The 72089-nt window shown below is 40.5% G+C and overlaps 3 protein-coding genes across 4 annotated transcripts in view; 1 reads left to right on the top strand and 2 right to left on the bottom strand.

Annotated features, from left to right (window-relative positions):
• LOC123938982 (T-cell-specific guanine nucleotide triphosphate-binding protein 2-like) overlaps window positions 1-1086 on the bottom strand; it is a 23188-nt gene extending 22102 nt beyond the window's left edge. For both annotated transcript variants that reach the window (XM_046000809.1, XM_046000810.1), the window contains exon 1: window positions 826-1086. The gene's annotated coding sequence lies outside the window, so the exon portion shown is untranslated. The remainder of the gene's footprint in view (window positions 1-825) is intronic.
• A 27356-nt stretch (window positions 1087-28442) lies between these two features.
• Window positions 28443-55289, top strand: LOC123938696 (T-cell-specific guanine nucleotide triphosphate-binding protein 2-like). The gene is made up of 2 exons (XM_046000303.1): window positions 28443-28669; window positions 52109-55289. The coding sequence occupies exon 2, from the start codon at window positions 52129-52131 to the stop codon at window positions 53452-53454; it is 1326 nt and encodes a 441-aa protein (XP_045856259.1). The 5' UTR covers window positions 28443-28669; window positions 52109-52128; the 3' UTR covers window positions 53455-55289.
• Window positions 55290-64925: 9636 nt separating this feature from the next.
• LOC123938697 (immunity-related GTPase family M protein 1-like) lies at window positions 64926-67805 on the bottom strand. Its single transcript, XM_046000304.1, has one exon. It carries the CDS (start codon window positions 66345-66347, stop codon window positions 65154-65156), a length of 1194 nt encoding a protein of 397 aa, XP_045856260.1. The 5' UTR covers window positions 66348-67805; the 3' UTR covers window positions 64926-65153.
• Window positions 67806-72089: the final 4284 nt, after the last annotated feature.

Here is a 72089-nt window from a genome sequence, read left to right as displayed (position 1 = left end):
ATCAACAACAGCTGTGAGAACAAATGAACAGTAGCTCAAGTTGGCACCAATCTCTAAGTTAAGCTGAGCATCTGATCAAAGTAGGGAAATTGTGAAAAAGAAGTTCCACAGGGGCCACATAGTCACAGGGCCATAGAAGCCACTTAAGTTAAGGCCTGGACTCATTAAACCAAGACCAAATACCTAACCTAACTACAGTTTCACTCCCCTGGGCATGTATAATTTAACCAGTCAGTGTACAAATTTCCTGATCAACGATGGGAAATTTGCTGATAGACCCTTCCCCTTCCCCTTAGGAGGGCAATCTCGACTAAAACAAGTGATTCTTAGTTAATAATTTCTTTCTTTTTCCTTCTTCTTTTCCTTTAAAAACATTTCCATTCCTACAGCTCAGTGAACCTCCTTCTTATTTGCTAGATTCATGAATCATTTAATAAATCCAATAGCTCTTTAAAATTTGTTCACTTGAACTTTGTTTTAACAGATAATGCATGCATTGTCTCCCCAGGGAAAGTATTTAGGTATGAGATGGGGGGTGTCTGATCTAGAAGTTCTTGGGGGAAAAGCCCTTTCCATTGACACCCCAGACATTCACATGATCCTTCTGCAGTTCACAGTAATAAGGTTTGTTCTCCAACCACCCTCTGAAAATGTCCCAAATAGTTAAAAACTCTGACTTACAGGCATCTACCAAACATCCTGCCCCTCAGAATTCCATGTCCACAGCACCCCAAATCAATTTTGCAGACTATCCTAACCTCAGACCTATAGATCTGTAATTCTATTTTTTGATCTGTACTCAATCCACAGTGGTTTCTTGCTTACCAGCTCCTGAAGGAGACTTCCAGTGTCAGAGTTGAGCTCTGAGTGTGTCCCCTGACAACACACGAAGTGCTGAGCCTGGTTGAAGTGCTCCCTGTAGCCCACAACAGAAACACTCTGTTGCACAGACTGGCCTTGCACTGGAACAGGCCCTGTGTGCTGCTGTGGTCACTGCAGAGATTAAATATGTACAATGCCTGTGAGGAACAGGCAGGATTTAAATAATCTCTGTCCACTGCTCCACCCTCAAAGGAATCTGGCCAGTAGTTGAGAAGCAGCCATCAGTGTAGAGCTCTGCATTTCCAAGAACAGAAAATGAAACTTAAGTTCTGAGGGCTCCTTTTCTGAGAAACAGAGCCATATCTGAGAATGGAAAGTGAAAGCCACCATGCTTATTGTTATTGTGTATTTTTGGCATTGTGAGTGAGAAGAGAGCACAGGATCCCCGGCTTATACACAGAGGGAGGAATATAAGAATAATGTCACACCTGTCCACAGAGACCTGGCAAGCCAGAAACAGCGGAAAGACACATTCAGGATACTAAATGAGAAGAACATGCAGCCAAGGATACTTTATCTAGCAAGGCTGTCATTCAAAATGGCTAGAGAGATAAGGAATTTCCAAGACTGGCAGAAACTAAAAGAATATGTGACCACCAAGCCAGCCCTGCAAAAAATATTAAGGGGGTTCTATAAAAAAAGAAAAACACCAAGAGTAATATAGACCAGAAATTACAGCGACAATCTATAGAAAGAAGGACTTCACAGGCAACATGATGGCAATAAAATCATATCTTCCAATAATCACTCTCAATGAGAACAGCCTAAATGCTCCAATGAAATGGCACAGGGTTGCAGATGGGATAAAAAGACAGGATCTACCCATAAGCTGTTTACAAGAGAATCATTTTGACTCTAAAGTTACATCCAGGAGTGGGACAAGATGGTGGAGAAGTAGGGGACCCTGTTTCAACTGGGCCCCTGAAGTGAGCTGATTATCTACCAGATCACTCTGAACATACATGAAATCAGCCTGAGATGTAGGATTATACACTTCTGTATCAAAAGTTCAGGTTAAAATGTTATTATGGAATTTGATGTACTGGACATCTCACTGTGATGGTAAATAGGTTAAAAAATGATCTATAAAAAAAATGAACCAGAATAGTGGGAACGAATTAAAAATAAAAGTTGTATCTATGAAGTAGTGGTGGTTGTTCTCTTGTTGTCGTTTTGTTTTGTTTTGTTTTCTGGTTGGCTTTCTGGGAGAGGGGCCTACTGCATGGGTTTTCAGTCAGTGTTCCCTGAGTTAAGTCCTCCTGCCCTGCTCAAGGGGGTGGGCTCTGAGGAAACCGGTTTTTCAGACTTTTGTTCTCTGGAGGTTTTTAAGTTTGTTTGTTCATTTGTTTTCTCTTGCCTTGACAGCTTTTGATGGTTTTTGGAGGTTTAGAGGAAAGCAAACTGCACTCAGACCTCCCTCTAAGAGAGAATCCTCAGTCTGTTTCCCTCTGGGTGCTGCGGAGCACATAAGATCCCCTTGGCCGCTGCAAAGCCCATACCAAGACGCAGTCCCTGGGGACACAGGAACTCCTGCTTGTACCCCAAACCACGGCAGTGGCGGCTGTCTGGGCAGCTCCAGACTGCCAGAGAGGTTCCAAGCAGCGATCTCACACTGAGATTTTCCCACTGGCCTAGGCTGGGAGTGCCTAGACTTTCAGGTCAGAGAGCACCGGTCTGGCACCTGTGCGCACCTCTCTCAGGGGAGAGTGTGGGGTGCTACTCAGGCTCTGATAGCGCAGTATGGACTGCAAAAAGGTTGTGCTTCTGCCGGCTGGTGAGGCTCCCAGCCCCTCACGGGAGCCAAACTCCATGCACTCTCAGACGCGCTCCTGGCTCAGGGACCAAGACCTGGTTTCTCCAATGACGCACTCTCTGGCTCAGTGCCAGGGGTGGCTGTCCTGGGTCTGGGGACTTAAGCCCCTGACCCTAACAGCCCCAATTCCCACAATTTTCCCCTACGATTCTTTGCTCTTTTTGAGTGCTTTCAACCAGACTCCAAGCTCATGCTGGTCCTCAGATGCAGGGCACTCTTGTATTGGGGTATTACTTTCCAGTCAGTCGCTCTGGTGGCTCCCTCCCCCATTTGTTTATCTTCGGATATCAGTCCGACGTTCCCACTCTGCTTTACCTGCCCAGTGGCGTCTTCTGCCCCCGTAAAGATCCAGAAGTGTATAATTCTAATCTCAGGCTGATTTCATGGGTGATCAGAGTTCTTTGATAGGTAATCAGCTCACTTTAGGGTACAGGTTGAAACGGCACCTCCTCCTACTTTCCCGCCATCTTGTCTCCCCCTAGGATTATACACTTCTGGATCTCTACAGGGGCAGAGGACACCAGTGGACAGATAAAGTGGAGTGGGAATGTTGGACTGATATTGGAAGGTAAACAAAAGGGGGAGGAAGACACCAGAAGCAACCCACTGGAAAGTAATACCTCAAGACAAGAGTGCCCTGTGATTGGGAACCAGCATTAACTTGGAGTCTGGTTAAAAGCACTCAAAAAGAACAAAAGATCTTAAGCAGAAATTGGTGGAATCAGGCAGTTACGGGCACGGGCTTAAGCCCATAGACCCTGGATGACCTCCGCCAGCGCCCTGCCAGGGAGAGTGCAGTGAAGCATCAAGGTCTTGGTCCCTGAGCCACCCGCGCATGTGAGTCTGGATGGCAGTGCATGTGAGAGAGTCCTGGTGTGGTTGCCAGCCAGCGCTTTCTAGAACCACGCCTTTTCCACTCTGCACGCACACTGCACAACACAGGTCTGAGTCATGCTCCACACCCTCTCCTGAGAGAGGTCCGTGCAGGCACTAGCTGGTGCTCTCTAGGACCAGGGAGAGTCTGAGCACCCCCAGCCCCTGATGACAGGAAATCTCAGTGCCCTATCTCTGGTTGGGATCTCTCCAGAGGTCTGGACCTGCCCAGACAGCCTCAGGAGAGGCAGCCGCTGGAAGCCAGCTCTCTGGACTAATACTTCTTGTGGTTTTGGCAACATGGGGGTATCAGGGGGAGCTCTTGTGACCCCTGAGACTGTGACTGGGGATGTGCTCTGCTGGAGGCAGAGGGGGAGTTTATGTGATCTGGAGCTTCCAGAGGGGAACAGACTGAGGCTTCTCTCTGAGACAGAGGTCTGGATGCAGTTTGATTTCCTCTAAACCTTGGAAAAACCACCAAAAACCAGCAAAGGGAGAAAAAAAAAACCCTCCAGTAAACAAAAGCCTGAATAACTGGTTTCCTCAGAGCCTAGCCCCTTGATAGGGGGCAGGAGGATTCAACTCTAGCAAGACTGCCTGAAAAACCATGCAGCAGGCCCCTCCCCTAGAAATCCAGACCAAAAAACAAAAACAAAAACAAAAAAACAACAACAAAAAAGAGGACAACCACCACAGGATCCCCATAAAACTGTAAAACCCCAAAATCAGGGGAAAAGAAGATATTAAGCTCCTGGTATTGCCCTAAAACCTATATACTTCATAGATACAACTTTTATTTTTAATTAATCCCTAGTATTCTTGTTCTTTTTATTTTTTTATAATATTTTAGGCTATTTACCATCACAATGAGAGGTTCAACAACAAATTCCATAAAAATCTTTTAATTTGAACTTTTTGGATACATATACATGTTTTTTTTTTCTTTTCTATTTTTTAAATATTCATATAGAGATAAGTTTCAAGGTAATCCTCTTTCCCCAGTCAATATTACCCCCACTATAAACCAGTTTTAATCCCCCTTTATCTTAGGAAAGTTGAGTCCTTTAACAAAGATATCAAGATACACCCAGGAAAATCAAAATAACCTTCCTTGCCTACACTGAGAATTTATAACCACCCTCCCATCTTTTTCTTCTGTCAGTGTTTCTGTGTATTTATTTTTGTTCTGGTAGTATATAAATCTTTTTTTAAAAGATTTTATTTATTTATTTGACAGACAGATATCACAAGTAGGCAGAGAGGCAGGGGGGGGGGGAGGAAGCAGGCTCCCTGCGGAGCAGAGAGCCCAATGTGGGGCTTGATCCCAGGACCCTGGGATCATGACCTGAGCCAAAGGCAGAGGTTTTAACCCACTGAGTCACCCAGATGCCCCTGTTCTGGTAGTATATAAATCTTATACTTATACTTGGGGTTCACTTTGGCTGGTTCTTTTTTTATTGTCATTTATTTTTGTCAGTCTTTTTTTTTGTCTGTTTTTCTTTGTATACTTTATAAATCTTACATTTGGGACACATTCGTGCTGGATCCTCTCTCTCTCTCTCTCTCTCTCTCTCTCTCTTTCTTTTTTTTCTCTTTTTGGTGGGGACCCTCGATTTCTCAGAAGCATTCCAGGGTTCAACTTGCCTGGACCATGGTTGATACATTCAGCTACAGATCCCCTCAGCCATCTCTCACCAAAATGACCAGGAGGAGGAATGCCCAACAAAGGAAAAATTCAAAGACTGTGCCCTCTCCATCAGAGCTATTGGATATGGACATAAGCAGTATGTTGGAAAGGGAATTCAAGCTAACAATTATCCAGGCAATGGCTAGGTTGGAGAAAACCACAAATGACAAAATGGTATTGATTAGGGCAGAAGTGAAAGCCACCAGGGAAGATGTTAACAATGTGCTATCTAATCTAAATTCTCTAGCAGCTAGGGAAGCTAAGGCAGAAGATAGAATGAGTGATCTAGAGGACAAACTGATAGAGAAAAAGGATCAGGAGGAGGCATGGAGCAATCAGCTTAGAAAACATGAAAACAGAATTAGGGAAATATATGACACCATGAAACATTCCAATGTCAGAATTATTGGGATACCTGAGGGGAAGGAGAAAGAAAGAAAACTAGAAGGTATAGTTGAACATATTTGTGATGAGAAAATTCCCAATCTGGGGAATGGAACCAGCATTCATGTCCTAGAGGTAGAAAGACCACCCCCCAAAAATCAATGAATCTAGAAAGACCTTGAGACACTTGATTGTGAGAATGATGAATCATAATTTTAGAAAAGAGCTCCTGAGGGTGGCTAGGGGGAAGAGATTCATTATGTACAGAGTAAGGTCCATCAGAATAAGGCCAGACCTGTCCACAGAAACCTTTCTGCAAGACAGAAAGGGCTGGCGAGACATATTCAGGGCACTAAATGAGAAAAACATGCATCCAAGATATTTTATCCAGGAAGGTTGGCATTCAGAATGGATGGTGACATAAAGACCTACCAAGACTGGCAAGGTTTAAAAGAGTATATAACCACCAAGCCGGCACTCCAAGAAATATTAAGGGGGGTTCTATAAAAGAAGAAAGAACCCAAGAGTGACATAGAATAGAAATTTACAGACAATCTGTAGAAACAAGTACTTCACAGGCAACATGATATCAATAAAAACGTATCTTTCAATAATCACTCTCAATGTGAATGGTCTAAACACTCCCATAAAATGACACAGGGTTGCAGAGTGGGTGTAACGACCCATCCATATGCTATCTACAAGAGACCCATGAGGAACCTAAAGATTCATCCATACTGAAAGTGAAGAGATAGAGAACCATCTTTCATGCAAGTGGGCCTCAAAAGAAAGCTGGGATAGTGATTCTCATATCAGATAAATTCAATTTTAAGCTAAAGACTGTAATCAGAGATAAAGAAGGACACTACATAAAGGGTCTATCCACCAAGATGATCTAACAATTGTAAATATCTACACCTCCAATAGGGGAGCAGCTAATTACATAAGAAAACTATTAATCAAGATTAAGAGTCATATTGATGTGAATACATTAATAGTAGGAGATCTTAAAACGCCTTTCTCAGTAATAGACAGACCATCCAAACAGAAAATCAATAAAGAAGCAAGAGCATTGAATGACACATTGGACCAGATGGACCTCATAGATATATACAGAACATTCCACCCTAAAACAACAGAATACTCATTCTTCTTGAGTGCACATGGAGCCTTCTCCAGAATAGACCACATCTTTGGTCACAAATAAGGACTCAGCTGATACCAAAAGACTGAGATTATTCTCTGCATATTCTCAGATCACAATGCTTTGAAACTGGAACTCAACAACAAGAAAAAGTTCAGAAGGAATTCAAACTCCTGGAAGCCAAAGACCACCATGCTTAAGAATGCTTGGCTCAACCAGGAGATCAAAGAACTTAAACAATTCAGGGAAACCAATGAGAATGAAGACACTTCGGTCCAAATCCTATGGGATACAGCAAAGGCAGTCCTAAGGGGGAAATACATAGCCATCCAAGCCTCCGTCAAAAAAATTGAAAAATCCAGAATATACCAGCTATCTCTACACCTTAGAGAACTGAGAATCAACAACCCCACACACAGGAAGGGAAATAATCAAGACTAGAGCAGAGATCAATGAGATAGAAACTAGAGATTCAGTAAAACTCATCAATGAAACAAGAAGCTGGTATTTTGAAAGAATCAATAAGATCAATAAAGCATTAGCCAAACTAACCCAAAAGAAAAGAGAAGACCAAAATTAACAAAATTATGAATGATAGTTGAATGATAGTTGACAACTATCAACAGGAACAATCATCAGAAATTATTACCAACAGTTATATGCCAATAAGCTAAGCAACCTAGATGAAATGGATGCATTCCTGGAAAACTATAAACTTCTAAAACTGAATCAGGAAGAAATTGACAACCTGAGTAGACTGGTATCTAATAACGAGATTGAAGCAGTGATCAAAACCCTCCCAAAAAACAAGAGCCTGGGACCTGATGGATTCCCTGGGGAATTCTACCAAACATTCAAAGAGGAAATAATACCTATTATCCTGATGCTGTTTCAAAAAATTGAAGCAGAAGGAAAGCTTCCAGACTCTTTTTATGAAGCCTGCATTACCCTGATCCCCAAACCAGGCAAAGACCCTACCAAAAAGGAGAATTTCATCCCTGATGAATATGGATGCTAAGATTCTCAACAAGATCCTAGTTAATAGGATCTAACAGTACATTAAAAAGATTATCCACTATGACCAGGTGGGATTTATCACTGGGTTGCAAGGATGGTTCAACATTTGCAAATCAATCAATGTGATAGAACAAATCAATAAGAGAAGAGAGAAGAACCACATGGTCTCTTAACTGATGCAAAGAAAAGTATTTGACAAGATACAGCATCTGTTCCTGATTAAAACGATTCAAAGTATAGGGATAGAGGGAACATTCCTCAACTTCATAAAATCTAACAATGAAAAATCCCCAGCGAATGTCATCCTCAATGGGGAAAAGCTGGCAGCCTCCCCTTTCAAATCAGGAACACTACAAGATTCCCCACTCTCACCACTCTTGTTCAACATAGTGTTAGAAGTACGAGGAACAGCAATCAGACAACAAAGAGACATAAAAGGTATTCAAATTGGCAATGAAAAATTCAAACTCTCTCTCTTCGCAGATGACATGATACTTTATATGGAAAACCCCAAAGACTCCACCCCCAAACTACTAGAACTCATACAGCAATTCAGTAACGTGGCAGGATACAAAAATCAATGTACAGAAATCAGTTGCTTTCTTATACACTAACAAAGAAAGGGAAGTTACAGAATCAATTCCATTTGCTATAGCACCAGGAACCATAAGATACTCGGGAATAGACTTAACCAAAAGGTAAAGGATCTGTACTGAAGGAACTACAGAACACTCATGAAAGAAACTGAAGAAAAAACATGAAGATGGAAGACCATTCCACGCTCACAGATTGGAAGAATAAACACTGTTAAAATGTCTATACTGCATAGAGCAAGCTATACTTTCAATACCATTCTGATAAAAATTCCACTGGCATTTTTCAAAGAGCTGGAGCAAACAATCCTAAAATTTGTATGGAATCAGGGAGACCCCGAATTTCTAAGGAAATATTGAAAAACAAAAACAAAACTGGGGGCACCACATTGCCTGATTTCAAGCTTTACTACAAAGCTGTGATCACCAAGACAGCATGGCACTGGCACAAAAACAGACACATAGACCAGTGGAACAGAGTAGAGAGCCCAGATATGGACTCTCACCTCTATGGTCAAATAACCTTTGACAAAGCAAGAAAAAATATACAGTGGAAAAGACAGTCTCTTCAATAAATGGTGCTGGGAAAATTGGACAGCTATGTGTAGAAGATCTAACAGTACATTAGATGTAGATGTAGTACCTATCTATCGATCTACAGATGTAGATATAGATCCTATCTATCGAGAAGAAACTCGACCATTCTCTTACACCATACACAAAGAAAAACTCAAAATGGATGAAAGACCTCAATGTGAGGCAGGAATCCATCAGAATCATAGAGCAGAACATAGGCAGTAATCTCTCCAACATCAGCCACAACAACTTCTTTCAGGATATGTCTCCAAAGGCAAAGGAAACAAAAGCCAAAATGAACTTTTGGGACTTCATCAAGATCAAATCTTCTGCACATCAAAGGAAATAGTCAACAAAACAAAGAGGCAGTCCATGGAATGGGAGAAGATATTTGAAAATGACACTAGAGACAAAGGGCTGATATCCAAGATCCATGAAGAACTCTTCAAACTCAACACACACAAAACAGATAATCATGTCAAAAAATGGGCAGAAGACATGAACAGACACTTCTCCAATGAAGACATACAAATAACTAACAGAAAAATGTTCATTACTAGCCATCAGGGAGATTCAAATCAAAACCACATTGAGATATCACCTTACACCAGTTAGAATGGCCTAAATTAACAATATAGTAAACAACATGTTTTGGAGAGGATGTGGAGAAAGGGAACCCTCTTACACTGTTGGTGGGAATGCATGTTGGTGTAACCACTAGGAAAATAGTGTGGAGATTCCTTAAGAAATTCAAAATAGAGCTGCCCTATGACCCTACAATTGCACTACTGGGAATTTACCCCAAAGATACAGATGTAGTGAACAGAAGGGCCATCTGAACCCCAATGTTCATAGCAACAATGGCCACAGTCGCCAAACTGTGGAAATAACCAAGATGCCCTTCAATGGATGAATGGATAAGGAAGATGTGTCCATATATACTATGGAGTATTATGCCTCCATCAGAAAGGATGAATACCCAGCTTTTATATCAACATGTACAGCACTGGAAGAGATTATGCTGAGTGAGGTAAGTCAAGCAAAGAGAGTCAATTATTGTACAGTTTTGCTTATTTATGGAGCATAAGGAATAACAGGGAGAATATGGGGAGATGGAGAGGAGAAGGGAGTTGGGAGAAATTGGAGGGGGAGATGAACCATGAGAAAATGTGGACTCTGAGGAACTAACTGAGGGTTTGGGATGGGAAGTAGGTGGGATGTTGGGTGAGCCTGGTGGTGGGTATTGTGGAAGGCATGTATTGCATTGAGCACTGGGTGTGGTGCATACACAATGAATTCTGGAACACTGAAAAGAGATTAAAAAAATAAAATTAAAGTTAAAAAAAAAAACTTACATCCAGACTGAAAATGAGGGGATGAAGAACGATTTTTCATGCCAATGATCTCCAGTGAAACGTGGGGTAGCAATTCTCATATCAGACAAATTAGATTTTAAGCTAAAGACTGTATTAAGAGATACAGAAGGTACTATATCTTTCTAAAAGGGTCTGCAACAAGAGGATGTAAAAATTTTAAACATCTATGCCACCAACATGGTAGCAGCCTACTACATAGGCCAACTGTTAACCAAGATAAAGAAATGTATTGATAATAATGCTTTAATAGTAGGAGACCTCCACAAACTCCACTCTCAGAAATACATAGATCATCTAAGCAGAAGATAAACAAAGAAACAAGAGCTTTGAATGACACACTAGATTAGATGGACTTCATAGATATATACAAAACATTCCACCCTAAAACAACAGAACAATCATCCTTCTCAAACATACATGGAAATTTCTCCTGAATAGACCATATTCTGGGTCACAAATCAGATCTCAACATACCAAAATATTGATATTTTTCCCGCATATTCTCAGACCACAATGCTTTAAAACTGGAACTCAATTACAGTAATTTGGAAAAAATTTGGAAGAAATTCAAACACTTGGAAGCTAAAGACCATCCTGTTTAAGAATGTTTAGGTCAACCAGGAAATCAAAGAACTTAAACAATTCCTGGAAACCAATGAGAATGAAAACACATCAGTCCAAAACCTATGGGATACTGCAAAGGTGGTCCTATGGGGGAAATACATAACCAGTCAAGACACACTAAAAAAAATAGAAAAATCCTAAATACACAAGCTAACTTTATACCTTCAAGAACTGGAGAAAGAACAACTAATATAGGTTAAGCCAAGCAGTTGAAGAAAAATAATAAAGATTAGAATAGAGATCAATGAATTAGAAACAAGAAACACAATAGAGCTCCTCAGTGAAACTGGAAGCTGTTTCTTTGAAAGAATTAATAAGACAGGTAAACCACTGGCTGATCTTATCCAAAGAAAAGAAAAAGGATCCAAATTAATAAAATTATGAATGAAGGGGAGAGATCATGACTAACACCACAGAAATAGAGACAATTATTAGAAATTATTATCAACAACTATATGCCAATAAATTAAACAACCTGGAAGAAGTGGATGCCTTCCTGGAAACCTATAATCTACCAAGACTGAAACAGGAAGAAATTGGAAACCTGAATAGACCAATAACCAGTAATGAAATAGAAGCAGTGATCAAAAACCTCCCAAGAAATGAGAGTCCAGGGACTGACGGATTCCCTTGGGATTTCTACCAAACATTCAGAGAAGAAATAATACTTATTCTCCTGAAGCTGTTTCAAAAAATAGAAAGAGAAGGAGAACTTCATAACTCATTCTATGAGGTCAGTATTACCTTGACCCCCAAACCAGGGAAAAACCCATCAAAAAGGAGAATTACAGACCAATATCCATGATGAATATGGTTGCAAAAATTCTCCACAAGGTCCTAGCCAATAGGTTCCATCAGTACCTTAAAAGGATATCCATCATAACCATGCGGGATTTATTCCTGGGATCCAAAGGTGTTTCAACATTCACAAATCAATTAATGTGATAGAACACATTAATAAGAGAAGAGACAAGAATAATACGATCCTTTCAATTGATACAGAAAAAGCATTTGAGGGGGAGTCAAGATGGCGGGGAAGTAGGAGGAGGCACCATTTCAACCTGTACCCTAAAGTGAGCTGACTACCTACCAAAGAACTCCGACTACCCATGAAATCAGCCTGAGATCAGAATTATACACGTCTGGATCTCTACAGGAGCAGAAGACGCCAGTGGCAGGTAAAGCAGACTGGGAGCATCAGACTGATATCTGAAGATAAACAAAAGGGGGAGGGAGCCACCAGAGGTGACCGATTGGAAAGTAATACCCCAACACGAGAGTGCTCTGCGTCTGGGGACCAGCATTAACTTGGAGTCTGGTTGAAAGCACTCAAAAAACAAAGAGCAAAGGATCGTGGGGGGTAATAGTGGGAACCTGGGCGGTTAGGGTCAGGGACCTAGGTTCCCGGACCCAGGACAGCCTCCCCTGGCGCTGAGCCAGAGAGAGTGCAGCAGAGAAATCAGGTCTCCGTCCCTGAGCCACCAGTGCGCCTGAACGCCAGCGCGCCCGAGAACGGGCGTCTGGCCCAGAGTGGGGTCTGGCTCCCGTGAGGGGCTGGGAACCTGGCCACACAGTAATCCTGAAACGCACACATCCCACACCCTCCCTTGGGATAGGTGCTCATAGGCGTTAGCCTGGAGCTCTGGCATCCGGAAAAACCAGACATTCCCAGCCCGGGACAGGGGGAAAACCTCAGTGTGCGATCTCTGCTCCGAACCTCTCTGGCAGTCTGGAGCTGCCTAGACAGCCACCGCTGCCCTGGTTTTGGGTACAACGAGGAGCTCCTGCATCCCCAGGGACAGTGACTCAGAACCGACTCAGCCAGCAGCTTTTGCAAAACATTCTGAGGCTTCTCTCTGAGAGGGAGGTCGGGGTACAGTTTGCTCTCCTCTAAACCTCCAAAAACCATCAAAAGCTGTCAAGGCGAGAGAAAGCAGATGAAAGAACATAAAAACCCCCAGAGAACAAAAGGCTGAAAAAAACAGTTTCCTCAGAGCTCACCCCCTTGAGGGGAGCGGGAGGACCTAACTCAGGGAACATCATTGTCTGAAAACCCACGTGGCAGGCCCCTCCCCCAGAAAACCAACCAGGAAGGAAGAAAATAAAAAAAAAAGACTACAAGAGAACAACCACCACTACTTCATAAATACAACTTTTATTTTTAACTCTTTACCAATATTCTGGTTCTTTTTTTTTATACATACAGATAATTTTTTAACCTATTTACCACCACACTGAGATGTCCAGTACATCAAATTCTTTAATAACCTTCTAACCTGAACTTTTTGATACATACACCTGTGTGTTTCTTTTGCTTTTCTATTTTTTTAATTCTTTTTTAATTTTAACTTAGTTTAGTCTAGTTTATTCTTTTTTAATTTTTATTTTCTACTATACATATAGAGTTAAACTTCAAGGTAATCCCCTTTCCCCAATCAATGCTACCCTTATAGGCAAACCAGTTTCTAATCCCCCTGTAACTTAGGAAAGTTGAGTCCCTTAACAAAAACATCAAGATACCTTCAGGAAGAATCAAAATAACCTTCCTCACCCACACTGAGAATTTATAACCACTCTCCCAATTTTTCCTTCTGTCAGTGTTTCTGTGAATTTGTGTTTGTCCTGATAATATATAAATCTTATACTTGGGGTTCTTTCTGATGAGCTTCTTCCCTTGTTTTTTGCTTATATATATATATATATATTTTATTCTCTTGTCATATACTTTTATCAGTCTTTTTGTTTGTCTGTTTTTGTTTGTATACTTCATAAATCTTACCTTGTGGCCCATTTGGGCTGAGCCTTCTCTTTTATCTTCCCTTTTTTTCCTATCTCTCTCTCTCTCTCTCTTTTTTTTTCTTTCTTTTTTTCTTTCCCCCTTTTTTTCTTTCTTCCTCTCTATTTCTTTTTCTTTTTTTTATCTCTCATTTGGGTGGGGAACCCTGATTGCACTGATGCGTTCCAGGGTGCACACTGACTGCACCACAATTGATAAGTCCAGCTGCATCTGTTTAGTCATCTCTTTCCAAAATGACTAGGAGGAGGAATACCCAACAGAAGAAAAGTACAGAGGATGGGCCTTCTGCAACAGAGCTAATGGCTATCGACATAGACAATATGTCAGAAAAGGAATTCAGACTAACAATTATCCAGGCAATAGCTAGGTTTGGAGAAAGCCATGGATGACCAAACAGAATTGAGTAGGGCAGAACTGAAAGCCACCAGGGATGATGTTCACAATGTTAGGGCAGAACTGAAAGCCACCAGGGATGATGTTCAAAATGCTCTCAATGAGTTCCAATCTAATCTAAATGCTCTAAAAGCTAGGGTAACTGAGACAGAAGATAGAATTAGTGATCTGGAGGACAAACAGATAGAGAGAAAGGATCAGGAGGAAGCCTGGAACAAACAGCTCAGAAGCCATGAAAACAGAATCAGGGAAATAAACGATGCCATGAAACGTTCCAACGTCAGAATTATTGGAATCCCTGAAGGGGAGGAAAAAGAAAGAAGTCTAGAAGATATAGTGGAAGAAGTTGTCTATGAAAATTTTCCCAATCTCACGAATGGAAACAACATTCATGTACTAGAGACAGAGAGATTTCCTCCCAAGATTTTAGATTCTCAAAAGTCCTCATGACACCTTATAGTTAAAATGAGGAATTATGTTTCAAGAGAGACCCTTTTAAAAGCAGCTAGGAGAAAGAAGCTTCTTACATAGAGAGGAAAGCCCATTAGAATAACGTCAGACCTTTCCACAGAGACCTGGCAAGCCAGGAAGGGCTGGCAAAATATATTCAGAGTACTACATGAGAAGAACATGCAACCAAGAATACTCTATCCAGCAAGACTGACATGTAAAATGGATGGAGAGATAAAGAGTTTCCAAGACCGGCAAGGCGTAAAAGACTATGCAACCACCAAGCCGACACTGCAGGAAATATTAAGGGGGGTCCAATAAAAGAGAAAAAATCCTAAGAATATTATTGAACAGAAATATAGAAACAATCTACAAACAGAAAGACTTCAAAGGCAACACGATGTCAATAAAAACCTATCTCTCAATAATCACTCTCAACGTGAATGGCCTAAATGCGCCCATAAAACGACACAGGGTTGCAGATTGGATAAAACGACAGGACCCATCCATATGTTGTCTACAAGAGACCCATTTTGAACCTAAGGATACAGCCAGACTGAAAGTGAAGGGATGGAGAAGCATCTTTCATGCCAATGGGCCTCAAAAGAAGGCCGGGGTAGAGATTCTCATATCAGATAAAATAGATTTTAAACTAAAGACTGTAGTCAGAGATACAGAAGGACACTACATAATTCTTAAAGGGACTATCCACCAAGATGATCTAACAATTGTGAATATCTATGCCCCCAATATGGCACCCAATTACATAAGAAAACTATTAATTAAGATAAAGTGTCATATTGATATGAATACAATAATAGTAGGAGATCTTAATACGCCTCTCTCAGAAATAGACAGATCATCGAAGCAGAAAATTAATAAAGAAATAAGAGCATTGAATGAAACATTGGACCAGATGGACCTCATCGACATATACAGAACATTCCACCCTAAAACAACAGAATACTCATTCTTCTCAAGTGCGCATGGAACCTTCTCCAGAATAGACCACATACTGGGTCACAAAGCAGGACTCAACCGGTACCAAAAGACTGACATTATTCCCTGCATATTCTCACATCACAATGCTTTGAAACTGGAACTCAATCACAAGGAAAAGTTCAGAAGGAACTCAAACACCTGGAAGCTAAAGACCACCTTGCTTAAGAATGCTTGGATCAACCAGGAGATCAAAGATGAACTTACACAATTCATGGAAACCAATGAGAATGAAGACACTTTGGTCCAAAACCTATGGGATACAGCAAAGGCGGTTCTAAGGGGGAAATACATAGCCATCCAAGCCTCTCTCAAAAACATTGAAAAATCCAGAATACACCAGCTGTCTCTACACCTTAAAGAACTGGAGAATCAACAACACATCAAACCAACTCCACACGCAAGAAGGGAAATAATCAAGATTAGAGCAGAGATCAATGAGGTAGAAACCAGAGATACAGTAGAATGTATCAATGAAACTAGGAGCTGGTTTTTTGAAAGAATCAATAAGATCGATAAACCATTGGCCACACTAATCCAAAAGAAAACAGAGAAAGCCCAAATTAATAAAATGATGAATGAAAAGGGAGAGATCACAACTAACACCAAGGAAATAGAAACAATCATCAGAAATTATTACCAACAGTTATATGCCAATAAGCTAAGCAACCTAGATGAAATGGATGCATTCCTGGAAAACTACAAACTCCCAAAATTGAACCAGGAAGAAATTGACAACCTGAATAGACCAATATCTAGTAACGAGATTGAAGCAGTGATCAAAAACCTCCCAAAAAACAAGAGCCCAGGACATGATGGATTACCTGGGGAATTCTACCAAGCTTTCAAAGAAGAAATAACCCCAATTCTCCTGAAGCTGTTCCAGAAAATTGAAGCAGAAGGAAAACTTCCAGACTCTTTTTATGAAGCCAGCATCACCCTGATCCCCAAACCAGGCAAAGACCCTACCAGAAGGAGAATTTCAGACCAATATCACTGATGAATATGGATGCAAAGATTCTCAACAAGATCCCAGCAAACAGGATCCAGCAGCACATTCAAAAGATGATCCACCATGACCAGGTGGGATTCATCCCTGGGTTGCAAGGTTGGTTCAACATTCGCAAATCAATCAGTGTGATAGAACACATCAATAAGAGAAGAGAGTAGAACCACATGGTCCTCTCAATTGATGCAGAAAAAGCATTTGACAAAATCCAGCATCTGTTCCTGATGAAAACGCTTCAAAGTATAGGGATAGAGGGAACATTCCTGAACTTCATAAAATCTATCTATGAAAGACCCACAGCAAATATCATCTTCAATGGGAAAAAGCTTGCAGCCTTCCCGTTGAGATCAGGAACACGACAAGGATGCCCACTCTCACCACTCTTGTTCAACATAGTATTAGAAGTTTTAGCAACGGCAATCAGACAACAAAGAGAAATAAAAGGTATCCAAATTGGCAAGGAAGAAGTCAAACTCTCTCTCTTGGCAGATGACATGATTCTTTATATGGAAAACCCCAAAGACTCCACCCCCAAAGTACTAGAACTCATACAGCAATTCAGTAACGTGGCAGGATACAAAGTCAATGTACAGAAATCAGTGGCTTTCTTATACACCAACAATGAAAATACAGAAAGGGAAATGAGAGAATCAATTCCATTTACTATAGCACCCAGAACCATAAGATACCTGGGAATAAACCTAACCAAAGAGGTAAAGGACCTGTACTCAAGGAACTACAGAACACTCATGAAAGAAATTGAAGAAGACACAAAAAGATGGAAGACTGTTCCATGCTCTTTGATTGGAAGAATAAACATTGTTAAAATGTCTGTACTGCCTAGAGCAATCTCTACTTTTAATGCCATTCCGATCAAAATTCCACCGATATTTTTCAAAGAGCTGGAGCAAATAATCCTAAAATTTGTATGGAATCAGAAGAGACTCCGAATTGGTAAGGAAATTTTGAAAAACAAAAACAAAACTGGCGGCATCATGTTACCCAATTTCAAGCTTTACTACAAAGCTGTGATCCCCAAGACAGCGTGGTACTCGCATAAAAACAGACACATAGACCAGTGGAATAGAGTGGAGAGCCCAGATATGGACCCTCAACTCTATGGTCAAATAATCTTCGACAAAACAGGAAAAAATATTCAATGGAAAAAAGACAGTCTCTTCAATAAATGGTGCTGGGAAAACTGGACAGCGATATGTAGAAGAATGAAACTCGACCATTCTCTTACACCCTACACAAAGATAAACTCGAAATGGATAAAAGACCTCAACGTGAGACAGGAATCTTTCAGAATCCTAGAGGAGACCATAGGCAGTAACCTCTTCGATATCAGCCACAGCAACTTCTTTCAAAATAAGTCTCCAAAGGCCAAGGAAACAAAAGCAAAAATGAACTTTTGGGACTTCATCAAGATCAAAAGCTTCTGCACAGCAAAGGAAACAGTCAACAAAACAAAAAGGCAACCCACGGAATGGGAGAAGATATTTGCAAATGACAGTACAGACAAAAGGTTGATATCCAGGATCTATAAAGAACTTCTCAAGCTCAACACACACAAAACAGATAATCATATCAAAAAATGGGAAGAAGATATGAACAGACACTTCTCCATTGGAGACATACAAATGGCTATCACACACATGAAAAAATGTTCATCATCACTAGCCATCAGGGAGATTCAAATTAAAACCGCATTGAGATACCACCTGACACCAGTTAGAATGGCCAAATTAGCAAGACAGGAAACAACGTGTGTTGGAGAGGATGTGGAGAAAGGGGAACCCTCTTCCACTGTTGGTGGGATTGCAAGTTAGTGCAGCGACTTTGGAGAACAGTGTGGAGATTCCTGAAGAAATTAAGAATAGAGCTTCCCTATGACCCTGCAATTGCACTGCTGGGTATCTACCCCAAAGATACAGATGTAGTGAAAAGAAGGACCATCTGTACCCCAATGCTTATTGCAGCAATGGCTACAGTCACCAAACTGTGGAAAGAACCAAGATGCCTTTCAACGGATTAATGGATAAGGAAGATGTGGTCCATATACACAATGGAGTATTATGCCTCCATCAGAAAGGATGAATACCCAACTTTTGTAGCAACATGGACGGGACTGGAAGAAATTATGCTGAGCGAAATAAGTCAAGCAGAGAGAGTCAAGTATCATATGGTCTCACTTATTTGTGGAGCATAACAAATAACATGGAGGACATGGGGAGATGGAGAGGAGAGGGAGTTGAGGGAAACTGGAAGGGGAGATGAACCATGAGAGACTATGGACTCTGAAAAACAACCAGAGGGTTTTGAAGGGGTGGGGGTGTGGTGGGAGGTTGAGGAACCAGGTGGTGGGTAGTGGGGAGGGCACGTACTGCATGGAGCACTGGGTGTGATGCCAAAACAATGAACACTGTTATGCTGTAAATAAACAAATAAACAAATAAAAAAAAAAGAAAAGAAAAAGCATTTGACAAAATACAGCATCCTTTCCTGACTAAAACTCTTCAGAGTGTAGGGATGGAGGGAACATTCCTCAAATTCATAAAAACCATCTATGAAAAGCCCATGGCAAATATCATTCTCAATGGAGAAAAGCTGAGAGTTTTTCCCTGAAGATCAGGAACATGACAAGGATGCCCACTCTTGCCACTATTTTTCAGCATAGTACTTGAAGTCCTAGCATCAGCAATCAGACAACAAAAAGAAATAATAGGCACTCAAATTGGCAAGGAAGAAGTCAAACTTTCTCTCTTCAGTGATGGCACGATACTTTATGTGAAAAAGACTCCACCCCCAAATTAGTAGAACTCATACAGCTATTCAGTAATGTGGCAGGATATAAAATTAATGCACAGAAATAATTTGATTTTCTATATACTAACAATGTAACTGTAAAAAGAGAAATTCGAGAATCAATTCCATTTACAATAGCACTAAAAATTATAAAATATTTTGGAATAAACCTAACCAAAGAGGTAAAGGAGCTATACTCTAGAAACTACAGAGCACTTCCGACAGAAATTGAGGAAGACATAAAAATATGGAAAAACATTCCATGCTCATGGATTGGAAGAATATACATTGTTAAAATGTGTGTGCTGCCAAGAGCAATCTATACTTTCAACAACATTCTGATCAAAATACTAATGGCATTTTTCAAATTGCTGGAACAAACAATTCTAAAATTTGTATGGGATCATAAAAGATCCCAAATTGCCAAGAAATGTTGAAAAAGAAAAACAAAGCTGGGAGCATGAGATTGCCTGACTTTAAGCTATAATACAATACTATGATCACCAAGACAACATGGTACTGGCACAAAAAGAAACACATTAGTGCAAGAGCATGGAGAGCCCAGATATGGACCTTCGACTCTATGGTCAACTAATCTTCAATAGTGGGATCAAATATCCAATGGGGGAAAAGGCAGTCTCTACAATAAGTGGTGCTGAGGAAATTGGACAGCTATATACAGAAAAATGAAACTTAACCACTCTCTTACACTATGCACAAAGAGAAACACAAAATGGATGAAAGACCTCAATGCGAGACAGGAATCCATCAAAATCCTAAAGGAGAACATAGGCAGTAACTTCTTCAACATCAGCCACAGCAAGTTCTTTCAGGACAGTCTCCAAAGGCAAGGGAAACAAAAGTGAAAATGAACTTTTGGGACTTCATCAAGATAGAAAGCTTCTGCACATCAAAGGAAGCAGTCAACAAAGCAAAGAGGCAACCCACTGAATTGGGGGAAGATATTTGCAAATTACATTCGAGATAAAGGGTTAGTGTCCATGATCTATAAAGACTTTCACAAACTCAACACCCAAAAACAAATAATCAAGTCAAAAAAATGGCCAAAAAACATGAGACACGGCTCCAATGAAGACATATAAATGGCTAACAGACACATGAAAAAATGTTCAACATCATTAGCCATCATAGAAATTCAAATCAGAACCACCTTACACCAGTTAGAATGGCAAAAATTAACAAGTCAGGAAACAACAAATGTTGACAAGGGTGTGGAGAAAGGGGAACTCTGTTACACTCTTACTGGGAATGCAAGATGATACAGTCACTTTGGAAAACAAGATGGAGGTTCCTCAAGATGTTGAAAATAGAGCTACCCTAAGATCCAGTAATTGCACAACTAGGTATTTACCCTAATGATACAGATGTAGTGAAAAGAAGGGACACCTGCACCCCAATATTCATAGCAGCAATGTCCACACTAGCAGATCTGTGGAAGGAGCTGAGATGCCCTTCAACAGATGAATGGATAAAGAAGATGTGGACCATATATACAATAGAATACTATTTAGCCATCAGAAAGGATGAATACCCACCATTTGCACCAACATGGATGGAACTGGTGGAGATTATGCTAAGCGAAATAAGCCAAGAGGAGAAAGACAATTATCATGTGGTTTCACTTATATGTGGAACATAAAGAATAGCATGGAGGACATTAGAAGAAGGAAAGGAAAAATGAAGGGGGTGGTTCAGAGGGAGAGATGAACCATGGACTTGGGGAAGTAAACAGGGTTTCAGAGGGGAAGGATGTGGGGGGATGGGTTAGCCTGGTGATGGGTGTTAACGAGGGCATGTATTGCAAGAAACACTGGGTGTTACATGCGAACAATGAACCATGGAAAAGCACATCAAAAATTAATGAAGTACTGTATGGTGACTAAACAAACAAACAAATAAATAAATGGCAATATACCAAGTTGAGGTGAAAACTGAATAGAGAGTAACTCTTGCACTTATATTCTGGCTTTAATTTTTATGTTTTCATTTGTTTTTTTGAATGGAAATCCAGTATATCGTTTATAATTTGAGCATTATTATATGCCTATATAATAACAATAATAATTCCCTTCACACACAATGGCCATTCATCACGTTTCTGTACCACAGGAACCATTTCATCCTTACACGTCCATTTTATGAACATATGAGCAAAAGTGCACATCTATTTTCTCCTTTTACAAATGGCAGCATTCCTTACATCATATCCTGCACCCTGGAATCTTCTTTTGCTGCTTGGTAACTGTCCTAGATGAGCACACTCAAAGCTCTTCCTGTTAAAAATATTTTTATTAATGTCTTTTAAAGAAAATATCCATTTCACTTACAAGTAGGGAAAGAAATAAGAGCTACATGTACTGTAGCTCTATAAAACTATCGTTTCAAAAAGAAGAAAAAGAGGTAGGACTGGCTGTCAGCCCAATAAACTCTGGTAATTCCCTGCAAAAGGAAACTCCTTCCTCCAACATGGAGTATATGCTATATTTTTTGGTTGATATAATTAACATAAACATTATATTAGGTTTAGGTGCACAACATATTGATTCAAGGATTTTACACATTACTCAGCGTTCACCACAGTGAGTGCAGTCACCACAGGACATTGTTACAATATTATTAAGTATATTCCCTATGTTGTACTATCCATCCCAATGACTTACATGCCTTCTAACTGGAAGTTTATGACTCTTAATCTCCTTTTTTATTTTACCTTTGCTACACCCACCTCCCCTCTGGCAACTACCAGTTTGTTCTCTTTATTTAGCAGTTTTGTGTTTGTTTGTTTGTTCAGATGTCACATATAAGTAAAATAACATAATATCTGTCTTTCTCTTTCTCACCTATCTCACTTAGTGTAATACCTTCTAAGTTATACATGTTGTGGCAAGCTCTCATTATTTTATGGCTGAGTAATATTTCATTGTGTGTGTATATATGTGTATCTATTCATCTATCAATACACACTTGCATTGCTTCCATATCTTGACTACTGTAACTAATGCTGCAATAAACATGGAGGTATATATATCTTTTTGAATTAGTGCTATTTTCTTTGGGTATATGCAGAGTAGTAGAATGAATAGATTATATGGTGTTTCTATTTGTAGTCTTTTGAGGAAACTCCATAATGTTTTCTGCACTGGTTCCAATTCATATTCTCACAACAGGGCATGGTAGTTCCCTTCATTCCATATCCTCAACAACAACTGCTATCTTTTACCTTGTTAACACAGGCCATTATCACTGGTGTGAGATATCTCACTCTGGTTTTGATTTCCTTTCCCCTGATAATTAGTGATGTTGATCATTTTCTCATATGTATTGCTCATCTGCATGCTTTTCTTTGGGTTTTTTTGGAGGGAGTAATATCTATTCAAGTTGTCTGCCCAATTTAATTCGGATTTTTTGGAAGGTATTGTGAAGTTCTTTCTATGTTTTTTATATTCATCCCTTATCAGATATATTTTTTAAATTTTATTTGTTTATTTATTTTCAGTGTTCCAGAATTCATTGTTTATGCACCACACCCAGTGTTCCATGCAATACATGCCCTCCATAATACCCACCACCAGGCTCACCCAACCTCCCAGCCCTCTCCCCTCCAAAACCTTCAGTTTGTTTCTCAGAGTTCACAGTCTCTCACGGTTTGTCTCCACCTCCAATTTCCCCCAACTCACTTCTCCTCGCCATCTCCCCATGTCCTCCATGTTTATGCTCCACAAATACATTACTTTGCAAATATCTTCTCCCACTTACTGAGTTACCTTCTGCTTTGTGTATAGTTTCCTTCCCCATGCAGAAGCTTTTTATTTTCTTGTAGTCACAACAATTTATTTTTGCTTTTGTTTGCCTTGCCTAGAGAGACATATTCATAAATATGTTGCTGAGGGAAACATCCAAAAAATTACTGTACACATTTTTTAGAGATTTTATTTATTTATTTGACAGAAAGAAAGAGATCACAAGTAGACAGAGAGGCAGGCAGAGGTGGGGTGGGGAGGGAAGCAGGCCCCTTGCTGAGCAGAGAGCCTAATGCGGGGCTCGATTCCAGGACCCTGAGATCATGACCTGAGCTGAAGGCAAAGGCTTAACCCACTGAACCCCCCAGGTACCCCCCTGTACATATTTTTTAGGAGTTTTATGACTTCACGTCTCACATTTAAGTCTTTGATGCATTTTGCGTTTATTTTTGGATATGGTCTAAAAAGTGGTCCAGTTTCATTCTTTTGCATGTAGCTGTCCAGTGTTCCTAAAATAATTTGTTTAAAAAAATGCTTTTTCGTTTTGCGTATTCTTGCTTCCTTTGTTGTACATTAATTAACCATATACCTGTGGGTTTATCTGGACTTTCAGTTCTGTTCCATTGATCTGGTATCTGTTTTTCCTCGAGTGCCATGCTGTTTTAACTGCTACCACAAATATGGAATTGTGACACCTCCACCTTTATTTTTCCTTCTTGGACTGCTTTGGCTATTTGGTGACTTTTGTGGTTGCATTAAAATTTTAGTTTGGGTGAGCCTGGTGGTGGGTACTAAGGAGGGCATGTAGTGCATGCAACACTGGGTATTATATATAAACAATGAATCTTGGATTACATCAAAAACTAATGCTGTCTTGTATGGTGACTAACATAACACAATAAAAAAAAAAGAAAAAAAATTAGTATTACTTGTTCCAGTTCTGTGAAAAATGCTTTTGGTATTTCCATAGGGTTGCCTTAAATTTGCATAGTGTCGTGCATTTTATGGATATTTTATAGTAATTGTTCTTCCAATCTATGAACAAGAATTATCTTTTCATTTTTTTGTGTGTCATCTTGTCTTTCATCAATGTTTTTTAGTTTTCAGGGCGTGAGTCTTTCACTATTTTTTTAAAGTTTATTTCTAGGTATTTTATAATTTTGGCGCAATTGTAAATGGGGCTGTTTTTGTAATTTATCTTTCTGCTGCTCTATTATTAGTTTAGGGAATACAATGGATTTCTGTATCTTGAGTTTATATCCTGTGTCATTACTGAATTCATCGATCAGTTCTAGTTATTTTTTGGTAATCTTCAGATTTTTCTCTGTATAGTATCATGTCGTCTGCAAATAGAGAACATTTTACTTCATTATAAATTTGTACACCTTTTATTCCTTTTTCTTGTCTGATGCTGTGGCTAAGGACTTATAGTACTATGTTGAATAAAGGCAAGTGGACACCCTGTCTTGTTCCTGAGCTTAGGAAAACTGCTCTGAGATTTTTACCATCAAGTATGACGTTCACTGTAGGTTTTACAAAGTTTGACTTTATGATGTTGAGGTTTGTTCCCTCTAAATCTTCTTTTTAATGTAAATAGATGTTGTATGTTGTCAGTGTTTGTTTCTGCATCTATTGAAATCATCATATGGTTTTTTATTTTTTCTCATTAATTTAATATATCATGTTGATTGATTTGTTTTGAGTGATTTGCATCTATTGAACCACAATTTGCATTTGGAATACCTTCAACTTGATCCAGGTGAGTGATTTTTTTAATGCTTTGTTAGATTTGGCTTGCTAATATTTTGTGAGCGTTTTTGCATCTATGTTTATTAGAGACATCGTCCTGGAGTTCTTTTTTTTTTTTTTTAAGTGACTTAATCTGATGTTGGTATCAGGGTAATTTTGGCTTTATAGATGCATTTGAAAGTTTTTCTTTCTTTTCTATTTTTAGGAGTTGTTTGAGATGAGCAGGTATTTACTCTTCTTTACATATTTTCTAGAATTCACTTGTGAGGTTGTCTGGTCCTGACATTTGTTGTTGCAGTATTTTTATTACTTATTCAATTTCATTGGTGGTAATCAGTCTGTTCAGATTGTCTATTTCTTCCTGATTCAAGTTTTGGAAGGTTACATGTTTCAAAATATTTATCCAATTCTTTTATGTTATTCAACTTCTTGCTATACAGTTTTTCATAATATTCTCTTACAATTTATCATGAGTCAGTCTCATATTTATTCTCTTACAATTCTTGTATTTCTATTGTGTCACTTTGTATTTGTCCTCTTTAATTCTGATTTTATGTGAGCTCTTGCTTTTTCCTTCTTTCTCTCTTTTAAAGAATCTGGCTACAGGTTTATCAATTTTGTTTTATGTTTTCAAAGTACCTGCTCCTCATTTCATTGATCTCTTCTATTGGTTTTATAGGTTTCTTTTATTTACTCCTGCTATAGCTGGTATTATTTCCTTCCTTCCACTATATCTGGGTTTTGTTTGTTTTTCCTTTTCTAGCTCCTCCAGGTATAAAGTTAGGTTTTTTATTTGAGATTTTTCTTATCTTGAGGTAGACCTGTATTGGTATAAACTTAAGGCTTAGGACTCCTTTGCTGTATTCCAAAGAATTTGGAATGCTATATATTTATTTTTACTTGGTTCCATGAATTTTTTGTTTTCCTCTTCCATTTCTTGGTTGATATATTCACTGTGTAGTAGCATGTAATTTAACCTCCATGTACTTGTGCTCTTTCCAGATTGTTTCTTGTGGTTGATTTCTAGTTTCATAGTAGTATGGTCTGAAAAGGTGCATGGTATGACTTTGATCTTTTGAAACTTGTTGAAACATGTTTTGTGGTCTAATATGCAGTCCAATCTGGAGAATGTTCCACATGCACTTGAAAACAATGTGCATTCTGCTGTTCCAGAATGGAATGTTCTGGATGTATCACTTAAATCCATCTGGTCCAATGTCAAATTACATCCAAGTGTGCGTTGATAGATGAATAGATACACATACACACACAGTGGAATATTACTCAGCCATAAAATAATGAAAGCTTACCATTTGCCACAACATGGATAGCTTAGAAGGTATTATACTGAGATAAGTGAGAAAGAGAAAGACAAATATTATATAATTTTACTTATATATGACATCTAAACAAACAATAACAGAACTAACTGTTAAATACAGAGAACAAACTGGTAGTTGCCAGAGCGGAGGTGGGTGCAGCAAAGGCAAAATAAATAAAGGAGATTAAGAGGCACAAACTTCCAGTTATATAGCGTTTAAGTCACAGGGATGAATAGTAGAACATAAGGAATGTAGTCACTGATATTGTAACAATATCATATGGTGACTGCATTTATTATGGAGATCTTTGAGTAATGTATAGAGTTGTTGAATCAGTATATTGTGCATCCAAAACTAAGATAATATTTTATGTTAATTATTCTTTAATCAAAATATGGTGTGTGTGTGAAGGAGTAAACTCCAAATTGGAAGAAGTAGTTACTATTTTCAGGGGATCACCAGAGTTTACTGGGCTGGGCAGGTCTGATTTCTTTTTCTTCATTTCTAAAGTGACAGCTTTATTGAGCTATAGTTCATGTAGGTTTTATTTCTTGACCTACTTGTCAGTAAAATAGATGTTTGAGAAGACATTAATAAATTTTATCTATCAATAATCACTTTATTTTTTATTTTTTTGCATTTCTTTAATCTTTCTTTTTTATTTTTTAATTTAATTTTTTTTCAGTGTTCCAGGATTCATTGTTTATGCACCCCACCCAGTACTCCATGCAATACATGCCCTCCATAATACCCACCACCAGGCTTACTCATCTCCCACTCTCCTCCCCCTCCAAAACCCTCTGTTTGTTTCTCAGAGTTTTTTTAACAGGAAGAGCTTTGAGTGTTCTCATCCAGAACAATTATGAAAGCAAATGAAGAACCCAGGGTACAGGACATTGTGTAGGGAATGCTGCCATTTTTGTGAAAAGTAGAAAACACATTTTGCATATTTGTTCATACATTCATAAAAGGGACATTTAAGGATGGCACAGTCCCTCTGGTATGGAAACTTGGTGAATGGCCATTGTTTGTTGAGGAATGTATTGATGTATAGGTCTTATAACTCTTAAATATAAATTACATTGCAGATTTCTTTTCAACAAATAAATTTAAAAAATTAAAACCAGAATATGGTTGCTAAGGACACAGGGTTACCCTCTACTCAGTTTCCACCCCAAACTGGCATATTGCCTTTTAATTCCAACATTAACCACCCAGAGTTAGCAAAGATTTCCCAGATATCAGGGCTCAGGACCTCAGAAAACTACCCTCACTTCAGATACCAGCTGCGTTTGAGAAGTTTCCTTAGGTCACCTGGACCTCTAACTGTCCACAGATTAGAGGGGTCCTATAACCCCCTCAGGCTTGATAATTAGAATGATACACAGAAATAAGGAAAGCTTTACCTATACAGTTTTATTTAAAAGAATACACATAGGGTGAGGTCAGGGAGAGAGTACACAGCTTCCATGCCTATATCATCCTCCCAGAATATCAATGCAAACGTCAACTAAGAAGCCCACTTGAGTATTGGTGTCCAGGGTTTTGATTAAGGTTTCATTATGTGGACATGATTGATCAAATCATTGGCCATTTGATAGAACTCAATTTCCAACTCCCCCTTTTCTTCCTCAGAGGTCCAACTGGCTGAGAGTCCCAACCTCTATTCACAGGTTTGGTCTTTCTACTGACCAGCCACTGACATAAAATGATCTAGGATCCTATCTGGAATCACTTCATTAGCATAAAAAAGCCAACTTCTAACACTTAGGGAAATCAGGGTTTCTGAAGCTCTGTGCCAGACACCAGTGACAAGGAATAGAATTACTCTATATTAGACATCACTCTCCATAGAGTTTGGGTTGTCCAAGGTTAACACAGGGACCATGAGTGTCATTTTTCCAGGATTCAGGTCTGTGGTCTCTTATTCTGAATTCAGATTCTGCCAGGCCTGGAGCCTATACCCTGGTTAGCGTGGCCTCTCAGATGTCACTAGAAGACTTAATCATTATGCCAAAACCACACAGAATCAAGGGCCATGGTGGCTTTCACTTTCTTTTCCCGGCAATGGCTGTATTTCTCGGAACTGAACTTTGGTATTACTTTATGTTCTTGGAAATGCAGAACTCTGCAATGTGATGGCTTCTTTTTTTACTTTTGGCGAGATTCCTGCGAGGGTGGAGCAGAGACCAGAGATTATTTAAGCCTTACCAGCTTCTCACAGGCAGTGCAGATGTTTGGGTGACAGTCAGCTCTTTAAACTCTGCAGTGCAAGGCCAGTCTGTGCAGAGGAGTGCTCCTGCTGTGGGCTTCAGGGAGCACTTCAACCAGGCTCAGAATTTCCTGCATGGCCAAGGGGACACATTCAGAGCTCAGCTGGGACACTGGAAGTCTCTTTTCCTTCAGGAGCTGGTAAGCAAGGAATCACTTTGGATTGAGTACAGGTCTAAAAATAGAATTACAGATTTGTACATCTAAGGGTGAGTGTCTGGATGCTCCATTTTGGGTGCTGTGGATATGGAGGGCTGAGGGGCAAGATGTCTGGTGGATGCCTTAAGCCAGTTAGAGCATTTACCTATTTGGGACATTTTCAAAGGACGGTTGGAGAACAAACTTTATTCCTGTGAACTGCAGAAGGAACATGTGAGTGTCAGGGGTTTTAGTTGATAAGGATTTTTCCCAAGAGCTTCTGGATCAGATGCTCCCCATCTCAGGCCAGGATACCTTCCCCTGAGGAGACAATGCATATTATCTGTTAAAAGACAATTCAACTGAATAGATAGGAAAGAATGATTAGTTTTATTAAATGGGTCATGAATTCAATTGAACTGTAGGAAAACAAATGTTTTTAAAGGAAGAGTGGAAGGGAAAAAGAAAAAAAATATGAACAAAGAATTCGTTGCATTTTTTTTTTAAGTACGCTTTACACCAAGCATGGAGCTCTTTGTGGGACTTGAACTCACAACCCTGGGATCAAGACAAGAGCTGAGAATAAGAGTAGGATGCTCCACCAACTGAGCCAACCTGGGATCTCAAGATTCCAATACTTTAGTCAGGACTGCTCTCCTATGGGGAAGAGGAAGGTTCTATCAGTAAATTTCCCATGGTTGATCAGGAAATTCCTACATTGACTGGCTAAATTATACATGCTAAGGGGAGTGAAACTGTAGTTAGGTTAGGTATTTGGTCTTGGTTTAATGAGTACAAGCCTTAATGTAAGTGACTTCTATGGCCCTGTGACCCTGTGGTTGATCCTTTCCATTGTATTCACATGTCATGATGTTTTTGCTAAATCTCTGCAATATTCACCAGTGCTGACTTCAGGTTCACAGTTTTGATATCAGCCATCCTCTACATTTTTTTTTCCAAAGCTCCAGTCTCAAAGAGATTACTTGCTTGATGGTTAGCATGTGTGAACATGCTTTTAAAATTTTTTAAGAACACACAGGGTACCTGGCATATTATTAGCATTTTTTTTATTTCCTTTCAGCGTAACAGAATTCATTGTTTTTGCACCACACCCAGTGCTCCATGCAATGCATGCCCTCCATAATACCCACCACCTGGCTCCCCCAACCTCCCAACCCCTGCCCCTTCAAAACCCTCAGGTTGTTTTTCAGAGTCCATAGTCTCTCTTGGTTCATCTCCCCTTCCAATTTCCCTCAACTATTATTAGGATTTTTATAAACAGATAGTTTTCAAAGGTTGGAGTGCACTTTGAAGCCATGTTACCCAGAACCCAAACACTCAAAACTGAATAAGTCAAAAAGAGACCCCACTGAGGAATCATCTTTTTAAGCTAAGTGGCTTGTTCAGTGCTCATATGTAGTTGTGTTTCAATTTCCCCAAAGTGTTAATCCAGATGCAGCTGGTGGTTTTGGTCACAGTATAGACAGCTCTTGCTCAGCTAAAATATAATCAGAGTCTGTCTTATTGTCAAGAAAACCTTTGGCTAGAGAGCCTAAGGATCTTTGTTGGGTAGCTATGCTCTTAACAATGGATTCTGCATTATATTTAGGAGTTACGGACAGGTCCCTGATCAAATTGTCCTGTAAATTTAGCTGTTAACCAGGGAATCATTGCCCTGTCAAAGGAAGCAAGTCTTGGGTCATGAATGTGTCCTGGTTAGTCTTTTTTAACTCAGTGATGTAAATCCAAGGGAGCCAACCAGTGTGATGTCATATTTCGCTTGAGAAAATTTAGGGACATGATTAGATTTTTCTCTTAGCCTGAAATAAAAGGTTGTTTTACATTCTGGAGTTTACTCCCACTTCTGAGCATGAGCTCAAACATACACCTGAGGTCCTTATTTTTCCAATATTATGCCAGAATAAAGGAAAGGAAAAGGAGGACAAAGGGTTTCACATTTAGTTAAAGTATGAAGACGATCTATTGTCTTGGATGAAGGCAATGTACTTCGATGTCAGCTACTTATCTTCCTATTCAATTGATTTTGTTGTCTCTAGTATCTGTGCAAGACCAGATGTCAAGTAAAGCCTTCTTTATCTGTGAAATGTATACCCAATGTATACCCAAGACTCAACACCTTCTAGTTTTGTAATAATGTCAGTACTTGGGAGCACTTGGTAAGATTCCTTTCAATGGGGTTCAAAATGTATTATTCTTCTGATGACAATTACAGACTACCCAATCACCAGACTCTAGACTATGACTAGCAGGATCCTTTGAACTGGTATCTGGGAAGACATCCTTAACTCGTTGATGATAGGCTTAATAGCAAAACATTAAATATTTTGCTGTACTTAGTCATACTAGCGTGAGACAACAAGGTATCAACAGAGAGTTTATGAGATACAAAAGTTGGGTATTCATCCTTTCTGATGGAGGCACAATATTCCATTGTATATATGGACCATATCTTCTTTACCCATTCATCTGTTGAAGGGCATCTTGGCTCTTTCCACAATTTGGCTATTGTGGCCATTGATGCTATGAACATTGGGGTACTGATGGCCCTTCTTTTCACTACACCTGTATTTTTGGGATAAAAATTGCAGTTGTGCAATTGCAGGGTCATAGGGTAGCTCTATTTTTAATTTCTTAAGGAATCTCCACACTGTTTCCAAAGTGGCTGTACCAACTTGCATTTTCACCAACAGTGTAAGAGGGCTCCCTTTCTCCACATCCTGTCCAATGCTTGTTGTTTCCTGTCCTTTTAATTTTGACCATTCTAACTGGTGTAAGGTGTTATCTCAATGTGGTTATGATTTGAATTTCCCTGATGGCTAATGGTGATGAACATTTTTTCATGTGATAGACCAACATTTTTCTTTAGTCTTCCTGTAATAAAGAAGCCAAAATTGGAGAAACCAATGTTTAGTAATTACCTGGAAATGATGTAATAGATACTTAATGAATTTAACTTAAATCATTGCTTAATCTAATTCAGCAAAACTATAAGATTTTAGTTACTCAAAAATATATGAAACTATTTAAAATTTTACATAAAATGATGAAAAATATATGTAAACACCTATTCAATATAGTGATTCTTTTTTTTTTTTTTAAGATTTATTTATTTGACAGAGAGAAATCACAAGAGAGGCAGGCAGAGAGAGAGGAAGGGAAGCAGGCCCTCCGCTGAGCAGAGAGCCCGATGTGGGACTCGATCCCAGGACCCCGAGACCATGACCTGAGCCGAAGGCAGTGGCTTAAACCACCGAGCCACCCAGGCGCCCCTCAATATAGTGATTCTTAACAAGAAGTCTTAGGTTACCCATAAAATGAGTATTCAGACATCATGAGACATCAATGTCAATTATTCTCCTGAGCTATTTTTATTTTATTAATTTTATATATATTTTTAGTTTAATTCCAGGATAGTTAATGTACAGTGTTATATTAGCTTCAGGTGTTCAATAACATTTACATACAATGCTGGGTGCACATCACAAGTACACTCCTTAATCTCCATCACCTATTCTACCATTCCCCTTACTATATACTCTCTGGTAGCCATCAGAGAGTATGGACAGAGTATGGGCATTGTTCTCTATAGTTAGTCTGTTTCTCTGTTGTTTCCTGTCTTGTTAATTTAGCCATTTTGACTGGTGTACTCATTGTGGTTTTGATTTGTATTTTCCTGATGTCAAGTGATCTTGAGCACTTTTTCATGTAACTGTTGGCCATTTGTATATCTTTTTTCGAAATGTCTGTTCATGTCTTCTGCCCATTTCCTGAGTGGATTATTTGTGGTTTTTTTTTTTGTTTGTTTGTTTTAAAGATTTTGTTTATTTATTTGACAGACAGATCACAAGTACGCAGAGAGACAGACAGAGAGAGAGAAGGGAGGAAGCAGGCTCCCAGCTGAGCAGAGAGCCCGATGCGGGGCTCCATCCCAGGACCCTGGGATCATGACCTGAGCCAAAGGCAGAGGCTTAACACACTGAGCTACCCAAGTGCCCCTGATTATTTGTTTTTTGGGTGTTGAGTTTGAGAAGTTCTTTATAGATCTTGGATACTATTTCTTTATCTGATATGTCACTTGCGAATATCTTCTCCCATTCTGTAAGTTGCCTTTTAGCTACATTGACGTTTCTTTTGCTGAACAAACAGAAGCTTTTTATCTTGATGAAGTTCCAGTGGTTTATTTTCACTGTTTCCCTTGCCTTTGGAGAGGTGTCTAACAAGAAAGTGCTGTAGCCAAAGTGAAAGAGGTTGCTACCTGTGTTCTCCTCTAGGATTGTGATGGATTCTTGTCTCACATTGAGGTCTTTCATCCATTTTGAGTTTATCTTTGTGTATTATGTAAGAGAATGGTCCAATTTCATTCTTTTGCATGTGGCTCTCCAATTTTCCCAGCACCATTTACTGAAGAGCCTGTCCTTTTTCCATTGGATATTCTTTTCTGCTTTGTTGGAGGTTAGTTGACCACAGAGTTGAAGGTCCATTTCTGGGCTCTCTATTCTTTTCCATCAGTGCATGTGTCTGTTCTTGAGCTAGTACTATACTGTCTTAAAGTAGAAGTCTGGCATTGTGATACCACCAGCCTTAGTTTTCTTTTTCAGCACTCTTTCAGGTACTCAGGGTCTTTTCTGGCTCCACACAAATTTTAGAATTATTTATTCCAGCTCTGTGAAAAATGTTGATTTTTTTTGATAGGGATTGCATTGAATGTGTAGATTGCTCTGGACAGCATTGACATTTTTGCAATGTTTATTCTTCCAATCCATGAACTTGGAATATTTTTTCATCTCTTTGTGTCTTCCTCAATTTCTTTTACAAGTGTTCTACAGTTTCTAGAGTACAGATCCTTCACCTCTTTGCTTAGGTTTCTTCCTAGGTATCTTATGGTTTTGAGTACAATTGTAAATGGGATCAATTTCTTAATTTCTTTTTCTTCAGTCACATTGGTAGTGTATAGAAATGCAACTGATTTCTGTGCATTGATTTTATATCCGGCCACTTTCCTGAATTACTGTACGAGTTCTAGCAATTTTGGGGTGGAGTCTTTTGGGTTTTCGACCTAAAGTAGCAGGTGATCTGCAAAGAGTGAGAGTTTAACTTCTTTACTAATTTGGATACTCTTTATATCTTTTTGTTGTCTGACTACTGAGACTAGTACTTCTAGCACTATGTTGAACAATAGTGATGATGGTGATATTCCTGTCATAATCCTTATCTTAAGGGAAAAGCTCTCAGTTTTTCTTTATTGAGAATAATATTCTCTGTGGGCTTTTTGTAGATGGCTTTTATGACAGTAAGGCATGTTTCCTCTATTCCTACTCTGTGAAGAGTTTTCATCAAGAAAGGATATGTACTTTGTCAAATGCTTATTCTTCATCAAGTGAGAATATCATGTGTTTCTTGACTTTTTTAAATTAATGTGATGTATCATCTTGATTGTTTTGTGAACATTGGACCACCCTTGGATGGGTGGATCCATTGGATCACCCAGCCCAGAAATAAAACCCACTTGATTCTGGTGAATAATCCTTCTAATGACTGCTGAATCCTTTGGCTAGTTTCTTAGCGAGAATTTTGGCATCCATGTTCTTAATGGATATTTTTCTGTAATTCTCCTTTTTGGTGGGTTCTTTGTCTGGTTTTGGGATAAAGGTAATGCTAGCCTCATAGAATGTTTTCCTTCGATTTCTATTTTTGAAATAACTTCAGAAGAATAGGTATTAGTTCCTCTTTAAATGTTTGATAGAATTCCCCTAGGAAGTCATCCGGCCCTGGACTCCAGTGTTTTGGGGGAGTTCTATTCCTGCTTCAATTTCCTTGCCAGTTATGGGTATGTTCTTGTTTTCTATTTCTTCATGTTTTCAGTTTGGGTAGTTTATAAGTTGCCAGGAATGCATCCATTTCTTCCAGATTGCCTAACTTGTTGGTATATAGTTGCTCATAATTTGCTCTTAAAATTATTGTATTTCCTTGCTGTTGGTCATGATCTGTCTTCTTTCATTCATGATTTTATTAATTTGGGTCCTTTCTCTTTTCTTTTTGATAAGTTTGCTGAGGGATTTATAATCTTATTAATTCTTTCAAAAAAGCAGTTTCTAGTTTTGTTAGTTTGTTTTACTGTTCTTCTAGTTTCTAGTTCACTGATTTCTGCTTTAATCTTTATTGTTTCTCTTCTCCTGCTTGGTTTAGGCAGTATTTGCTCCTTGAGGTGTAAGTTTAGCTTGTGTATCTGACTTTTCTAATTTTTTGAGAAAGGCTTGCATTGCTATATTCACCCCCCTTAGGACCTCCTTTGCCATAGCCAAAAGATTTTGAACAGCTGTGTTTTCATTTTCATTAGTTTCCATATTTTTTTTAAATTCTCCTTTAATTTCCTGTTTGACCCATTCATTCTTTAGTAGGGTTCCCTTATCCTCCAAGTGTTTGAGTTCCTTCCAAATTTCCTTTTCCGGTGGAGTTCAAGTTTCAAAGCATTGTGGTCTGAAAGCATGAAAGGAATAATCCCAATCTTATCCTTTTGTTGAGACTTGATTTGTGACCCAGTGTGTGTGATCTATTCTGGAGAATGTTCCACACTAGAAAAGAATGTGTATTCTGTTTCTTTAGGATAGCATGCTCTGTGTATATCTGTGAAGTGTATCTGGTCTAGTCTGTCAGTCAAAGCCCTTGTTTTCTTGTTGATCTTCTGCTTAGATGATCTGTACACCACTGTGAGTGGGGTGTTAAAGTCCCCTACTATTTTTGTATTACTATTATTTTTTTCCATTTTATTTATTTTTTCAGCGTAACAGTATTCATTCTTTTTGCACAACACCCAGTGCTCCATGCAAAACGTGCCCTCCCCATTACCCACCACCTGTTCCCCCAACCTTCCACCCCTGACCCTTCAAAACCCTCAGGTTGCCCCAACCTCCCACCCCTGACCCTTCAAAACCTTCAGGTTGTTTTTCAGAGTCCATAGTCTCTTATGGTTCGCCTCCCCTCCCCAATTTAATATTTATTTTTATTTGTTTATTTACAGCATAACAGTGTTCATTGTTTTGGCATCACACCCAGTGCTCCACGCAGTACATGCCCTCCCTATTACCCACCACCTGGTTCCTCAACCTCCCACCCCCCAGCCCCTTCATAACCCTCTGGTTGTTTTTCAGAGTCCATAGTCTCTCATGGTTCATCTCCCCTTCCAGTTTCCCTCAACTCCCTCTACTCTCCATCTCCCCATGTCCTCCATGTTATTTGTTATGCTCCACCAATAAGTGAGACCATATGATACTTGACTCTCTCTGCTTGACTTATTTCGCTCAGCATAATTTCTTCCAGTCCCACACATGTTGCTACAAAAGTTGGGTATTCGTCCTTTCTGATGGAGGCATAATACTCCATCGTGTAGGGGCGCCTAGGTGGCTCAGTGGTTTAAGCCTCTGCCTTCGGCTCAGGTCATGATCTCGGGTCCTGGGATCGAGCCCCGCATCGGGCTCTCTGCTCGGTGGGGAGCCTGTTTCTGCCTGCTTCTCTGCCTACTTGTGACCTCTCTGTCAAATAAATAAATAAAATATTAAAAAAAAATACTCCATCGTGTATATGGACCACATCTTCCTTATCCATTCATCCGTTGAAGGGCATCTTGGTTCTTTCCACAGTTTGGTGACCGTAGCCATTGCTGCAATAAACATTGGGGTACAGATGGCCCTTCTTTTCACTACATCTGTATCTTTGGGGTAAATACCCAGCAGTGCAATTGCAGGGTCATAGGGAAGCTCTATTTTTAAATTCTTCAGGAATCTCCACACTGTTCTCCAAAGTGGCTGCACTAACTTGCATTCCCACCAACAGTGGAAGAGGATTCCCCTTTCTCCACATCCTCTCCAACACACGTTGTTTCCTGTCTTGCTAATTTTGGCCATTCTAATTGGTGTCAGGTGGTATCTCAATGTTGTTTTAATATTAATCTCCCTGATGGCTAGTGATGATGCACATTTTTTCATGTGTCTGATAGCCATTTGTATGTCTTCATTGGAGAAGTGTCTGTTCATATCTTCTGCCCATTTTTTGATATGATTATCTGTTTTGTGTGTGTTGAGTTTGAGAAGTTCTTTATAGATCCTGGATATCAACCTTTTGTCTGTACTGTCATTTGCAAATATCTTCTCCCATTCCGTGGGTTGCCTCTTTGTTTTGTTGACTGTTTCCTTTGCTGTGCAGAAGCTTTTGATCTTGATGAAGTCCCAAAAGTTCATTTTTGTTTTTGTTTCCTTGGCCTTTGGAGACATATCTTGAAAGAAGTTGCTGTGGCTGATATCGAAGAGGTTACTGCCTATGTTCTCCTCGAGGATTCTGATAGATTCCTGTCTCACGTTGAGGTCTTTTATCCATTTCGAGTTTATCTTTGTGTATGGTGTAAGACAATGGTCGAGTTTCATTCTTGTACGTATCGCTGTCCAGTTTTCCCAGCACCATTTATTGAAGAGACTGTCTTTTTTCCATTGAATATTTTTTCCTGTTTTGTCGAAGATTATTTGACCATAGAGTTGAGGGTCCATATCTGGGCTCTCCACTCTGTTCCACTGGTCTATGTGTCTGTTTTTATGCCAGTACCACACTGTCTTGGTGATCACAGCTTTGTAGTAAAGCTTGAAATCGGGTAACGTGATGCCGCCAGTTTTGTTTTTGTTTTTCAACATTTCCTTAGCAATTCGGGGTCTCTTCTGGCTCCATACAAATTTTAGGATTATTTGCTCCAGCTCTTTGAAAAATATCGGTGGAATTTTGATCGGAATGGCATTAAAAGTATAGATTGCTCTAGGCAGTATAGACATTTTAACAATTTCTTCCAATCCAAGAGCATGGAACAGTCTTCCATCTTTTTGTGTCTTCTTCAATTTCTTTCATGAGTGTTCTGTAGTTCCTCGAGTACAGGTCCTTTACTTCTTTGGTTAGGTTTATGCCCAGGTATCTTATGGTTCTTGGTGCTATAGTAAATGGAATCGATTCTCTAATTTCCCTTTCTGTATTTTCATTGTTGGTGTATAAGAAAGCCACTGATTTCTGTACATTGACTTTGTATCCTGCCACGTTACTGAATTGCTTTATGAGTTCTAGTAGTTTGGGGGTGGAGTCTTTGGGGTTTTCCATATAAAGAATCATGTCCTCTGCGAAGAGAGAGAGTTTGACTTCTTCCTTGCCAATTTGGATACCTTTTATTTCTCTTTGTTGTCTGATTGTCATTGCTAGAACTTCTAATACTATGTTGAACAAGAGTGGTGAGAGTGGGCATCCTTGTCGTGTTCCTGATCTCAACGGGAAGGCTGCAAGCTTTTTCCCATTGAAGATGATTTTTGCTGTGGGTCTTTCATAGATAGATTTTATGAAGTTCAGGAATGTTCCCTCTATCCCTATACTTTGAAGCGTTTTCATCAGGAACAGATGCTGGATTTTGTCAAATGCTTTTTCTGCATCAATTGAGAGGACCATGTGGTTCTTCTCTCTTCTCTTATTGATGTGTTCTATCACACTGATTGATTTGCGAATGTTGAACCAACTTTGCAACCCAGGGATGAATCCCACCTGGTCATGGTGGATAATCTTTTGAATGTGCTGCTGGATCCTGTTTGCTAGGATCTTGTTGAGAATCTTTGCATCCATATTCATCAGTGATATTGGTCTGAAATTCTCCTTTTTGGTAGGGTCTTTGCCTGGTTTGGGGATCAGGGTAATGCTGGCTTCATAAAAAGAGTCTGGAAGTTTTCCTTCTCCTTCAGTTCTTTGGAACAGCTTCAGGAGAATTGGTGTTATTTCTTCTTTGAAAGTTTGGTAGAATTCCCCAGGGAATCCGTCAGGTCCTGGGCTCTTGTTTTTTGGGAGGTTTTTGATCACTGCTTCAATCTCGTTACTAGATATTGGTCTATTCAGGTTGTCAATTTCTTCCTGGTTCAGTTTTGGGAGTTTGTAGCTTTCCAGGAATGCATCCATTTCATCTAGGTTGCTTAGCTTATTGGCATATAACTGTTGGTAATAATTTCTGATGATTGTTTCTATTTCCTTGGTGTTAGTTGTGATCTCTCCCTTTTCATTCATCATTTTATTAATTTGGGCTTTCTCTCTTTTCTTTTGGATTAGTGTGGCCAATGGTTTATCGATCTTAGTGATTCTTTCAAAAAACCAGCTCCTAGTTTCATTGATACGTTCTACTGTATCTCTCGTTTCTACCTCATTGATCTCTGCTCTAATCTTGATTATTTCCCTTCTTGCATGTGGAGTTGGTTTGATTTGTTGTTGATTCTCCAGTTCTTTAAGGTGTAGAGACAGCTGGTGTATTCTGGATTTTTCAATGTTTTTGAGGGAGGCTTGGATGGCTATGTATTTCCGCCTTAGAACCGCCTTTGCTGTATCCCATAGGTTTTGGACCAAAGTGTCTTCATTCTCATTGGTTTCCATGAATTGTGTAAGTTCATCTTTGATCTCCTGGTTGATCCAAGCATTCTTAAGCAAGGTGGTCTTTAGCTTCCAGGTGTTTGAGTTCCTTCTGAACTTTTCCTTGTGATTGAGCTCCAGTTTCAAAGCATTGTGATCAGAGAATTAGCAGGGAATAATGTCAGTCTTTTGGTATCGGTTGAGTCCTGCTTTGTGACCCAGTATGTGGTCTATTCTGGAGAAGGTTCCATGTGCACTTGAGAAGAATGAATATTCTGTTGTTTTAGGGTGGAATGTTCTGTATACGTCAATGAGGTCCATCTGGTCCAATGTTTCATTCAATGCTCTTATTTCTTTATTAATTTTCTGCTTCGATGATCTGTCTATTTCTGAGAGAGGCGTATTAAGATCTCCTACTATTATTGTATTCGTATCAATATGACTCTTTATCTTGATTAATAGTTTTCTTATGTAATTGGGTGCTCCCATATTGGAGGCATAGATATTCACAATTGTTAGATCATCTTGGCGGATAGTCCCTTTAAGAATTATGTAGTGTCCTTCTGTATCTCTGACTACAGTCTTTAGTTTAAAATCTAATTTATCTGATAGGAGAATCTCTACCCCGGCCTTCTTTTGAGGCCCATTGGCATGAAAGATGCTTCTCCATCCCTTCACTTTCAGTCTGGGTGTATCCTTAGGTTCAAAATGGGTCTCTTGTAGACAACATATGGATGGGTCCTGTCGTTTTATCCAATCTGCAACCCTGTGTCGTTTTATGGGCGCATTTAGGCCATTCACATTGAGAGTGATTATTGAGAGATAGGTTTTTATTGACTTCGTGTTGCCTTTGAAGTCTTTCTGTCTATAGATTGTTTCTGTATTTCTGTTCAATGATATTCTTAGGATTTTTCCTCTCTTATAGGACCCCCCTTAATATTTCCAGCAGTGTCGGCTTGGTGGTTGCATAGTCTTTTAAGCCTTGCCGGTCTTGGAAACTCTTTATCTCTCCATCCATTTTAAATGTCAGTCTTGCTGGATAGAGTATTCTTGGTTGCATGTTCTTCTCATTTAGTACTCTGAATATATTTTGCCAGCCCTTCCTGGCTTTCCAGGCCTCTGTGGAAAGGTCTGACGTTATTCTAATGGGCTTTCCTCTGTATGTAAGGAGCTTCTTTGTCCTAGCTGCTTTTAAGAGGGTCTCTCTTGAAACATAATTCCTCATTCTAACTATAAGGTGTCATGAGGACTTTTGAGAATCTAAAATCTTGGGAGGAAATCTCTCTGCCTCTAGTACATGAACGTTGTTTCCATTTGTGAGATTGGGACAATCTCTTGGTTGACAAGACAACTGGGAAGGAAGTTGGTTGGGAAGACAACTTCTTCCACTATATCTTCTAGACTTCTTTCTTTTTCCTCCCCTTCAGGGATTCCAATAATTCTGATGTTGGAACATTTCATGGCATCGTTTATTTCCCTGATTCTGTTTTCGTGGCTTCTGAGCTGTTTGTTCCAGGCTTCCTCCTGATCCTTTCTCTCTATCTGTTTGTCCTCCAGATCACTAATTCTATCTTCTGTCTCAGTTACCCTAGCTTTTAGAGAATTTTGATTGGATTGGAACTCATTGAGAGCATTTTGAACATCATCCCTGGTGGCTTTCAGTTCTGCCCTAACATTGTGAACATCTTCCCTGGTGGCTTTCAATTCTGCCCTAATCAATTCTGTTTGGTCATCCATGGCTTTCTCCAAACCTAGCTATTGCCTGGATAATTGTTCGTCTGAATTCCTTTTCTGACATATTGTCTATGTCGATAGCCATTAGCTCTGTTGCAGAAGGCCCATCCTCTGTATTTTTCTTCTGTTGGGTATTCCTCCTCCTAGTCATTTTGGTAAGAGATGACTAAACAGATGCAGCTGGACTTATCGATTGTGGTGCAGTCAATGTGCACCCTGGAACGCTTCTGTGCAATCAGGATTCCCCACCCAAATGAGAGAAAAACGAGAAGAAAAAGAAATAGAGAAGAAGAAAGAAAAAGAAAGGGGAAAGAAAAAAGGAAAGAAAAGAGAGAGAGAGATATGAAAAAAAGGGAAGATAAAAGAGAAGGCTCAGCCCAAATGGGCCACAAGGTAAGATTTGTGGAGTATACAAACAAAAACAGACAGACAAAAAGAGTGATAAAAGTATATGACAAGAGAAAAAAATATGTATATATAAGCAAAAAAAAAAAAAAAAGTGAAGAACCTCATCAGAAAGCACCCCAAGTATAAGGTTTATATATTATCAGGACAAACACAAATTCACAGAAACACTGACAGAAGGAAAAATTGGGAGAATGGTTATAGATTCTCAGTGTGGGTGAGGAAGTTTATTTTGATTCTTCCTGAAGGTATCTTGATGTTTTTGTTAAGGGACTCAACTTTCCTAAGTTACAGGGGGATTAGAAACTGGTTTGCCTATAGGGGTAGCATTGATTGGGGAAAGGGGATTACCTTGAAGTTTAACTCTATATGTATAGTAGAAAATAAAAATTAAACAAGAATAAACTAGACTAAACTAAGTTAAAATTAAAAAAGAATTAAAAAAATAGAAAAACAAAAGAAAAACACGGGTGTATGTATCAAAAAGTTCAGGTTAGAAGGTTATTAAAGAATTTGATGTACTGGACATCTCGGTGTGATGGTAAATAGGTTAAAAAATTATCTGTATGTATAAAAAAAAAAGAACCAGAATATTGGTAAAGAGTTAAAAATAAAAGTTGTATTTATGAAGTAGTGGTGATTGTTCTCTTGTAGTTTTTTTTTTTTCTTCCTTCCTGGTTGGTTTTCTGGGGGAGGGGCCTGCCAAGTGGGTTTTCAGACAATGATGTTCCCTGAGTTAGGTCCTCCCGCTCCTCTCAAGGGGGTGAGCTCTTTTTTTTTTCAGGAAACTGTTTTTTTCAGCCTTTTGTTCTCCGGGGGTTTTTATGTTCTTTCATCTGCTTTCTCTCCCCTTGACAGCTTTTGATGGTTTTTGGAGGTTTAGAGGAGAGCAAACAGCACCCCGACCTCCCTCCCAGAGAGAAGCCTCAGACTGTTTTGCAAAAGCTGCTGGCAGAGTCGGTTCTGAGTCACTGTCCCTGGGGATGCAGGAGCTCCTCGTTGTACCCAAAACCAGGGCCGCGGTGGCTGTCTAGGCAGCTCCAGACCGCCAGAGAGGTTCTGAGCAGAGATCGCACACTGAGATTTTCCCGCTGTCCCGGGCTGGGAATGTCTGGTTTTTCGTGCTGCCAGAGCTCCAAGCTAGCGCCTAAGAGCACCTATCCCAAGGGAGGGTGTGGGACGCGCGCGTTTCAGGATTGCCGTCTGGCCAGGCTCCCAGCCCCTCACAGGAGCCAGACCCCACTCGTTCTCGGGCGCGCTGGTGTTCAGGTGCACTGGCCGCTCAGGGACGGAGACCTGATTTCTCCGCTGTACTCTCTCTGGCTCCACGCCAGGGGAGGCTGTCCTGGGTCCGGGGACTTAGGTCCCTGACCCTAACTGCCCAGGTTCCCACTATTACCCCCCGCGATCCTTTGCTGTTTGTTTTTTGAGTGCTTTCAACCAGACTCCAAGTTAATGCTGGTCCCCAGACGCAGAGCACTCTCGTGTTGGGGTGTTACTTTCCAATCGGTCACCCCTGGTGGCTCCCTCCCCCTTTTGTTTATCTTCCGATATCAGTCGGACGTTCCCCGTCTGCATTACCTGCCACTGGCGTCTTCTGCTCCTGTAGAGATCCAGACGTGTATAATTCTGATCTCAGGCTGATTTCATGGGTGGTCGGAGTTCTTTGGTAGGTAATCAGCTCACTTTAGGGTACAGGTTGAAATGGTGCCTCCTCCTACTTCCCCGCCATCTTGACTCCCCCCCAGGAAAGCCTATTTTTGTATTATTATCAATATGTTTCTTTAATTTGATTATTAATTGGTTGATATATTTGACTGGTCCCAAGTTAGTGATGTAAACATTTATAATTGTTAGATCTTCTTGTTCTATTATATAGGTATCCCTCTTCACCCCTTACTACAGTCTTTGGTTTAAAATCTAATTTATCTGATATAAGGATTGCTACCCTAGCTATCTTTTGAGGTCCATTAGCATGATAAATTGTTGTCTGCCCCCCCTAGTTTCAATCTGGAGGTGACTTTGTGTCCAAAATGAGTCTCTAGTAGACAGCATATGGAAGGGTCTCACTTTTTCATCCAATCTGATCACCTGTGTCTTTTGATTGGAGCATTTAGCTCATTTAGATTCAGAATAATTATTGAAAGATATGAATTTAATACCATTGTATTATCTTTAGAGTTCATGTTTCTGTAGATTGTCTCTGTTTCTTCTGGTCTATGTTACTCCCAAGAATATTCTCTCTCTTCACTTACAGGATCCTCTTTAATATTTCTTCCAGGGCTGGATTAGTGATCACAAATTCTTTCAGTTTCTGTTTGTCCTGGAAGCTCTTTCTCTCTCCTTTCATTCTGAATGAAGCCTTGCTGGATAAAATATTCCTGGTTGTGTGTTTTTCTCACTTATTACTCTGAATATATCATGCCAGCCCTTTCTGGCCTGCCAGGGCTCTGTGGATAAGTCTGATGGCAGCCTAATGTTTCTACCAATGTAGCTTAAGAACCTCTTGTCTCAAGCTGCTTTCAGGATTTTTTCTCTTTACCTCAAAATATGTAAGCTTTATTATTATATGTTGGGGTTGATTTTCTGATTGGGAAAATCAACAACCCGATTGGGGTTGATCTATTTTTATTTATTTTGAGAGGCATTCTCTTTAGCTATTGGACTTGAATGCTCCTTTCCTTCCCCAGATTAGAGAATTTCTCAGCTTTGATTTGCTCAAATATATTTTCTGGTCCTCTCTCTCTCTTCTTCTTCTTCAGAGACCCCAGTATTACTAGTATTGTTTTGCTTTATGATATCACTGATTTCTCAATGCCTTCCCTCATGGTCCATTAGTTGTTTATCTCTCTTTTCCTCAGTTTCCTTCTTTCCATCAACTTGTCTTCTGTCACTGACTCTTCTGCCTAATTTACCCTACCTTTTAGAGTATCCAATTTAGACTGCATCTCAGTTAGGTCATTTTTATTTTTGACCTGACTAAATCTCATTTTTTTTGTATATTTTTTTAATTTATTTATTTACAACATAACAGTGTTCATTGTTTTGGCATCACACCCAGTGCTCCATGCAGTACGTGTCCTCCCTATTACCCACCACCTGGTTCCTCAACCTCCCACCCGCCCGCCCCTTCAAAACCCTCTGGTTGTTTTTCAGAGTCCATAGTCTCTCATGGTTCATCTCCCCTTCCAGTTTCCCTCAACTCCCTCTACTCTCCATCTCCCCATGTCCTCCATGTTATTTGTTATGCTCCACAAATAAGTGAGACCATATGATACTTGACTCTCTCTGCTTGACTTATTTCGCTCAGCATAATTTCTTCCAGTCCCGTCCATGTTGCTACAAAAGTTGGGTATTCATCCTTTCCGATAGAGGCATAATACTCCATTGTGTATATGGACCACATCTCCCTTATCCATTCATCCATTGAAGGGCATCTTGGTTCTTTCCACAGTCTGGGAACCGAAGCCATTGCTGCAATAAACATTAGGGTACAGATGGCCCTTCTGTTCACTACATCTGTATCTTTGGGGTAAAAACCCAGCAGTGCAATTGCAGGGTCATAGGGAAGCTCTATTCTTAATTTCTTCAGGAATCTCCACACTGTTCTCCAAAGTGGCTGCACTAACTTGCATTCCCACCAACAGTGTAAGAGGATTCCCCTTTCTCCACATCCTCTCCAACACACGTTGTTTCCTGTCTTGCTAATTTTGGCCATTCTAACTGGTGTCAGGTGGTGTCTCAATGTTGTTTTAATTTTAATCTCCCTGATGGCTAGTGATGATGCACATTTTTTCATGTGTCTGATAGCCATTTGTATGTCTTCGTTGGAGAAGTGTCTGTTCATATCTTCTGCCCATTTTTTGATATGATTATCTGTTTTGTGTGTGTTGAGTTTGAGGAGTTCTTTATAGATCCTGGATATCAACCTTTTGTCTGTACTGTCATTTGCAAATATCTTCTCCCATTCCGTGGGTTGCCTTTTTGTTTTGTTGACTGTTTCCTTTGCTGTGCAGAAGCTTTTGATCTTGTTGAAGTCCCAAAAGTTCATTTTTGCTTTTGTTTCCTTGGCCTTTGGAGACATATCTTGAAAGAAGTTGCTGTGGCTGATATCGAAGAGATTACTGCCTATGTTCTCCTCTAGGATTCTGATAGATTCCCGTCTCACGTTGAGGTCTTTTATCCATTTTGAGTTTATCTTTGTGTACGGTGTAAGAGAATGGTCGAGTTTCATTCTTCTACATATCGCTGTCTAGTTTTCCCAGCACCATTTATTGAAGAGACTGTCTTTTTTTCCATTAAATATTTTTTCCTGTTTTGTTGAAGATTATTTGACCATAGAGTTGAGGGTCCATATCTGGGCTCTCCACTCTGTTCCACTTGTCTATGTGTCTGTTTTTATGCCAGTACCACGCTGTCTTGGTGATCACAGCTTTATAGTAAAGCTTGAAATCGGGTAATGTGATGCTGCCAGTTTTGTTTTTGATTTTCACCATTTCCTTAGCAATTTGGGTTCTCTTCTGATTCCATACAAATTTTAGGATTATTTGCTCCAGCTCTTTGAAAAATATCGGTGGAATTTTGATCGGAATGGCATTAAAAGTATAGATTGCTCTAGGCAGTATAGACATTTTAACAATGTTTATTGTTCCAATCCAAGAGCATGGAACAGTCTTCCATCTTTTTGTGTCTTCTTCAATTTCTTTCATGAGTGTTCTGTAGTTCCTCAAGTACAGGTCTTTACCTCTTTGGTTAGGTTTATTCCCAGGTATCTTATGGTTCTTGGTGCTATAGTAAATGGAATCAATTCCCTAATTTTCCTTTCTGTATTTTCATTGTTCATGTATAAGAAAGCCACTGATTTCTGTACATGGACTTTGTATCCTGCCACGTTACTGAATTGCTGTATGAGTTCTAGTAGTTTGGGGGTGGAGTCTTTGGGGTTTTCCATATAAAGAATCATGTCATCTGCGAAGAGAGAGAGTTTGACTTCTTCCTTGCCAATTTGGATACCTTTTATTTCTCTTTGTTTTCTGATTGCCGTTGCTAGAACTTCTAATACTATGTTGAACAAGAGTGGTGAGAGTGGGCATCCTTGTCGTGCTCCTGATCTCAACGGGAAGGCTGCAAGCTTTTTCCCATTGAGGATGATATTTGCTGTGGTCTTTCATAGATCAATTTTATGAAGTTCAGGAATGTTCCCTCTATCCCTATACTTTGAAGCCTTTTAATCAGGAACAGATGCTGGATTTTGTCAAATGCTTTTTACTGCATCAATTGAGAGGACCATGTGGTTCTTCTGTCTTCTCTTATTGATTTCTTCTATCACATTGATTGATTTGCGAATGTTGCACCATCCTTGTAACCCAGGGATGAATCCCACCTGGTCATGGTGGATAATCTTTTGAATGTGCTGCTGGATCCTGTTTGCTAGGATCTTGTTGAGAATCTTTGCATTCATATTCATCAGTGATATTGGTCTGAAATTCTCCTTTTTGGTAGGGTCTTTGCCTGGTTTGGGGATCAGGATAATGCTGACTTCATAAAAAGAGTCTGGAAGTTTTCCTTCTCCTTCAGTTTTTTGAAACAGCTTCAGGAGAATTGGTGTTATTTCTTCTTTGAAAGTTTGGTAGAATTCCCCAGGGAATCCGTCAGGTCCTGGGCTCTTGTTTTTTGGGAGGTTTTTGATCACTGCTTCAATCTCGTTACTAGATATTGGTCTATTCAGGTTGTCAATTTCTTCCTGGTTCAGTTTTGGGAGTTTGTAGCTTTCCAGGAATGCATCCATTTCATCTAGGTTGCTTAGCTTATTGGCATATAACTGTTGGTAATAATTTCTGATGATTGTTTCTATTTCCTTGGTGTTAGTTGTGATCTCTCCCTTTTCATTCATCATTTTATTAATTTGGGCTTTCTCTGTTTTCTTTTGGATTAGTGTGGCCAATGGTTTATCGATCTTATTGATTCTTTCAAAAAACCAGCTTCTAGTTTCATTGATACGTTCTACTGTATCTCTCCTTTCTACCTCATTGTTCTCTGCTCTAATCTTGGTTATTTCCCTTCTTGCATGTAGAGTTGGTTTGATTTGTTGTTGATTCTCCAGTTCTTTAAGGTGTAGAGACAGCTGGTGTATTCTAGATTTTTCAATGTTTTTGAGGGAGGCTTGGATGGCTATGTATTTCCGCCTTAGAACCGCCTTTGCTGTATCCCATAGGTTTTGGACCAAAGTGTCTTCATTCTCATTGCTTTCCATGAATTGTTTAAGTTCATCTTTGACCTCCTGGTTGATCCAAGCATTCTTAAGCAAGGTGGTCTTTAGCTTCCAGGTGTTTGAGTTCCTTCTGAACTTTTCCTTGTGATTGAGCTCCAGTTTCAAAGCATTGTGATCTGAGAATATGCAGGGAATAATGTCAGTCTTTTGGTATCGGTTGAGTCCTGCTTTGTGACCCAGTATGTGGTCTATTCTGGAGAAGGTTCCATGTGCACTTGAGAAGAATGAGTATTCTGTTGTTTTAGGGTGGAATGTTCTGTATATGTCGATGAGGTCCATCTGGTCCAATGTTTCATTCAATGCTCTTATTTCTTTATTAATTTTCTGCTTCGATGATCTATTTCTGAGAGAGGCGAATTAAGATCTCCTACTATTATTGTATTCATATCAATATGACTCTTTATTTTGATTAATAGTTTTCTTACATAATTGGATGCTCCCATATTGGGGGCATAGATATTCACAATTTGACTAAATCTCATTTTTGCACGAAGATGTTACTCAGCCCAGCGAGTAACTTTATAGCTGTTATGCTGAATTTCATCTCCAGCATTTTACTTATATCCATATCAATTCAATCTGTGGCAGAGAGTATTACCTCTGGTTCTTTCTTTTGTTGTGAACCCCTCCTTCTAGTCATTTTGCACAGAGAAGAATGGATGAATGAGTGAGCACTATGGAAAATATGAAGAACATTCAGCCAAGCAAAATACACACTAGACAAGTCTGAGGAGGTCAGAAACTAGAAAAAAATGAGAAAGAAAAAGAAAAAAAAAGGTGGTGGAAGATGGTGTATAATGTTATAGAGTGGACAGAATGGGGTGAGCCACTTGGTTCTGAGTGTATTGTGGTCTGTTAGAAGACACTAAATCCCCAAATTGTAAGGAAAGCAAAACCAAACAACAACAACAACAACAAAATACACACACACACACAAACAAACAATTGAACAGAGAAATACACACACACACAGACACAAAATAAAATTGAATAGAGAAAGGAAGCCAAAATGAAGTGTGTGTATATATATATATATAGAGAGAGAGAGAGAGAGTGTGTGTGTGTGTGTGTGTGTGTGTGAAAATGTAAAAAATGAAAGTTAAAAAAGACTAAAAACAAAGAGTTGAGGGGCTCCTGGGTGGCTCAGTGGGTTAAGCCTCTGCCTTCGGCTCAGGTCGTGATCTCAGGGTCCTGGGATGGAGCCCAGCATCAGGCTCTCCACTCTGCGGGGAGCCTGCTTCTCCTTCTCACTCTCTGCCTACCTCTCTGCCTACTTGTGATCTCTCTGTGTCAAACAACAACAACAATAAACAACAAAAAACAAGGCGTTGATAAAATAAGAAACTAGTTGAAAGGGGAAAAAAGAAAAAAATAGAAAATTTTAAACTAAAAGGTAAATGAATCATGAGGAAAAAAAAAAAAACTCCAAAACAAAAAACCGAGTTGTATATACTATTTTCCCCTAGAGCTGGAGTTTTACAAACCCATGTGGGCTGCAAACTTGCTGTTTACCTGTTCTTCCAGTTGGCTTTCTGGGGGTGGGGGCTGCTGTCCTGATTCTTAGGTGTCTTTGCCTGGGAGTAATTCACCTCCCCTTGTAAGTGGACTAGACTCAGTGTAAGCTGTTTTAGTTGCTCTGAGTGGCGTTTGTTCCCTGAATGCTGTTCATTCCCCTTTAGAGGATCAAAGTAAAAATGGCCATGCCAGATCTCCAGCCCCAGAGCTGAAAGATGGTGGTCACCTCTCTCAGGGATAAGCAGCCTTCACTTTGTGTGTGCCAAACTCTGCAGACTCCTGCAGTGTGTGCCCACACTGATCCTCCCAGGGAAGGCAGATCATTGTCATTAGCGTCCTTTAAAAGGCTCCCACACAGAGAGTTGTTGCCTGGTCCCCCACACATCTGCTCTGCCCCTCCCAGGAGAAGGCAGAGGGTCCCCATGTTCCTGTCATTTGCAGGGTCTCCACGCAGAGAGCAGTCACCCCATCAGGACACAGCTTGTGATTTATGGCAAACAGCTCAGAGCCTCCTCCAGAGCTTGCCCACGACGAGTTTCTCTGCTCCAATGTATGGGAACTCTACTGGCTCAGGCACCCCCATTCTTTCTATGGTTCAGGGGATCCTGAGACCACACTGTCCCACCTAGGATTCTGCCCTTCTTCACCTGGTGAGCACCTTTCATGCAGGGATGTCTTTCACTGGAACACATTTGTCTTGGTTTACTGACTTTGGGGTTTAACTTAAATGGACCCATTATGACTCTGTGGCTTTCTTTTTAACACATCTCTCCATAGAACTATAAATCCTGTGTGTCTCACAATGACTTCATTTTCAGTCCTAGTTTTATCTCTCACCATCTCATTGTGTGCTCTGCCTTTGCTTCCTGAGACAGAGCTCTGTCCTTGGAGAAGAGCCCTCACCTTGAATTCTAGGTCTGAACATTGCTAACAGTAAGATCCTCATTGCCTGTCTCTTAACCTCAGCATTTATTTGATTTTTGATTTGAAGTTGGAAATTATTATACGTCTTTATAGGATTGTTAAGAGGATGAGATGAGGGATGTATATAGAGATGCACATCTAAGGTTTACTGGCATGGATATCTTACATTCCCTGCCATTTCTATTCTAACTACAGAGAACACACTGCCAGAAGGTGAGTACAAGCTCCCAGCGATATCATAAGGTACTCTGCCCCTGCTCCCCCGGCACTGCTGTTGCAGCAGAAAATAATAAATAACAGAGCTTCACATATAACATCAGGTGAGGTATAGAACCTATAGAAGAATAGGGCATGGCTTTTGTGGAGTTGAAATTTGCTCAGCACACAGAATTTCGCTTTCCACGTCTGCTTACTCTCTAACTCTGTCATTTGGTTCCCTTTATTTCCCTTTATTTGTTCCATTCCTTAGGACCTGTCTCGGGCATAGTTCCTCACCCTCCAATGCATTCTTCTATCTAGAAAGTAGGCTGGCTCATGAAACAAGTTGTTTCAAGGAGTCTTTTTGTTTTTCCTCCCCCATCCTCTGAGAATGCACAGGCAGGAGACTATACCAGAGGGAGTTGTAGTCTCCCCTTGTTGGCTCGTCCTTGAGGCCAAGCTTGTATATGCCACTTCCACACTCAGCCTCCTTCAATCTGCTTTGTGAGAGCTTTGATCCCCAGAGGGCTGGTGGCATGATTTTCTCTCCACACAGCAAGAGGTTGTCCCTGCGCATGCCAGATGCTCAGGATTTCCTTTCTTCTGTATGTGAAGAATATTCCTGCTGGGTGGTCGGAAGTGCCGGCACCATGATTCCTGGTTGTTTAATAGTTGCCTCTTTCACCCTTGACAAGCTAGACACCCTCCCCCCAGTTTTCTCTTCTAAGGAGAATGTCTGCATGCTGCATTCATATGTATGCAAGTCCAGACAAAGTACAGTTGGTCTGAATAATTTCTTCCAAACATATCTTTTGCCATCATCTCCTGGGCTGCAGCAATGGCTAGCTGGAAGCCCCCGGAGGATGTCTGATCCCTCATTTTAGCCAAAGCTCACCTCTCCAGCCTGCATGCTGCCCAGACGTCAGTGGTGACTTGAAGTGACTTGCTTCCTGGTGTAAAAACTCTGCTCTCTATCTCTGTAGGGGACAGTATACAAATCTTTCACATTACCTTTAGTGCTGGATATATGATTCTTCTGGTGCCCCCTCTCAAGATATAAGCTTCCGGTGATCAGATAGGTTCAGGGATTCCAGAACAAGCTCAGTTTCATTGATATCAGAGAAAGTGACAGAAGCTCCTGCTTCAGTCTTCGTTCAAATGATCTTTTACATCATTGACACTCTATACATCAGTCAGGCCTCCAGGAGGATTATCTTCCCTCCATGATTTCTGTCCACTTTTATGCACAAGTATGAAGGAGGTGATGGGTGGGGTCTGGGACAGTTGGGGTGGGTCATAGCAAGTGGATAGTCCAACATACTTTTTATAACATGGGAATCCATGCCACCTGCTGTTGCTTTTCCATGAAATACAGAGAGTCCTTTCAAAACTTGCATGAGCCAGCATACTTTCTAGATAAAAGAAAACACATTTGCAATCATTGAAAGTTTCTCCTAATGAAGATATACAGTATCTTTTCTGAGAAAGAAAGGAGCCACTCATCCTTACTTAGGTGCCTCATGTGAGAACCAAGTTCTGTGACATGGTGATGTTGGAGGTTATCAGAAGTGGGTTTTCTGGAGGGTCTTACATCACAGTGGGAAGGGGTGTTGAGATACTGCTGGTGCTGTCTTGGATTTGCTGCAATGAAAAAGTAATATTTTCATAACATTCCAAACAAAGAAAACTAAAGCAAGATAAATAAGAATGATGTGGGCTTCTAGAAAAGTTTGGATTAAAGAATCAGGCTGTAAAATTAGTCTGGAAGAATGAAGAATGTCTTATAGAAGAAGGGCTTTCCAAGATAAGGGAAGAGCCTGAACAAAAGCAATGACTGGACAGAAAGAGAAATGCTCCTGGATGCAATGTTGTGGCCAGGACTGACATTATACTCGTCCCTAACAGCACAGCTCACGCCATTCCTTGCTGTACTAATTTTTTCCTTCCCTTTTTTCTCCTCCCCATAGTGCCTTCTACTGCTCCAGCCATGGGTCAGTCCTTCTCTTCCACATCCTCTTCTACAAAGCGTAGTGATTTGGCCTCCAGCTTTGACAAGTTTTTTAAGAACTTCAAGCCAGAAAGCAAAATCCTCTGTCAGGAAACCATCGCATTGATTGAAACACACCTGAAGGCAGGGGACATTCCCAGAGTGGCTTCTGTAATTAGTGATGCATTGAGAGACATTGACAATGCCCCTCTAAACATTGCAGTGACCGGGGAGCCTGGAACAGGGAAGTCCAGTTTCATAAATGCCCTGCGGGGGGTGAGGCACAATGAAGAAGGGGCTGCCCCCACCGGGGCAGTGGAGACAACCTTGGAGAGAATAGCATACAAACACCCGAAACTTCCCAATGTGACATTTTGGGATCTGCCTGGTATTATGACCACTACCTTTCAGCCACAGAAGTATCTGAAGAAGATGAAATTTGGTGAGTATGACTTCTTTATTATCATCTCTTCTACACGCTTCAAAATTAGTGATGCTCATCTGGCTGAAGCAATTAGAAAAATGAAGAAGAATTTCTACTTTGTTCGAACTAAAGTGGACAGTGATTTACACAGTGCAAAAATAAGTAAACCCAGCACATTCAATAGGGATGAAATCCTGCAAAGGATCCGCAGTGACTGTGTGACTCAGTTGAAGAATGCTAATATGGGTGACACTCAGGTCTTCTTAATCTCCAGCTTTGATTTGTCTGATTATGATTTCCCACACCTGGAGACCACCTTTCTGAGGGAGCTCCCAGCCCACAAGCGCCACATCTTCATGCAGTACCTGCCAAATGTTACTGAGGCCGCCATTGACCGGAAGAGGGATTCCCTGAAACAGAGGGTCTGGCTGGAAGCCCTGAAGGCTGGAGCATCAGCCACCATCCCTTTCATGGGTTTTATCAGTGATAATGACATGGAGAAGCTGGAGGAGACTTTAACCCTCTACAGGTCTTACTTTGGCCTGGATGATGCATCCCTGGAAACTATAGCCAAGGACTTGCATGTGTCAGTGGAGAAACTCAAGGCAAACCTCAACTCTCCCCATTTGCTATCAGTTGAGAAGGGTGATGAGTCATTAGGAGAAAAACTGTTGAGATATGTGGAAAAATTCTGTGCTCTTACTGGAGGACCCATTGCCAGTGGTGTTTACTTTAGGAAGATATTCTTCTTGCAAAATTATTTCCTGGAGACTGTGGTGAATGATGCGAAAGTTCTTCTTAATAAACAAGTTATTTTTAAGGACCCTGTTGAATCTGGGCAATCCTATCTACCTCAGGATGTCAGGAATGAAAATATGGAAAATGAGGCAGCCAGATCCTGAATTATTCTCAGTATTGGCATGGCACGGGGGCCTGGAAGGATGACTTAGGACTTCCCTGAAGCAGTCAGTCCTGGCCCACTCCCCTCAAGGTGTTTCACAGACATTTCCATAATTCACTCTTGAACAAACCATGAACTTAATGACCGTTATTTGACAGTGAGAACAATCAGCTCGAAAGATTCTTTTCATATGATCTTTCCTGGGAAAATGAAGGACAGGAGTCTGGAATTTTCTGCTTAGCAGAGAGAATATCTCTTTGTGTGATGGTTACTACATATCCAGCACTGGTCTTTCTACTGACATAGTAGTGAGAAAAGGCTAGTCACACAGATCTTCAGAAATTATTTTTTAAATGATTGCATACATAGTCTATTTTTGGCATTCCTGTTATCCTGTTGTGAATGCAGAAATTCTGATCGGTTAATGTTGACTGATATCCTACTTGCCTTTCTAGGATTATCATTATATTTAATAAATATTAAATATAGTGAACTGAACATGTGTCACAGGAAATGAAAGAGAAACATTAGATAAGGAAAGAATCTATCCAAGGTACACTGTGAGAGGAAGAAATGTGTAAGATGGAAAAATATTCCAAGGGTTTGCAAACTGTAAGTCTAGACAGCTCTTGGTGCCTGGCAGTATATTTTGTGCCTGGGAAAGGAGGTTAGGGAATAAGAGACAAGAGGATTGTCATGAATCTAAGTGGAAATTTAAAAAGAAAATACAAAAGGTCCTTAAACATATCCAATCTCTCATCTAAGGAGGAAACTACAAATTATAAATGGCACCTACAATAGGATATCATTTATCTGCTATAAGATTGGGCGGATTGCAAGTTTGACATTGTGTGGATGATACTAGAAGAATAGAGTCTGTCATACAATGTTCGCTCGTACACAGTGTGTACAGATTAGGCCATCCCTAGGAAAACACGCCTTTACACTTTGCCCCAGTGACCCGGCTTTGAAGAATCTGGGCCATAAAAACTGAGAGTAGACTGGTGGTTAACAGGGGATGGAAAGTGGGGGAGAAATGTATACTGTTTTGATACTCTAGTTATAAGTTGAATGTATAGCATGGTGACTATGGTTTGTAAGTCTTTTTTATTCTACAACAATAATAATAATACTTGAAATTTGCTAAGAAAATAGATCCTAAGCATTTTTACACACACACAGTATATATGTGAGATGATGGATGTATTAATTATATTAATTACCTTGATTCTGGTAATCATTTCACTACATGTACATATATATCAAATCATCACATTGTACACTTAAATTATATATGCTTTTGTTTGACAATTTACCTAAATAAAGATGAGGGGGAAAGGAATAATAAATCTGGAAAAATTACAAAAAGACATATGTTAAAATTTATTAGTTACAGCACTATTTGAAATGGTAAAACGCAAAATTTAAATGTTCTTCAATAGGAAACATTATAGCTACAAAATAGATGATTTGACAACTATACAAAGGAGTAAGTAATATCCTCTACATTGCTGTGTTCTCATCTCCGAGATATATTGTTCGATGCAAAAATTAAGATGGAGAATTATATGTATAGTATGTTAGTGATGATCTAAGACAGTGTAAAATATGAATTCTATATTTGCACATATTCTTCAATTAAATATGAAACAACTTCAGTAATAAAATTCAATTGTGCATTGGGGAAGTGATGGGCAGAGAGGCAGTGTAAAGGCTAGATTTTCCTTAATGCAACTTATTTTACATTGGAAATGTATGCAAGTGTTTTCAAAGCTTGGTAACTGTGTAATTAAACAAGATGATCTAACATTTAATAAAATACAAAGCAAATCTAAACTTTCTTAGTATAAGAAAACAATTTATCTCTTCTTCTTCTCCCCTCCCCCCTTCCCTCTCCCCCTCCTCCTCCATTTATTATGTTATGTTAGTCACCATACAGCACATCATTAGTTTTTGATGTAGTGTTCCTAGATTCATTGTTTACGTATAACATCCAGTGCTCCATGAATATGTGCCCTCCTTAATACCCATCACCAGGCCAACACATCCCCTTACCCCCCTACCCTCTAAAACCCTCAGTTTGTGTCTCAGAATCCACCGTCTCTCATGTTTGTCTCCCCTTCTGATTCTCCCACCTTCATTTTTCCCTTCCTTAAAACAATTTATTTTAAGATTTTATTTATTTATTTATTTACTATTTTTAAAACTCCACTGTAATTAACAATCAGTGTTATATTTGTTTTGGTATACAGTGGTGATTCAACACTTCTGACCATTTCTCTATGCTCACCACAATAAGTGAATAAATAAATACTCTTTAATCTCCATCATCTTTTTCACCCACTGTCCTCCCCTCCTCCCCCCAGTGACCACCCATTTGTTCTCCATAGTTGAGAGTCTTTTTCTCCTTCTGCTTCTCTTTTTTCCCCCATGATCAATTGTTTTATTTCTTAAGTTCCATATATGAGTGAAATCTTGTGGTATTTGTCTTCCTTTGACTGATTTAGTTCCTTAGCCTAATACTCTCTAGCTCCATCCACATTATTGCAAATGGCAGGATTTCATTCTTTTCATGGTTGAGTAATATTCCATTGTATATATATACTACCTCTTCTTTATCCATTCATGTGGACATTGGGCTCTTGCCATAATGTGGCTATTGTTGATAATGCTGCAATAAACATCGGGGTGTATGTGCCCCTTTGAATCAGTATATTTGTATCCTTTGGGTAAATACTTAGTAGTGCAATTACTAGGTTGTAGGGTAGTTCTATTTTTTAATTTTTTGAGGAAACTCCACACTACTTTCCAGAGTGGCTGCACCAGTTTGCATTCCTATCAATGGTGTAAGAGGGTTCCCTTTTTTCCACAACCCCACCAACACCTGTCATTTCTTCTGTTCTTGATTTTAGCCATTCTGACAGGAGTGAGGTGATAACTCATTGTAGTTTTGACTTGTATGTCCCTTGTCCATCCCTTCCATTTTCAATATAGAGGTGTCCAGGTCTAAAATGAGTCTCTTGTAGGCATCATATAATTTTTTTTGTAAGTCCATTCTGAAACTCTGTTGCTTTTGATTGGAAAATGTAGTCCATTTACATTCAAAGTAATTATTTTTATACACATTTTATGCTCTATTATTACTTGTTTTGTCATTGTTTCTGGAGATTTTCTCTGATCCTTTATGGTCTTTGTCACTTTTGGTCTTTTTTTCCCGTTCAAAGAATACCCTTTATTATTTCTTGCAGGGCTGGTTCACTGGTCACAAACTCCTTTAAGTTTTGTTTCTCTGGGAAATGCTTTATTTCTCCTTCTATCCTGAATGATAGCCTTGCTGGATAGAATATTCTTGGCAGCAATTTTTTCCCACTCTGCACATTTAATATAGCCTGCCACTCCCATCTGACTTGATGAGTTTCTCTTGAGAGATCTGCAGCTGGCTTTATCTATCTTCCATTGTAAGTAAGCATTTTTTTTTTGCTGCCTTTAGGATTTTTTTTCTTTATCTCTATATTTTACAAATTTTATTTTACTATATCTTGGTGTTGGCCTGCTTCTGTTGATTTTAATGGGAGTTCTCTGTGCCTCCTGGATCTGGATGTCTGTTTCCTTCCCCAGATTAGGGACATTTTCAGCCATTATTTCCTCATATAAATTTTCTGTCCCCTTTTCTCTCTTCTACTTCTGGGACTCCTATAATATGAATGTTATTATAATTGAAGGAGCCACTGAGTTCCCTAAGTCTATTCTTGTGTTTCATAATTCTTCTTTTTCCCTTGTTCAGCTTCATTATTTTTTACTATTTTGTTCTCTGTGTTACTTATTCATTCCTCTGTTTCTTCCAGGCTTTTGTTCATTGCATTAATGCCTGTTTACAATCTCATTTATAGCATTCTTCATTTCTGATTGGATCTTTTAATGGCTCAGTTGCTAGGCGTCTGCCTCTGGCTCGGGTCGTGATCCCGGGGTCCTGGGATCGAGCCCCACATCGGGCTCTCTGCTTGGCGGGAGGCCTGCTTCTCCCTCTCCCACTACCCCTGCTTGTGCTCTCTCTATGTCTCTCTCTCTGTCAAATAAATAAAATCTTAAAATTGAAAAAAAAAATTTTTAAAAATATTTTATATCTGTGATAAGGATGATGTCTTCAATTATCTTCTCAAGCCCAGTAAGTATGCTGATGATTATCAGTTTTTTTTAAGATTTTGTTTATTTGACAGGTCACAAGTAGACAGAGAGGTAGTTAGAGGGGGAGGGGGAAGCAGGCTCCCCGCTGAGCAGAGATCCTGATGTGGGGCTCGATCCCAGGACCCCAAGATCATGACCTGAGCCAAAGGCAGAGGCTTTAACCCACTGAGACACCCAGGCACCCCTGCTTATCAGTTTAAATTCTCCATCTGTCATGTTATTTATATCTATTTTGGTTAGATGTCTGCTATGGTCTTATCTTGTTCTTTCATTTAGGATAAATTCCTCCATCTTGACATCTTTTCTAACCCTCTACCTTCTTTTTTATGTGTGTTAGAAAAGCCAGTTATGTTGCCTGTTCCTGAAAGTAATGGCTTTATGAAGAACAGGCTATGTAATGTCTGGGGCTTTGTGCTCCCAAGAATGACTCTGGTTTGCATTAAGTGTGCTCTGCTGTTGTGCTCTGGCTGTACAATCCTTCGGGCCAGTTGTCTGCAGACTCTCCTACCCTGCATGTTTGAGGGAGTCTCCTCTCTATGTTGTGAAGTTTATTCTGTCAGTCTTCAGACTGATTTCTGGAGTATTTAGGAAGAGTTGATAGTTATCTACTTGTGTTCCTGGGAACAGATAAGCCTAGGGTCTTCCTACACTCCTGCCATCTTTCAAGGCTCAAATGCCATCCTTCAAAAAATTTATTTTTTACTTCTGGAAGATTCCCTGATTGTCCAAGCCTTGTATATTCATTTCCACCTAGTTTTCAAACTTCTTATTTCCAACAGATTTTGTTGTTGTTGTTCTCTGAATATTCCCTGTGTATGGCCTGGGATCTTTGTGCATTCAGCTTTCAACCAGCTAGCATTTCTTGGCTACTATGTGTCAGAAAATCATTTAGGTGTAGGCATAGTGTAGTAGTTTCTTATCTCTCTGACACTAATGAAAGGTTGATTTTCCTCCTGCTCCCTCATTTGCCTCTGATACCTTTGAGTTGCCATAGCCTTCCCGTCTAAGTGCTGCTATCACTGTTAGGGGCTCATGCCAGAGGTTGTGATCCTTGACTGTCCTTTCCTATATATACACAGAAACCTATCCCATGTAAATAGTCATACACACACACACACACACACACACACATTCCAGGGGAGAAGACAACAAAAAGACAATGAGGGAAGCCAGGAAGCAGGTGAGTGAGTGGAAAGGGATTTAGTTGACCCGAGAAAACAAAACCCCAACGTGACAACGTTGTCATGTGACAACGTGACATTTATTCCTCTGTGCCCCAGGGTGGTGGAGGTGCTTGAAGCCAGTACTGGGCTGAATTGTGTCCCCCACTTCCACCCCAAATTCTGTGATGAAGTCCAAACCCCCAATACCTATGAAGTAAATGTATGTGGAGACAAGGTCTTCAAAGAGGCAGTGAAGTTAAACTGAGATATTCAGGATGGTCCCGAATCCAATATGACTTCTTGTAAGCAGAGGAAAGTTGGATGCAGTCAAGCAGCACACAGGAAAGACCATGTGGGCACAGGGAAAAGGAGAAGCTGGCACTCTGCCAACCAAGGAGAGAGGCCTCAGAAGAAACCAACCCTGAAAATACCTTGGTCTAGGACTTCTAGCCCCAGAGCTCTGAGAAAACCAACTTCTGTTGTTTAAGCCACCCAGACTGTGGGACTTTGCAATGGCCTGGGCAGACAAAGCTCTTGCAGCAGAAATAATTCTGACTAAAACACTAGTGCTGCTGGCTGGTGATCAGGCCAAGGTGAACCCATTTGCAAGTGTGAAACTACCTAGCACCCCATCTACACAGGCATACAAGCATTTCTGAAGCCAGCAGAGGAAGGAGGAAAGGAACCGCGAGTGTTGGTGTGGCTTATAACAGAAGGAGGGCAGTTGTCATCACTCCCTTCCCCCTTAGACCTGACCTCAAGAGGAGGCTGCTCTGCCTGTGCCTGATCCCACATCAGTTCTTGGGGATCTGTATGGAACAACCCTGAAGTCTCAGGTCCTGATTTCTGGGCCTGAGCTGAAGCCCTTGACTGAGTCCAACTTGCTGTCAGCAGGTGTGCAAGTCTATAGCTAGGTGGGCAGGGAAACTGTCCTCTTTTGCTTCCAGGAGTCACAGAACCAAAATACACGGATGCAGGAGGAGTCCTTGAATACCACCATCCTCCAATTCCGTATTTTATGCATGAGGAATGAGGTCCGGGGTGATGTTGTGACTGGCCTGGTCCATGGAGGAGGTGAGCCAGAGTCTGAGGCTAGAGGGAAGAGAGTAAGAGGCAGCTGCTGTGGGATTTCCAAGTGGTCTCTAGGCCCTGCATTAATTGGTAGATTGCTCTTTGGGAGAACACGAAAGTAGATAAGTAACATCTGAACTCCCTTCTCTCCTCCACAGCCAGCCTAACCCCCATTATCTTAGTGAGGGATTTCTTTAATTAGAACTCCTGGGAAACTCCTTATTTCTTTCCTTGATGTATTGTTGAAACAGAATATTGCATTAGTTTCAGGTACACAACAAATAAATCCACAACTCTGTAGGCTCTGCTGGGCTCATCACAAGTGTAGCTACCAGCGGTCACCATACACCACTACTACCATCTCATTGACCATATTCCCTACACTGCACCTCCTATTTGTCCCAGGATAGTCTTTACCCGAGCGACAAGATCCTCCCCTACACAGCAGAATTTGCCTTGGGTGGTCTCTTTCTAAATATTTTCCCTACATTCCATTATCTGCTTCTTCGCACAAGCCTCTGAAAATACTGAGGGCAGGAAAGCTTTCCACAACCACCACCTTCCCTAACATGGGGTTGCTGAGAGTCACAGTCACATGCTGGTTTATGAAATGAAGGTGAATGTGGTGATCTCAAAGGAAGTTCCACCCAGACGTTAGTGAGAATAGGAAACATTTCTGCTTCACCAGCCAGGACACCTATCTTACAACCAGACAACCGGAGTTTCTTGGTCTCCAATATTAATAGAAGAAGCACAACACCAATATTTGCTTTTGTGGGCTTTTTGAGTCATTTATGTTCCTTCTCAGCACACTCATTTTCCTGTCACTGACTTCATAGAAGTTCACTGTATGTTTAAATTTAAAAATGGCACTCAATATGAAGTGATGTCATGTTTTTTGGTTAATCTCCTTTTTGATTTCTCAAGTTGGTAGAAAGCAAAAGGCAGAAAGCATCTTTCATAGTTCTTGAACCACAAAATATCTGGTCACATCCAGTGAGAGGAACCACTGTCAGGAGAGTCTTCATTCACTGTACTCCCAGAGAAAGGTCTGGGACCTGAACCCAGCTCTGTGACCTCAGTGCACAGAGCACACTCAGGGTCTCAGTGGGCCACTCTGGCTTTCACCTACTGGAACCTAACCAGTGTTGCATAGTGATGGTGAAGGAATGATGGTAGAGCCTCTGTGGGAGGCTGGGTGGAGGACAGCCAGCTGCCTCTTGGGCTCATGCATCTAGGTGAGCAGCTCCCCAGAGCTGATTATGGTGCTAGATGGAAGAGAAGGAGAGTTTTCAAGGCTTCATTGATTTAAAAAAAAATGGGGAGTTAAATCTCTGGAGTCTTCCTCAACCCTAACTAAAAACATACTTCCAATCCAATGGAGAGAAGCTGAGGCATGAATAGAATAAAAACCCATTGGGGATCAGACTGTATTCTGGAAATTGCTCCTAGTTTCAGGAAGTTGGTTTGCTAGAGTTGCCATAACATAATACCATGGGCTGGGAGGCTTAAATAACAGAAATTTATTCTCTCACTATTCTGAAGGCTGTATGTCTTAGATCAAGGTGCCTTTGGTTTTGCTTCTTCTGAAGCTTCTGTCCTTGGCTTGCAGATGGCCCCATTCTCCTGTGTCCTTATATGGCCTTTCTCTGTGTGTGCATCCTTGGTATCTCTTCTCCTCCTTCTAAAATCAGCCCCATGGGTCACAGCCCCACCCATCTGAGCTCAGTTAACCTTCATTGTCTCCTTAATGAGCCTCCTACAATACAGTCACAAAGGGCTTTACAGCTTCAACACGGGAACTTGTGGGTATACACTTCACTCCAGAATGAGCCCTAAGTCTAAACATATGTTTCATAACAGTAGTCTTTGTGTAGTGTCAGAGTTGGAATACAGAATGTTGTGTGCATGTCTGAGAACCCCAGCATCCCTGGGGAAGTCCATCAGAGGAGGACCCATGAGGGTGAGCCAGCAGATCCTGCAGAGCTTAAAGACATGACTCAGGAAACTGCTTCAGATGCAAATGTGGTTAGACACCGTTAATCTCCTCAAGAGACAAAGGGGTGGTCATAGGCACCAAGTTACAGGTATCGTCTCCATCTGAGTTGTAAGGTTAGGCACCTTCTCAACTGGCCAGTAGAGTTAGAAATACAGAAAATATCTGAAAGGTGGGAGATTTGAGGGTGTTTTGTAAGCAATGCATCGTATTCCTTTCACTTAATGTGTATCTGTATATTATGACCCAGCAATTCCAGAGCTAGCTAGTTCTAGAGAAAGTTTGCCACAGGTGTACCAGAAACATGTGTAAGATGTTTTTAGAAGAACAGTGTGGAAGAGATAGAAACAACTGTAAAGAACCCCAAACTCAAATTTCCACTGACAGTGAATAGATTATGTGCTATCTTGGCAAAATGGAGAACACATGTGAGAGAAACAATGTAAATGATTAAAGAGGATGGAACACAAACTAATTCAATTTTTCTAAAGCATCCAAACAAGCAAAACTGAATGATATAATGTCTGAGGAAACACACATCTATGGAAATAACTAAAGAAAGTAAAAACAAACAAACAAACGAACAAACAAAACACACACACACATACATTAAACTCCAAATTCAAAGGATCTGTACATCTGAGAATAGATGCAGAGAGACACGATATGGGGTGATGCTTGTGGGAATATCCAATGATTTAAGTAACATTCCAGTTCTTAATTTGGGAGTTGAGTTAACAGGTATTTTTCTTTATATCTTACTTTATTCTGTGTATATATCCATATAGTATCATATATATCCTACTGTAGCTAGCTGCTGAACGTTATTGCGCTTAGAACACATAATAAGGAAAGGGGAAGAATGATGCCAAAGGGGAAGAATGATGTCAGCAGCCATTATCTTTTTCACTAGACTCTCCTTTAAAGCAGCTTTAGTGTCACAGCAAAATTGAGCAGAAGGTGCATAGGGTTCCCATGAACCCCCTGCCCTCACACAAGTACAGCCTGTCCACTGTCAACAACTCACACCATCTTACAATTCATGAACCCAAACTGACCCATTTTTCTCCCTCCCTGTCCCTAGTTTACATTGGGTTCCCTCCTGGTGTTGTATATTCTATGAGATTTGACAAAAATATAATTAATCCACCATTATCATATCACACAGAGTGGTTTCACTGCTCTAAATGGCCTCTGTGCTCCACTGGGTTGTCCCTCCCCGACCTGAACCCTTAAGAACCACTGATCTTTTTCTCATTTCTACAGTTTTGCCCTTCTTGGAATGTTACATACTTGGAATCATGCAGTATTTAGCCTTTGATTTCTCTCTCTTGGTAATATGCGTTTCTACTTTATCCATGTATTTTCACATCAGTTGTCACTTAACGAGCCTTCTGAATGCTGAGTGTTGATGGAGGTCCTCCAGGTCACTAGTCCCCTGGCGACACTTCTGACATAGTCCCCAGGGATGACGACAACCAGGTGATCATTTAAGGAAAGAAATGGAATTGGTGTTGGGATTTATACTGGCAACATGACATGCTAGGAGGAGATAGATCTTCAGAGTTCTAAGAGAAAATGATGCTGCTTCCTATACTCAAACTATTTATTAAAAGTGACCACAAAATGGAGGCCTTAAATGGAATAGCAAAGACTCACAAAGTACCTCCCAGGGAACTTTTTTTTCTCACTTTGTTTGAGAATGGACCTAATGTGAGTGAACAGGGAATCCAAGAAGCACCAGCACCACCAAGGTGATGGATGGATGTGAGCAAGGCCTGTGCTCCAGGCTGGGAGAGCAACGAGTCCAACTGAGAGTAAGAATTAGAAGAGTTGCATGGGACACTTTCAGAGAGAAAAGATATTCTGGAGTAATGTTATCATTACTATGTAGAGTCATCTGAGGTTAAGGGAATGGCATAGTATTATTATGATAAAACCATACTGTGCCACTTCCTCATCCCCTTCTTACTTTGCCCCCAGATTTGTTTAATTATCTTATACCTTCAGTTACAAAGATTTGGTGGCCAAAATTTTACACATTGGTCCAATTCAGATATGTTCAACAAATTTAGATTGGGTTCCATACTGGGTGTGATCTTCCCAGATAAATAGAGTAAGGTCATGGGGTTGATGGAGAATGTTGCTAGGAAGGATGGTTGCTCTTGTGAGGAATGAATGATTCCCACAGTGGTGAGACCCAGGTTATGTTACTTTTGGTGTGGAGAGTGAGGTTTCAAACATCATTGAAAAAAAGCTCTTATAAAAAACAATTTTTGTTATACACACACACACACACACACACACACACACACACACACACACACACATACACACACACACACACGGTAAAGGGAAAAATCTAGAACCAGGGTCTAAAATGGTTTCCAATCAGGAGAATTTCCATAGAGTCTATATATGTTGGGTTAACTGTATAGACAGTGAGGTCATAGGCAGTGGTTTACTTTCCTCAGTGTTGACAATCAGATTAAGATTCCTTTGACCCACATAGGAGATAACTTTGGCAAAGAACACAACATAGAAGGTAACTTTAAGTAAACAAACACTTCTCTAAAGGAAGCATAATCTAACAGGTACTATTTCCTATGACAGGCCACCATGAGCTGTGCATGTGAAGAGCATGAACTCTTGGAGGGGTGGCAGTCAGTGTTACTACTTACAGTAGTCAGATTTCCTTATATATTCAACAGTTTTTTATTCCCAGTAACAATGGCTCTTGTCTCCCTTTCCTGTATTCTTTTTTTTTCCTATATAAATGTTTTTGTGCAATCAGTGAGGGGAGGTATAAGGGCAGAGCTTTGCAGAATACCAGAATGGTCTTGGAAACTTTCAAAGAATAGCTAAACATACATTCTGCATCATATTTCCCCAAGGGGAACATCCCAAAGGATGTTCTTCCCTCTGCATCTGTATGCCTCTCTAAGTCCAGAGGTGAGAAGTGAAGGAACATGAGAAACCAAGAGGGTCTGGAGAATGGATGCTAATGTTAAGTGAAAAGAGGATGTCAGAATGAGACTGTATGTCACAGAGCAAATCTTTTCATTCACCTTTGGATCCAGGCTCATTTAATAAGTGATAAGAAGCAGAACAAATTTTAGAGTTTCCCAACAGGGATTCAAAATGAGAAAATCAGCTCATTTGTCTTGAAGAACTTAGAACCGATGAAAGTGGAAATACTGAGCTTGATTGAGAATTCAGGAAGGGTACAGTGTGAAAAGAGGACCCCAGATGTCCTGACTTCCCTCCAGAAGAAACCACGGCTCTTCAGATGATGGAGTCTGTGAGGATTTTCTTCATGATGGTCCTGGTGTCCTTGGCAACTATTTCAAGGAAGTGTCTGTGTTTCCACACTCTCAGGTAGTTGAGAGCAGTATCACCGAAGAATGGGATGTGTCTCAGAATTGAATATAAGTAAGAGGCTGTATTACAATTCATGAAAGATAATATCCTGTCCCCAGTGAGGACAGTGTGCAGATCCTGAGACTTCATAATAGCCTTGTACTCCTCCACAGGTTTCCCCATACTCTGGGCCATCTGCTGGAGAGACTCATCATCCACACCAAAAAACAAGTGGTAGGCCATCAGACACTCTGCCAGATCATCTGCATTCTGGATGCCAAGGACGTCCTGGAAAGAATTTGAAGCGATTTGCCCCTGCAAAGAGGTCACTTTGTCATTAATGACCTTCTCACAGGTGTCAGACAGTTTCTCTAGAGGACAATGGTACCTGATATCAGAGATGTCCCTGTGCAAGGTATCCCTAAGCTCTGGGAAGTCATTCAATAAAGGGTCAAAGCTGGAGACCAGGAATATGATGGGTTTGTGCACTCCCTCCTTTTGGAGAGTTTCCCAAATATTCTCTCGGATATTCTGCAGGAGTCGTTCCTCTGAGAGGGTACGTGTGCTGATGTCCCTGTCCAGCTTGGTCCAGACAATGTAGGACTTCTTTCCCTGTCCCTGGATGGCTTTGGCAAGCTTCACGAGATTCATGCTGAACTGTTCCGATGCAATGATGATGAAGAGATCATACAGACTAAACTGCATCTCCGCTAGATAGTTCCCCAGGGTTTGGGTACCTGCTCCTATTCCAGGTAGGTCCCACAACTCCACATTGGGAAAGTGGGAGAAAAAGTAGCAAGTGGGAATCTGAGTGGTCCCCACCACCCCAGTGGGAGCTGAGTCTTCCTGTTCATGCCCAATTCCCCTCAGTGCATTGATGAAGGAAGACATGCCATTGCCAGAGTCCCCAGTGACAGCAATTCTCACTGGGGCACTGGATGCTATCTCCAGGATTTCCCTAGCCACAGAGACCACCCCCAGCAACTTCGCTTCTACCAGTGCCTTTTCAGTGTTTGTGGCAGTTGCCTTAGGTAAGACTGTCCATCCTGTATTGTACTGCAGAGCAGGGGTGAAGGATGTAGACAATGGCGTGTGAAGGTACTGATTGGGCTGTGTCATGTCTCTGATCAGTAGAGTGACCTGTCAAAATAAGAAAAGCAGGAGAGTTAGGAGGGCCAAGTGCACAGGGTGGCTGAGGATCATCAGATTTGTTATATCAAACAGGGTATCAGATCCACTCCCAACTCACTGCAAAGGTATTTAGATTAGAAACAGCAAGCCTTGGGGCAACTGGCTGGCTCAGTTAGTAGAGAGTGGGACTCTTAATCTTAGGTTGTAAGTTTGAGCCCCATGTTGGGTGTGGAGATTAAAAATAAAATCTTAAAAAAAAAAAAAGAAAAGAAATAGCAAGCCTCTGAAAAACTGTTCAATAGTTTGTCAAAACTTTGAACGTATTATTCAACCATAGAAAACGAGGAAAACCTATCATTTGTGACAACATGAATGTACCTTGAAAGCATTATGCTTAGTAAAATAAATAGGGCAGAGTGAGCCAAATACTGTATGATCTAACTGATGTGTGGATCTAAATCTAAAATGAAATAATTCATTGAAAATCAGATCAGGCTTGTGGAGAGGCAGAGACAGATGATGAGAGGAGGGTGAATTGGAGGAAATGGTCAAAAAAGTACAAGATTTCAGCTATCAGTTAGGTAAGTACTATAGGAGGAGGAGCTAAGATGGTGGTATCATAGAAGGACCCTAAGTTGGTCCCCTCCCTCAAACACAGCTGGATAACTGTCAAATCATTCTGAACACCCAAGAAATTGACCTGAAACTGCCAGAAGAGAGTCCACAACTAGAGGGAAAGAAGAGACCACATTGAGGAAGACAGGAAGCATGGAGATGTGGTTTGGAGGGGAAATGGATCATGGGTGCTAGAGAGAGGAGGGAGCCCTGGTCATGGAGAATAGCACACAGGGGAGAGAGATCGGTCACTCTTCTTGGAGTGCATCTGTGAGAGGTGGAGTTCACAGAGATGCCTCTCAGGGGACAAAAGTGTAAATGGACCCCATTTCCCTCCCTCACCCCTCAGGACAGGCACAGAGCCACCTGCTTGGGGGGATTCCCCCTGACCCTGGCTGCCTAGTCACCTTGCTCCAAGTCCCAAGCCCCTGCACTCTGGTATGACTGCCCATCTCAGTCAAACCTGCCTGCATCCGTCCCAGTAAGACAAAACCCTCCCCCAGAGGACCAGCACAGGCTCCCAGCCGCAAAATGTGCCTAAAGTTTGGAGTTTTAAAGATCAGCAACCTTGGCTGGGCTAGAGTCCAGAGCGCACAGTGCTGTTCTTGGAGAGAAGGCAAACAACCCAGAGACAAAGAGCATGAAAACAGCAATCTGAAAAACTCCTGAGACACAGGGAAGGGAGATTATTAGCTCTTCTGGCAGTGTTTCCCTGCAAGCAGCAAGCAAAGAGACTCCTCCCTGTGGACAAAGAAGGGGCTGATGCCATTCCCTCCCCCACCCCTCAACAATAACAACCTTGAGTAAACAGCACCACACCAACACTGCTTGCCTAAACTTCTTACTCCAAGTCTCACACTAATGCACTCTGCTGGTATTGTTGCTCTTGACAAAGTTTGCCTCAGTACCAGTGCAGGGAACCTCAGAGCCTAAAAGGGCAAACCTGGCTACAAGCCAGAAAGATGGAGCTCTGGGCTGGCTCAGGCTGAGGGAAATTTTTGGAAAATGAAGAATACTTTTGGAATGAGAATACCTCCCTTGCCTTTGTACTCAAAACCTTCTTTAAGACCTCTCTTGACCTTTCCCAACAATAGCCCATGTTCTTTTTTACACCCTGGCTCTAGGCAGACAGTCTCCTGGGTGAGTTCCAGGCTCACTGACTTGGTTGTGTGAAGGGGTTTCTTCTGCCCCTGAGCACGCTATGTATTCTGGTTGCCTTTAAGTTTGCCTCTGGTATTGGATGGGGAAGGCTGGATGTCCTGTGGGGCCCAGGCCAGTTAGAACATAGGACCTAGGCTACAACCCTTGACTCCTTTTCCAGGTTTATCTAAATCCCATCACAACCTCCACCTGTACCCATCTCACCTTGACTTCCCATGTGCTAGATCAACTGAAAAAAAAAAAAAATCCTGTCTTTTCAAAAGGTGAAAAGGCCCCAGAAAGTATCATAAAAACACATATACAGGCCTTGGCACTTATAGTAAATAATTCCCTAGACTCTCTCTCTGCTGGCCTTAGTGCCCAGCAAGTATGGGACATATTTCTGTTAGAGGAATGAAGCACAATGCATCATTGCATATCCTTCACTCCTTGGTTGACAAATTAATTAACTTTTCTTCCTAAATCTGTCGTCTGAAATGTGGAAATGTGGAAGCTACTCCAGAGTCCACTGAAAGGCAAGTAGGGGCGAGGACAGAGTATGACACCTCCCGCTCAATGTGGGTGTGGAAGGTGAGCACAAACTATGCTTTCCAGACCATTTCTGTGACCATGTCTGACCCAGCCATGGACTTTGCAAAGTCTGCTCATCAGATCTTCTATGCTGGACCCTAACGGGGTGGGTAACTGGGGCCCTGCAGCACCAGCCACAGCTCCCTACCCCCACTACCTTCTCATCTGTTCCCTGCCCTGAACCTCATGCTAGACAACCCTGCACATGGGACCCTCTCAGGATCCTTTAAAACCATACTCTCCCCATGTGACACTGCCCAGACAGGCTGGAACAAGGGTAGTTACATGAGAGGTTGCAGGGTCTTCCAGGAATCTTCAGGGTGCAATTTTTGGCATGTGTGAGCCTGTAGGACATTGAGACTCAGATTACTGGCCCAGAAGTTGAGTAGAGGACCTCAGAGATCAGCCCAGAGAGCAAGTGACCCCTCAGCTTCCAACTTACTGATCTTACTTCTGGTCTCCCCTCTTCCCCAACAGACTTTGAGATCTCTGAATAAGGAAACCTAGGCCTTTATGGAAAGAGTCTGGGGAGCAGATTCAACTAGCAAGGGCAGTTGAGCTTACAAAAACAAGAAACTGTGAGCAGATCTTTCATCTTCTGATGGACACCAGCAGTAAAATGCACACATGCATTCACACACATGCGTACACCTGAGGAAAGATTTCCCAATAATTTCCCTACCCTCCATTTTGATTTACTGCATCTATTCCAAGGGGTAGCTTTTTTGAACTCTGGTTATAATGTACCAGATAGATTTCATGATCTAAGAAGCAGAATGAAAAACACTCATTAGTACATTTCCCATGCAGGATCCTGTATAGTTCATATCATGCCCAATTATCTTGAGCCATGTAGCAGGGATCAGCCTTGGACTGGACTAGAGTTCTGAGACATCAGGAATTTTTGTGAACATGAACTCAGTGTAGACCAAGCCCCACATTTCTCCCCATTTTATCACCACAAGGAAAAGGTGAGTAAAAAAATCAACATACTGATTTATTCTAGGGAAGTATAATAAACATCTGCATCATCAATGGGCATGAAGCTCTAAATGACATGGTCTGGGGAAATAGTGTTTGAAAAGCCCACCTCACCGGGGGAGGAGTCAAGATGGCAGAGAAGTAGCAGCCTGAGACTACATCAGGTAGCAGGAGATCAGCTTGATAGCTTATCTAAACATTGCAAACACCTACAAATCCAACGGGAGAGCGAAGAGAAGAACAGCAACTCTAGAAACAGAAAATCAACCACTTTCTGAAAGAACCTGTTTTTATCCCCTTTCTCCCCCCCACAATTTGGGGTCTCTTCTGATTTGGTTACAGCGCATTTTTCCGGGGTCTTTGCCACCCTTTTGGTAGTTTATTTGCTCCTTCATATCCTCTTATCTGGACAAAATGACAAGGCGGAAAAAATCACCACAAACAAAAGAACAAGAGACAGTACCGAAGGCTAGGGACCTAATCAACACAGACATGGGTAATATGTCAGATCAAGAGTTCAGAATGACGATTCTGAACATTCTAGCCGGGCTTGAAAAAGGCATGGAAGATATTAGAGAAACCCTCTCTGGAGATATTAAAGCCCTTTCTGGAGAAATTAAAGAACTAAAATCTAACCAAGTTGAAATCAAAAAAAGCTATTAATGAGGTGCAATCAAAAATGGAGGCTCTCACTGCTAGGATAAATGAGGCAGAAGAAAGAATTAGTGATATAGAAGACCAAATGACAGAGAATAAGGAAGCCGAGCAAAAGAGGGACAAACAGCTACTGGACCATGAGGGGAGAATTCGAGAGATAAGTGACACCATAAGACGAAACAACATTAGAATAATTGGGATTCCAGAAGAAGAAGAAACAGAGAGGGGAGCAGAAGGTCTATTGGAGAGAATCATTGGAGAGAATTTCCCTAATATGGCAAAGGGAACAAGCATTAAAATCTAGGAGATGCAGAGAACCCCCCTCAAAGTCAACAAGAATAGGTCCACACCCTGTCACCTAATAGTAAAATTTACAAGTCTTAGTGACAAAGAGAAAATCCTGAAAGCAGCCCGAGAAAAGAAGTCTGTAACATACAATGGTAAAAATATTAGATTGGCGGCAGACTTATCCACAGAGACCTGGCAGGCCAGAAAGAGCTGGCATGATATATTCAGAGCACTAAACGAGAAAAACATGCAGCCAAGAATACTCTATCCAGCTAGGCTATCATTGAAAATAGAAGGAGAGATCAAAAGCTTCCAGGACAAACAAAAACTGAAAGAATTTGCAAACACCAAACCAGCTCTACAGGAAATATTGAAAGGGGTCCTCTAAGCAAAGAGAGAGCCTAAAAGTAGTAGATCAGAAAGGTACAGAGACAATATACAGTAACAGTCACCTTACAGGCTAATAATGGCACTAAATTCATATCTCTCAATAGTTACCCTGAATGTTAATGGGCTAAATGCCCCAATCAAAAGACACAGGGTATCAGAATGGATAAAAAAACAAAACCCATCAGTATGTTGCCTACAAGAAACTCATTTTAGACGCGAAGACACCTCCAGATTTAAAGTGAGGGGGTGGAAAACAATTTACCATGCTAATGGGCATCAGAAGAAAGCTGGGGTGGCAATCCTTATATCAGATCAATTAGATTTTAAGCCAAAGACTATAATAAGAGATGAGGAAAGACACTATATCCTACTCAAAGGGTCTGTCCAACAAGAAGATCTAACAATTTTAAATATCTATGCCCCTAACATGGGAGCAGCCAACTATATAAACCAATTAATAACAAAATTAAAGAAACACATCAATAATAATACAATAATAGTAGGGGACTTGAACACTCCCCTCACTGAAATGGACAGATCATCCAAGCAAAAGATCAACAAGGAAATAAAGGCCTTAAATGACACACTGGACCAGATGGACATCACAGATATATTCAGAACATTTCATCCCAAAGCAACAGAATACACATTCTTCTCTAGTGCACATGGAACCTTCTCCAGAATAGATCACATCCTGGGTCACAAATCAGGTCTCAACCAGTATCAAAAGATTAGGATTATTCCCTGCATATTTTCAGACCACAATGCTCTGAAGCTAGAACTCAATCACAAGAGGAAAGCTGGAAAGAACCCAAATACATGGAGACTAAACAGCATCCTTCTAAAGAATGAATGGGTTAACCAGGAAATTAAAGAAGAATTGAAAAAATTCATGGAAACAAATGATAATGAAAACACAACAGTTCAAAATCTGTGGGACACAGCAAAGGCAGTCCTGAGAGGAAAATATATAGCGGTACAAGCCTTTCTCAAGAAACAAGAAAGGTCTCAAGTACACAACCTAACCCTACGCATAAAGGAGCTGGAGAAAGAACAAGAAAGAAACCC

This window comes from Meles meles, chromosome 3, assembly GCF_922984935.1.
Source record: "Meles meles chromosome 3, mMelMel3.1 paternal haplotype, whole genome shotgun sequence".
In the NCBI taxonomy this organism is placed as follows: Eukaryota; Metazoa; Chordata; class Mammalia; order Carnivora; family Mustelidae; genus Meles; species Meles meles.
Note: the sequence above shows the minus strand (reverse complement) of the source record. Positions and strands in the feature narration are given on the sequence as shown.

Coding starts and splice junctions, on each gene's coding strand:
- LOC123938696 (XM_046000303.1), top strand. CDS start 52,129: ATGGGTCAGTCCTTCTCTTCCACATCCTCTTCTACAAAGCGTAGTGAT.
- LOC123938697 (XM_046000304.1), bottom strand. CDS start 66,347: ATGACACAGCCCAATCAGTACCTTCACACGCCATTGTCTACATCCTTC.